At 43.6% G+C, this 56,532-nt stretch overlaps 1 protein-coding gene across 1 annotated transcript; it reads right to left on the bottom strand.

The window, feature by feature from the left end:
• Positions 1–448: 448 nt before the first annotated feature.
• Positions 449–56,302, bottom strand: CTNNBL1 (catenin beta like 1). The gene is made up of 16 exons (XM_082491165.1): positions 56,212–56,302; positions 47,074–47,262; positions 44,566–44,672; positions 43,055–43,194; positions 38,834–38,931; positions 36,734–36,827; positions 35,746–35,837; positions 32,486–32,558; positions 32,152–32,210; positions 31,255–31,403; positions 25,037–25,218; positions 14,461–14,558; positions 13,269–13,349; positions 6,711–6,848; positions 6,013–6,085; positions 449–703 (listed from the first exon to the last, which is right to left on the bottom strand). The coding sequence occupies exons 1-16, from the start codon at positions 56,239–56,241 to the stop codon at positions 615–617; spliced, it is 1,692 nt and encodes a 563-aa protein (XP_082347291.1). The 5' UTR covers positions 56,242–56,302; the 3' UTR covers positions 449–614.
• Positions 56,303–56,532: the final 230 nt, after the last annotated feature.

The following is a 56,532-nucleotide window of genomic DNA, read 5'->3' as shown; positions in this document are numbered from 1 at the left end:
ACTGCAATGTCCCCTTCAGGAGGGGTGAAGGCTGACTGGCCTGTGCCAAAACTTGCCTTCGATTCTGACTCACCTTTGGGAAGACTCATCAGGAATGGCTAACTTGGTTGACTCCTGGTTACCCTCTGCCACTGAACAGTTGAAAGGGATACATACCAACACCTCAGCCTCCCCAGTTTATGTCAGTTCAGTAGGCTGTACATTCTCGTTAATGTATCAGGCTGGAATAACTCGCCAACAACCTTCTTGAGCTACCTGGGCTTCCTCTTTACCCTCCCTCTAACATATATACGGTCATATTGTTTCACACTGATCACTGCAGTTTGACTGGGGGGGGGGGGGGGGGAGATTAAAAAAATGAAAAATCTTGAGCTGCTCTACTGAAAGGTATGCTTTTGGAATCCCACTCACAGCAGATTACTTAAATAACAAAAGAGGAACTAAAAAAAAAAAACCAAAAGCAAAATGTTTAATATCTCCAAAATCCCATTTAGAAGCAGTTTCATAGAAACATCGCTTTTGTCGTGCAATCGAGGCTGGAGGAGGGCAGCAGAAGAAGGGAGAACCAGACGTTGTATCCTCGTGGGCAGACACGCAATTCGGCCCTTGAGTCCTCAGAAGTTCTCCAGCAGATCCAGAATCCGCTTCTGTTCACTCTCCCGAAACTCCTGGTTCTTCCCATCCCCAATGTTCTCTGCGTACTCTGCAGGGGAGAAAGCAGACAGACAACAGGCTTTGAGTGAGATACTAATGAATGATGGGCAACCTCTCTCACAGATACCATAGCAGAATCTAAAGCTACATCCATGGCAGACAACGGAATGGGAATTTATGCAAGGAGCATTGATGTTTTTTCTCCCCATCCCCAAGGTTAAAGCTTTGCATAATAAACATCTACTGACCCCTCATTAAAAGCTTTTGTAGCAAACAGAGACTGTAGCAGGAACATCCTGAGCAGCACCCGTTCCCTGGTGTCTAACCCTTCAGAAAGGTGACTGTCCAGGTGCTCCTCCCAACTCCTCTGTCATCCCAACGGAGCAGCTCAATGGCAGCTGTTTGAACTGGACAGTCCTATCGCTGGCCTCTCTCAGCTCAAGAAATTTAACAGAGTCCTGGACAACACTGGCTTTCCAAGTCCCTTTTAACGCTGAGTATCATCAGGGAAGGTCAGGCAGGGGCTGTCAGACAGTTGTCCTAACCCTGGGTTTAATCTGTCTGTTGTCCAAGCATCCTGAATGAGGAATTTTGTCAAGTGGAGACCAATTTCCCAATCTACAAGTGCTGTTAACGCATATGGAAGAACCAGTTCAGATTTAACTACATAACAAATTCCTTGTCTTCAGGCAGAGGATACCAGACCGTGATCAAGGTCTTGTCCACCCATGCACACGGTTAAACACCACGGAACCAAAAATTTCCTCTGCGGCATTCCTTCCTCACATTCATTTAAAGCTGGCAGCTCTCATCCCCATTACCAGCTCCCTCCTTCCTGCCACCAGAACCTGCATATTCAAAGATGGTTTAAAAAGAAAAAATGAAAAGCAGGTTTTGAGCTGCGAAAGCAAGGAGCTGAACAAATCTTAGTAAATCAGGAGCAGGCTGCCTGGTTAGACAGTGTTTTCCAGCCTCCGCCTTCTCGCATTCTTCTCCTTCTTCCTAAACAAACAGAACAGCTTGTATTCAGCATCTGAATGGTAAGTTGCTGTAGAAAGTTTGCTTTAATATTTATACGTTCAGCACTGCTACATGCTTCTGAGCCCCATCAAAGCCTTTATTATAAGAGCACTGAAAAGAGTGAGGACAGGGAGAAGTTAGCTGATGTGGGAGTCTTCCCTCCTGCGTGCACTCTCTCTCCACGTACAAGAAGCAGAGTTCTTGGCCAGTGCCTCTGGGAGAAATCCTTTTAATATTTATAAACTGCTACAGTACCTGTAACAAGAGCAGGCGGGTAACGCTGAGGTTTGCTGCAAGTGAACCTGACCTCCTTGCTGTCCTGGAGAAGGGGGACCAGCACAGGGAACTCTTCCCTCAGATGGAGGAGAAAATCTTCATTGCACTTAATGAAGACAGCAGCAAGCTAATAGATTTGTTGTAGCTACCTATGTATTAGCTAATTGCATAAGGGCAAGGCCCCAGCAGCCTGGCGTCAGCTCTGCTGCGGTGTGCAGGTTTTAGCAAAGGGCTGCACCATAGCGACTGGGGATCAAAACCTGCCACCCGCTTCTGGCTGGAGATAAACCCCACCACAGCAGAGACGGGGTTACCTTCCCAGGAGAAAGCTCCAGCTAAGGCCAGCGTTTAGCTCAGTTTCTCCTATCCCCTTCGGGCAGTACCAGAGCTTTCCATCAGCAGCTGTACCCCCACGGGGAGCTGGCGGAGGCGCAGGCTCTGTCCCCAACGAGCCCTTTCCGTGCTTTATCAGAGTAAGTGCCTCTGAAACAGATGCAGCAACTGCAATTGCCTGTGTTTATTGCAGCCCAAGGGAAACGCTTCCCTGCCTGCCGCTGCCTCTCGACAGCTCAGGATACCTGCGTGAGGGATGGACGTGGTCTCTGAGCCTGGCATAGCGCTGGGGCAGCCGGGGTTGGCCCCGGCTGCAGGGAGAGCTCTGCGCTCTCAGCATCCGCACTGCAGGCAGCGGGCTCGTGGCCCAGCTCCGGTTTTAGCTTTAAGGGCTGCCAGAGCACTTGAGCGTACAACTCAAGCAGGGAAACTGCCGAGTGCCACTAATGACACTGCCCTTCTATTGTCCCAACGAGATCGCTCAGACAAAAGCAAGCCACAAATTCCTCTAATCTTATCCAAAAGCTCAGCGTTTTTCCTTCTAAATATTTAGGCTTCGTAAGACTAAAATCCCAGTGACTCCCAAGGCAGACTGTTTACTGGGTTACCAACAGTTGCTAATGCTAATTTGAAGAGACCAGATAAAACCCCCAGAACCAAGCTTAAAAAAAAAAAAAAAAAAAGTATCTCCCACCGAGGTTTTATATATTTACTTTTTTATTTAAAATTCCACCACTTCAGTGAGGCAGCAAAAAAATTAAACGTAAGCTCCCCCTGCCAACAGTTAAACAGAGCTTACATATTGCTGTAGCTAGACAAAGGAAAAGGACCTAAGATTGGTTTCTGCTTCATTAGACAAAATACAATGGTTACAGAACAGTAAAAATCAATAGGGAAATATTGAAGCTTGTAATGGATATTGGAAGCTATAAAGCCTGCACATACTGAGGGACCACAGGCCAAATTTAGCACAGTCCTCATAACATACCTACCTTTTCTTTTTGATTACCCATGCTAACAGGTTTGGTTTATAACATTCAGTAGGCATTCCACCCTCCCAGCTCCCTGATGTGCCCATTACCTTCGCTGAAACCAGACATTTAACCGGGCACCTCCTGTCAGTGCTTCTGCGGAGGGACCTCTGTCCCTCAGTTCTGCAGGGCTCCTCTGACAGCAGCAGGTACCAAAGGCTGGTCTCTGTGGATCGGTAAGGAATGGCATGCTTTCCCGTTCCAAGGCCAAGTATCGCTATTTAGAGAGGTTTGTGCCTCACTCCTTTCCCAATGAGAGAGACGGAGACCAGGAATTGCCAAGATACAGACAATACTTGCTGTCACGAAGACCAGTCTCCATCCCCAAAACACCCCCCCAAGCCAAGGCACACACCGTTCAGTTGCTTTCTTCCAAAAGATAAACTATCTGTCCCGTTGCAAGTAATGCTTGATCTTCAAGAAAAAGGAACTGTGGGAGGACTGGTCAGCCTGCAGAAATGCATTTAATGAGCCTTCAGTTATTCCCTGCCCACTCCTCCCCCTTGAAAGCCCTACCATAAGAAAACAGACTTGCTTCCTCGCTTGCATCATAAGTAATTCTGAGCAACCCCAAGGGATCCATCAGCTGTCAGGTTGCCAGAGAAACATGGAGAATATGTAGGCCATAAAAATCAAACTAAAAACCAAGCACCTAATTAGTATGCAAAAATAGAAAATAAAAACTGAACAAGAGCAAAACACTGAAAGAAAAGTAAAAATAAACCAGCCCTCATCTGTCCTGAGAACAAGTTGGAAAGTGGCCTGGAAACATTTCAGCCAAGGCCCAAGGCTCCCGATCTCTCAGTCATTTGGGATAGCGAGTCATACAGTTCTGACACCAACTACATTTTGGAAATCCTCTGCTGGCCCCTCAGCCCCCTGGGAGGCACACTTCCAGGGTCCACAACCAAACTACTCCAACAGGCAAGCTGTGTTCAACGCACCGACTCCTCTGGAGAGGCTGGTACTTGTCCGTGGTGTCACTTCTGTTAAAAGTTGGTGAATCAGCACTGACAACATATTTGGACATAGGTATGTAACTACTGAAAAACTTAAATTTCACCAGCACAGACTGCAGATAAGCTCAGTGCTGCTCCTACCTGGCAGGAATCTTCTGGGCCCCATTCCAGTATTTCACAACGGCCCACCAACAAATTAACATGCCATATCTGGCCTCTTCCGGCAGAGAACATGATACTGCTGAGAGTACCCAACCTGCTGTACAATGCACAGCTTGCAAGACATGATAAAACCGCTGAAAAAGTTTCACAATGCAAGTCACTGTCTGTGAAAGAATCAGATGAAATTTTAATGCAGCTGCCCTCCAATTCAGCTTAGTATGTAAATCAACAAACCAAAGACATGAACGTGAGGTGTGTAAATACAGCGAGGTGTGCAGGCAAATCCCTTGGGCACCCGTGGCCCAGGTCAAGTGTGGGAATCTGAAAGTGGATGTGTGCCATGCTCTAAGTTGGAAACGGACAGTTTGGAGGCAGGAATTGTCAAGTATCATAATTAAGAGCAGAAAAGACATCCTACCCAGTCCCCCCCATTCATCAGCAGGCATTAACTTGTACTTGTTGGGAAAGGAAAAGGGCCAAAGAGATTGCCTATAGCAGCAGGTAATCTCACACTGTCAGAAAATCACTCTTAATTTTGTCATACCAGCCATCCTTCTGATCCCCTTCTTTCCTGCATACGGGAAAGGAGAAAACCAAAAGGATCTGCAAGAAAAAAGCTGCCTATACCTGCCAGTGTTGGGGGGAGGAAGGGGGCGGGGAAGAAAAGGTGAGAAGAACATCATTGTTATTCCCAAAGAAAGTAGAGACATTGAAACAACACAACCCACAGCCCAGTACCCCCAGAGATGCTGCCATCCTTCCTGTCTTCAGAAGAGAAATAGAGAGAAACTCCTCACCCCCTCATGGAAAACAACACAGCACCTCAGGAGCAGACACAATCCCGCACAACCCTCTGCTAAATAAGGCGGCACCTCCTGCAGGCAGCAGATTACCAGCTCTCTACCTAAGCCTCGCAGTTTGGAGGGGGCTGTGGGGACAGTCTGAGTCCTGTCCTCTTCTTCCCCAGTTCAACTGGCTGCTTCTGCTGAAAGACAGCAGGCTACAAATGAGAGTCACAGCTCAAATAAGCATTTCTCTAATTCAACATAAGCATTAAAAATAACAAGCAGTACTTTAAAACTGGGATTGCGAATCACAACAGCTACATTTTAAAGCTACAGAGGATACTTTAATGCTATAATCCGTATTAATCTGACACTAAGAACAAGACAAATACACCACAGATACTAATATGGTGCAGATGGTAAAGTGCAGGGCCACGTTAATGAAAGATGAGACTCCACTCTTCTTCCCTCTAGCATGCATATACACTTCCCTTAAATATTTACTCTAGAGTTAATGTCAGCAGAGAGTTCCAGCCAGTCTGTAGCTGATGGCAGTATGAAGTGATGTGCTGTTCCATGACAGCAGACAACCGCAAGTGTCCTAACTCCAAGGTAAAGCATGCCTCTTATCAGGGTGATTCCAGCCCGGCACAGATCTCGCAACACTACTCAACTGCTGCCTGAAGATGCTCATGAAGTCAAGGAGAATTACATGTGAAGGCTCATCCTAGAAATTGATGACCAAGCTGTCCCTGGTAGAGGTGAGACATGCATAGGAATATCTCAACTCACCCTTTAGGATGTGTCGAACAATTTTAATGGAGCTGCCTCTCATGTTCAGAATCTGATGGACTCTCTGACGAATCTGATTGGGGACAGGAAAGAGAAGAAAGTCACATGCAATAGAAGACCAAACCATGCACAACCCCTTTTCCTCCACTTTTTTGAGAGGAGAGCAGGAAATGCTGAGCACCACAAAACCCAACTCAGCCTTGCTAGTCCACAGTCCCAGAGCACGTACTCAGGAACATTCTGGAAGGCATGCGGCATAGGTTCAAGGAACCACATAACGTATTCACAAACCCCGATGTATTCATGCCAGCAGAGATGCAGTATTTTGCACAGATCAAGAAAAGGCACCTGCTGTAGTCTGTGCCCTTGTGAGACCTTCTGAGACAATGTCCCCTTCCACCACTCTCTCAGCAGTGGCATAAAGAGGGCCTTTCCATTTCAAACTGTGACCTCGCTCATGGCAGATTGTGTCAACACAGTGACAATGATCAGCTTCTGTACCCACTAATGCCCTCCTAACTGCTATGACATGATGAAGCTGTATGGATGCAAGCGCAATAAGCAGGAGGTTTCCTCCAAAATAAAAAAGGAATTAAAGAGGAGATTATTCAATGACGCAGTATTTGCAAGGATTTAGAGTCTTGTTTGTATCATGGATGGAAACACAAGTGAACTGCCAACCTTGTATATAGCTTTACCTGGGGAACATTGGCATTACAGATCTCTGCCATGATGTAACAAATGAGCTGTAGAACAAAGAGACCAGCATCCAGGCGACGGAGATAAAATTCGTCTTCCATGTCATCGTCTATTATCTCTCCCCGACGCACCATGTCCTGTAAAGCAACACAAAGAAAAGGTGTGATGACTGTCTCTCCAAGTACTTCCCATTAGTTGTGGCAAAATGTTGATGATATTTGCAGTTTGCTTAAGAAACGCTTTGTTCCCCAAAACACTAACATCCGTATATTTCTCGCCAAAGAAGTACTTCTTTTAATAATTCATTTAAGTTCACGAAACATTTCCTTCAATTTTGAACAAGGTTCAGCCTTTGCTGGTTGTGAAGTGTGTCCATCTGCAAATTAAAATTTTAATTTAAACATACAAATTACATTTCTAAATTGAGCGACTAGAGACTGTGAATATGGAACAAAACAGTGTATCTATTATTTATAACTTCTTTGTCAATATGGAACAAAAAACCTGCTCTTTTACTGGCCATTTGAGGGTGCTGTTAAGCAGTGCAGAACATGACTCCAGCAGACTCAAAGACCTATCAGGCTTCCAACTTCATTATCGACTGATGAATGAGAAAACAGGTCCAAAAATTCTGCACAAGTACAGTTTTACCATGCCCAGCCTTGCTTTTCCAGGTTCACTTGTTAGGGATACTGATGGGGCTGAGCCCCAGCTGGGCTCTGTTAGCAGAAGACCACTGGTTTCTGTGGGAATGCCAGCAGTTTGTTCTTCCTCAGCACATACGGTGTTTCACTAGCGAGACCTGTCCAAATGGAGGCCAAAGGCAGAAGGCAAGAGGCCACTCCATTCATCTTGTTCAGACAGAGCATCTTCTTCAAAACACTGGCAAAAGCAGCCCAGCAATACACTCAGAGCAGTTTCCTCCCGAGAAAGGCCGGCCGCGTCCACCGGCTGAACCTGCCATCCATTTTCATGGAGACCGACAGGCCAAAATAACTGATGTCATGTGTGACCTTTTGCATTTTGGGGTTTGTTTTTTTGGTTTTGTTCTTAAATAAAGGAAGCAGCTTGTCAGACCCTGCTAGCTCGCTGCAGCTAGTGTGATTTATTATGCAGCCGGCTGGCAGGTGGGCACACACCAGCGGAGCAATATTTTCTCATTAGAGCCATCACCAGCGAGAGCACTGTACCTGTAATGCTCAGCAAGAAGTGCTTCCTCGCGGTGCACAGGCTCTGGGCAAACACACGCAAGGTCACCAGCACCAAAGATGATGTAGGCTATCAAATTTTCCTGTTTTGTCAAGCCAAGTCCTCGCATCTAATTGTAGGTAGAGTCTTTTAGGCACAAGAAAGAAAATTAACCCCATGCACTTCTCACTGGAGGGAGTGCAATGGATGCTCACCGTACAGAAATCTGAATGAGTGACTTAGAGTACAGATGTTTAGCACTGCCTCCCAAAAGTGAGAGAGGAAAGCACAGGTAATGAAATACTTTTCCTTTCCTCCTAGAAACCTATTTTGCCAGTGAAATAACAAGTTACGTTTAAAAAACAATGCCTAGTTACCAATGCCATGAAGTCGACTGCTTTGGCTACATTCCAGGATGCTTTAGCATCAGATCCTGTGGACTCCAGCATTTGCACAAGTGTAATTTACTCCAGGTTCTCAAAATAATGGGCACAGGCATGACTGGGCAAAACTTGCATGGGAGCTCTTGCCAGTGAAAAGAAAAATCCAATTTTGCGCAAGGAGTGACTTTCCTCACCCTACCTCTGTACCAAATTGCATGAATCTGATCAAATCTGGTCTCTAAAGCTTTGCAATGTTGAGTCTGGCTAGCAAGAGATCGGAATATTGACTGAAATGTCCAAAAACCCCATTCCAGAGAGAGGACAAGGCACTCATTCTCAAAACTACCGCTTATCCTCTTCACTGCACACAGCCTTATTGGCTACTCTTCTCAACAGTGCTAAATTCCTGAACAGAAAAACATCAACAGGCCAGGATTTTGAATCTCCAGAGCAGGGAACAAAGACCATGTCTGTTCTGTATTCTGATCCAAGCACGGCGATCACAGGAGCCGAATCCAGGCAACTGCTGTCTTGATTACACAGAGAAGGCAGCAGTTATAACAGCCCCTCTCGACAGAGAGGCGAGATTATTTTGTGCCAGTAAATTAAGCAGATATGAATTAGAAGACAAGTACAGTTTTAAGGTGTCTTTTCAGAGTCTTTTTTTTTTTTAAAACCACAACCACCCTTTAAATGCTAATCTGCCTCCCAGTACAGTTCCAAATAGCCACCTTTCCACTTTGTCTCTCTTTCAAAGCTGTCAAGTCACTAACCTCCAAATGAGCACTCAGATGCCATTTCTAATCTGCCAACAATATGTACTGAGATGCCCCTTGCTGATGGGAGAAGACAGCAATAAGATGGGCTTCTGTGAAGCTAAAATGAGCTTTTCTCACACTAATGAGGCAGGACTGACAGGCCTCAAGGTGTAAAGTAGAGACTCAAAACCTAAAGGTACAATGGATCTGCCAATGCTATACAAAAGATCACATCTGCTCCACGTAGTCACTGGAGTAGGGCCCAAAAGATTCTCTGCATCCTCCTCCTTCCTTACCCACCACTCACCTTCCCCAGCACACAGAGCAAGGATGGGCAGAGCAGAAGGGACGGGTGCTGATTGAGAACAAAGACCACCACCAGGATCCTGGGTTTGCTTCCTCCCCGGGTGGGATAGTGAGGCTGCTCCAGGTCATCAGAGATGAGAAGGCTCCAAATGGCCGTGCATGAAAGCAACTTCCATAACTTGTCTTCTACACCAACTACAGATTCTCTCCCCTTACTACTTTCTGTCTGGGGCAGGCAAGTGGTGCAAGACAGCTCAGGAGGTGCTTTCAGACCACAGGCAGAAAGCTAAACTCAAGGTCACTGCTAAGCCCTTGGTCAAAAAGGACATGCAGGAGACAGGGATTGAGACTTGCAACAGGAGAGGAGCAAGCAGAAGCCTCAGGTGAAATCAGACCATCATAACAAGGACTGCCCAGGACCATCTGCTCATAGCTGTGATAACCATTTCCCCAGCAGCCTCTTTCAAATGCAGAGGCTGCAGACCACATGGTCTCTTCAGCAGACTGACCACCGCTTTCCTTGGAACACGGAATGGTTAGGAGTGAGCCCTAGTCAGGCACGGACTCTGCTGCTGCCAGGAGATCAGGCAGACATCCGAGTCACACCAAGGTGACCAAGAAGCTCTCAGAACCACACAAGAAACTATCAGAGCCCTCTGCTGTGGGAAGGACTTTCTTCATTCCTGCCTTACAAGCTGAAACACGCTTGGATTTCTGTAAATTCAGCCACTGTTCTATAAGAGCTGAAAAGCTCATTGTGTTTGCTACAAAGCATACCATCGCTTCCAAGTCAGGAGAAACAGAGCAGCAGCTCCTGCAAAAGCGTGAGCTCAACTTTAGTGGCAAGAAACGGTAACCATGTTGGGGTGGTCATCTGAAAAGACCCACCAGACTCAGCAAGAGGGTTGAAAGCCTACCTCAGCTTGCTGGCCGTTAGCTGGAAAGCTCACAGTACAGACAGCGTGAATTCAGCCACACTCCAGAATGCGCAGGCCCTCCCGTGAACACAGTTGTGTTCTTTTTTCACTTGCACTAACCCAGCCCCTGCCAGGACGCTATGTCCTGCCCTCAGCACAACTCCAGGCAATTTGGCCTTTCTAAACCAAACAGAAATGTTGGGCTAATACAAATTCCTATTTCAGTTATCCCAATCTGCCCTCATGCTAGGAGTTCCACCTCTCCTTTTCAAGGATAGAATGACTTAACTGTAGCACAATTAGCATGTAATTTGTAAGTCATTATAGCGCAAAGTGTCTGGTGAGAATATTTTATCGAATAAACCTGCTGAGCATAATTTTCTGTGGAACTATAAAAATATTAAACCATCTCCTGTCTTTTCCTGCCATCTTTAGAGATCACTAAGGCTATTGCTGCCGCCCATAATTATACCTCCTTTTAGAGGGAGTTAAAAGCCATAGGATTTTACACCATTTTCTACAGAAAGAATTAAAGAATTTGAGAGGGGGACAGGATACTTTCTAGGTTTCGTTAACTAAAAACTCTGAGAAAAGTGCTAAGACAGGCATCAGGTGTTGGAGACAAATGCTCACATGGACTTTGCTCCTGGGTTTCACACGGCAATTAGGGTAACCACTAAGTTATCACCTCTGACCACTTCTGAATGGATTCCACAGAAGCAAACAAGTGGGTAACGCTGAGAAGGGACTCAGAGGACCTCATCCTGTTTCATTGTCCAGATTAAGGGTGCAGTTCCATTACAACCGTTCTTCCTCAGAACCAGCTTGCTTCAGAAGTCCCTCCCCTCCCTTCTACCCCTCAACTATTCCCACACCTTCACTGCCACAGGCCAAAGAGCTGAGCTATAAACCAGACCACTAAAGTAAGCCAAGGTAAAACAAGAAAAAAGGAAGAGAACTGCCAGAGCAGGAGCTTCTTATGCCAGCTGCACTACTGAAGATAAAACATCAGGTACGATACACTCAGTCATTTCTTGTATAATCAGGTTTTCACCTACACCAGGATAAACTGTCCATCACACTTGGATCTTGCTCTCATCAGTATAGGCTGAACATGTAAAATCTCATCAAATATAATTTTTCTTTGGGGCAGGGAGAGAGGTGAGGAACTGTATACCAGGTTTTTGGGGTGCTGTGTCCTCTACTGCAAGAGAGAGGTCAAAAGCCCTCAAGTGACATAGCGCAGTTTCTATAGGACCAAATGCTCATACCATCCACTTCAGTGACTCATGCGCCACAACTAGAAACATTAGAGTGCTCCATAAATCCTGACACAGACAGACAATCCTGCGATTTGACGCACAGAATGATGGCTTTTGCCTAATTCTGCATGGGGAAACCACTTGAGCAACTTCAGAGCTCAGGAAACCGTGTCCCACTGACCATTTGAGGATGGTACCAAACAAAGCAAATGCTAATTCCAAGAGTGTTCCAAGCGAGGAATGAACCTCAGCATCATATTCATACATGTGCCCAATATATTGCGCATGAGATGCTTTTGCTAAATCCTATTATTAGCTCTAGTAGGAGCGAAGAATTGAGATCTGTTTATTCTAGCCATTCCAGCCTACAAAGCCATGCAGTCAGGCAAAAGCCCAGTGGCCTTCTGGATACAAAAGGAAAACCTGAGGTTCTTGCGGTTTCTCTTCTCTCGTGCATCAGTAAACATGAATGGGTTAATATTATTAATTAAAGAGATTCTACACAAGCTTCTTCACAAATTCCCTTTGCCCCTGCTCTGTGCTGGTTGCTTGCTACAGGTGTTAACATTTGCAGGATGCTTCAGGATCTTTTTGGATAAAGGGCACATACGCTGGTTCTGCATGCTGCATTTCAGGGTTCTGTGTAGCAGCTGCCAAAACACCACAAGATTACAGCCAGAAAAATCCATCCTGGTTTTTGAGCTCTAAAACCCACACACCAACACTGAAATATAAAGAATAAATAATTTCTCCCTCTGTTCCAGGGAGGATGAATGGAGCGCAGAGGGATAGCAGGAAAGGGTAAAGGCTGTTTTTCTTCAGGCCACCGTTCATTTGTGAAGCTGCAGCTGTCCATACGGAGCACGAAGGTTGGCAGCAAAAGCAACTCCATTCATCACTCACCCCCGTGCCTTTTTGAGCAGCAGCAGAGCTGCTGAGCTCCGATGCCCTCAGAATGTTTGCCAGCGCCCAGAGAAGTGGCCTTGGCCATGGGCAGACAGCTGTTTGTCGGAGCCTGGCGGGGGGCTGCAGCCCATGGCACGCTGAGCTTGCCCACATGTGGGGACAGCGGCTGCAGTGATTACTCTCCGTCAGTGCTAATCAATCTCACACCCTCTTCAGTGCTGATACAGATAATCTTGTGGGAAGCTGGCCAAGCTCGCTAACAGCTCTGCAAGCTGCTTCCTGACTCCAACAGCTCATTCTCTTTCAAAAAGTCTGTTCCAGCTTCAGTTCCAAGAAAGTACTGTGCGGTACCAAGGCTCATGTCATTCAAAACGATTCACTGCTGGTGTGCAGAGAACACACCAGCCTTTGGCTGAAGCCTCATCTAACTAATCAAAATAGACGCTTTCTCGCAGCTGATCAGAACTCTAAAGACCAGGGTAGGAGGCCTCGCACATTATCATGTAATTGTCTCTCTGCATTTCACTTACTCTCCATCTGCCAAACCAAGCACGACTGCAGCCAAGTAAAAGTGAACGCAAATTGAAGCACATACTTCGACCCTCCTAGTAAAATTCACTCTTAAGAAAAGGCCAGCAGCACTTGCTGTAGAGAAGTTCTCAGCCTATTTCATCTAAGGTTAACTGGAAGCTGGAGAGCAGAGCAACAGGAATTAAGAAGGAACAGCACAGGCATGAGGGCACAGCACAGAAGAGTGACCTGGCTGAGCCAGAACTTGTGTGCAGATGTACAGAGGGCATTGTAGACATGAGCTGGCAAAACTTAAGCAATACATACATGTTTCTCTCCATCAATCTTCTTATCAGCTGCCTGCATTGCATCCAGGTACTTAAAATACAGTTCCATCAGCCTATCAACCTGCAAGGGCAGAAGAGAGAGACCTAAGCAAGAAAAAAGAACAATGCAATCATCTTTAATCCTTCATGCTGTGTTGTTTTCCTCCCAGCTGCGGTCTTCACAAAGTAACAGGCAATGCTGTCACTCACAGGAAGGAATGCATTACAGGACGGTACAAGTGTTGGTCAGATGAGCACGCTGAGTCTGCAGGCATTTGAATGTAATCCCACATCACGATATGCTCTCGTCAGCTCCAGCTAAAAGGCAGCAAATAGACACGTGTCCCTAGCTCGCTCGCTCTACTGTGCTGTGGTTTTCTAGTTCTCCCGGTTTCTTCAATGGACCTTTCTGTCTATGCTGTATGCAGCCAAGCTTATTTTAAATGTATGAGACATGTTACGGCTCTCCTGCTCTCCTCTGAAATGCATTAGGCAACTGAAAGCCTATCTAGTAATGGGAAATTTTCTGCAGTTGGTAGAACAGGTTATGAAAAACACCTTTAAGACACACTAATGAAGAATACTAAGGAACCAATATTTCCCCAGTGGCGGAATTTACAAATCCCTTGGGAATTACTGGTTTGCAAAAGCTGCTGTTTCTGTTTCACAGCTGTTTGATCTATCCACCACCATGTAAATATTTTGGAAAGAATTTCTCAGAGTAAACACCACTAAAATGACACATTCTAGGAGAGGAATGAGGAATGTTCAATGTGTACTATAGCAATTCCTAAACTCTCCACAAAAGAGCTTCACTAGAAAAAACTGGCACCTTTCCACGCTGCCCTGGTCTCACAGAGCCAGCACAATGTAATACCACACAACACGTGTTATACGATCAGGCTTCAGCAGAGAGACACAGGACTGAGAATCGCTACTACCATGTGCAAGAGCACCAGAAAACACAAGCACATATGATGCAGGAGGCCAAGCACTAAAGGCATTTCCAGTTTTCCAGTTTGTAGACAACAACATGAATGAGAGAACGATGGTTTGTAAGAGTACAAGTCTCCACAGGCAGGTACGATACCGGCTTTTCAGTAACTTAACGAGTGTACACAGGCACCCTGCCGTTATCAAGTATCCTCCCAGCCTGGTAGCCCAGAGACTGCAGACACATATTCAGCGCTCACCTTCTCACTGTCATTCTCTGTGAATTTATTCAGTAACCGTGTCCTCTGCTGCCCTCTCAGGTTTCGCAGAAGGGAAGCCAGGATGGAACAGACATGTTCTGGAGATACAAAATGAAAATTGCATGCTGAGATCAGGAACAAGGAGCTTATTTTCTCTGTAACATGCCATTTAATTTACTACTAGCACTCCAGTGTGTAGCCATTGATAAGCGGAACCCTGGTTCCTTCTCATCACTGGTGAGCGGTGGCAGAGCGGCGGCGAGAGCAGCAAGCTGTGTTTGCAGGGGGCACAGATGGCTCCTTGCCCACCACAGCCCAGCTAGCGAGGTCTTCTCCGGCTCTGCTGCACTACTCCTGCTACAGTGATCCTGCTTTTCCTTGGTGACCTGAAAAAAGCGCCTTACATAAAGCACAAATTCTGCTCCAGTTTACCTCCCCAGGCTGGCACGCCTGCCTAGCAGCCCACACTCTCTTTTTGGCACCCTCCATCACAGCTCAAGGCACAGCACACTGCCTCCTCCCTCAGGGCTAAAAGGAATCTTGGCCGAAGCCAACACTGTCACTCAAATGACCCTTAGTTTGCCAAACAGGGGACGGTTAGTGAAACAGGAAAGCTTGAGAAAGGAATAACTGTGCCAGCGTGCCGCTCCTGCAGAGACTTAACTGGTATTAGCTAGAGGAAAAAAAATCCTCAAACAAACCACTTTTATTTACAGAAAATCCCGTGGATTGAATATGAATGTGCCACAGCAAACCAGAAATGATCAAATAAACGTGTTCTACAGTCTTCTCAATTGCACTTGGGGGTCATATTTTACAGCACAAACCTTGGAGCCAAGCAAAAAGTCAACGTTGCAAGCACACAAGAGACAACATCTATGTTATCGTCCAACCACAGCTTCATTCTGAAAGGTGACCGAATCAAGTGCCTCAAACGCACAGCAGCGCTAGTCTCCTGAGGAGCAGAACCGAGCTCTCAGGACGACTTCTGCAGGAACAAGGACATCCCTTGGTGGGTGACCACCAAAGGGCCACGTGGCATTGCTGCTTCTGTGCCTTGCACCCCTTTCAGAAGCTCCACCTGAGCACATGTCCCAGCACAGCCCCGGTATGCCATGCCTCACCAAGCAGCAGCCGGCTGCTGCAAAGCACCGGGTTCAGGTGATGCTCAAAACCACAGCATTTCAGAATGGGGCCTCGAGCTCTTTGCTCCTTGAGGGACAGAAAGCAACACAATCTTCTCCAAAAGAACACTTTTTCACATAGGGCATCTTACACTTTTTTAACCATTAATATTTGGCAGTACCAGACTTCCGTGAATTACAAAAGCAAGTGCTTCTCTGTGTCCTTGTTTCTTCAGAAGGATTCACCAATTTTATACACAATATACCTATAAATTCATACTGTGTTCGAAACATTTTGAGGCCAGCTCTCAGGTTACAACCCTTATACTCTGGTTCTTTTTCATTTTGCCCATGAACGCTTCCCAGGGTGGATGAACCAACTCACCCTGGAAGCCAGTGCGAGGCGAGGGAAGGAGCCCAGGGAAGGTGTCCTCCTCCCTGTCCTTGGGAAACGCGGCCAGACGTCGCGCTTCTGCACCCCCAGTATCACAGGAGACGCAGAAATGCAAATCATTTGCAAAATGTATGCCAACAGGAGAAACACTGTTGGCAATATCAAAGAGTATATGGTTTTAATATGGGGAAATAAAAGCAAGCACAAAGGAGCAAAGCAAATGAGAGGCACGAGTTTCTCTCCCTTGCCAAATCATTCGCTATTGCTTCCTGCCCACAGGTCCGCATTAAGCACAGACCTTATGTTTTAGACATCTCAATGTATTCAAAACTGTGACTTGTCCAAGATGTCCTCACTTTCATCTTGCTTATAAAGACTGATAAAAAATAATAGCCATAAACATTTCCTCACCGACCGTGGTGGGGAGAGGAGAAGGGGTGTCAAGATTTGGTATGTTCAGAGAGGAAAATGCAATGTGCAGAGGAAAGGGATCATCATCTTATTGCCGTCAAACCATTTTAACATGCATTTCCACAGCGCTGCCTAGCCTGGAGCCACAAGAAGCCTTGATCAATTGCAGCAGCGTACAAAGAACAAGCGACAACGATGTGTTTGCAGGGAGCTTCTGCACTAACTGCCAGCTTACGCTTCCGCGGAAAGGCAAAGTCCAAGTTGCGGCTGCCCTCTCTGCAGCACAGATTATCTGCATACTACATAAGGGCAGCAAACAGAAGAGGCTGTACACACGCATGCACACACCCTATTTCATTAGCTACTTATAAATGTAGCTTCCTTAGAAACAGATTTCTGCCTGAGGTGGTGTCAATTTTTCATGTTCCAAAGAGATTGGGAGAGCTGCTGGCAGGAGGAGCAGGGGAGATAACAGGTTTATCGGGTGGCCAGCACCGCACGGCTGCTCTGTCATCTCGACAGGATAACACGAGGGTGAAGGATGGCTCTGGGTATGTCAGTGCACACTCTCGCTGCAGAGAAACAGTTATTCCACAAAAAGCGACAGCAAATTAAGTGTCTACATTAAAAAATACTGTAAAAGCCTCCAAAGTCCTTGCAAGATCCTATTTTCTTAAGGTGAAAAAAATACAACAAAATGAAGACTTTTTTTTTTTCTTTTAAATACATCCCAACATATGCTCTGCTGTTTTAGAAAGAAGCCAGCATTCTGTATTTCACACTATTTTTTCCCAAACCTTCTTTTTTTGTAAGCATTTAGAAGTGTTGACACAGTATTTTAGTAGTAATATTCTCACCAATGATGTATCTTCATTGCTTTTTTTTTCCCCCAATACTCCTTTACTAGGAAATGTATTTTAGCCATCATTTTTGCTTTGGTGCTCATATGCAGATATTTATCCATTTTATCCATAAAATCTTTAAAACTACTGAGAAGTCTAAAGAAGCTGACACAGGTTTTTTAAGAATGAGGTTATTCTTTCAACATATCACTCCAGAAAATCCAGGAAATATTTAGTTACCTGATCAAAATGTTCAAAAACTGTTTTACTGAAATATTTCTGAACTATCTAGGCCATTTTTTTTATCAGCTTTCTGAAAAAAATGCACTAGTGTGTTGCATGCTCCCCTCCCCAAAATCACAATTATGCCGTAATGCAACCCCTGGCCCAACAAACACCAACATCCATGTGCAAGGACACCGGCCAAAATCAGAGTAAACCTTGGGGTAAGAGAAGTGCAATGGGATAAGTGGATGAATCCATTATTCAATAAATTAAAGCATTTACACAAGTAATCAGAAGTGAGAGGTGTTAACCTGGGAGCAAAGGTTTCCGCGGACATGGGGGGGGTCTCACCATTTTCCCCGCAACTGCACCAATATGTATCTCACATATGCAAAATTTTAAAAGGTCATAAGCCCAATATTTGCTCCAGGTTGAACCTTCTTTGGAAAATTATTAGTAGCTGGTGCTATTCTGAGTCCTCAGAGAGCAAAACCTGCAGCTGCCCAGCTTTGATCTCAGCTGACAGAGGCCACAAGTTGCACATCGCCCACGGGCAATGCCTCGGGCAACCTGCCTGCCTCTGAATATTTGGGGAACTTCTAAATAATCGTGCCAACACTCAGCCAAAGTCCACATCACCTGCACAAAAAGAGTCATTTTCAAGGAGGGCAACAGACATGGCCAGAGGCAGAAGTTGCTGCCTAGCCCCCGTTTCTAAGAACAACTAAATGTGTTTCCTTTGAAAATCAAACACCAAAATGAGCCGTGTTCAGCACCACCAAAGATTCCTTTAAAGGAATAACAGTTATCAGCTGGCAGCTAGTATGCATCAAGAACAACTTTTTTCATATAAACATCCCAAAATCTCACAAATTCATGGATATGGGAAGACTGAGGCTGCTTTCTTATTAGCAGATAACCCCGTTTTCTGCCCCATCAGCTGGTTCACCTGCAGGTACTGTGACTCACCACGACGCCAGTGCTGCGGTGCAGAGCACCGTACCAGCCACATCCCTGGTTCTCAGCAGGTCACATCGCGTGTGCTCACCCACCTGCACCAGAGTCCCCCTTAGACCAGGATCACCTCGGACTCTCGAGAGCCCTTCCCTCTCCAGACAGGCACGAAGACTTCAGAATGCAAGCAGTGTTTAAAACACCCTAATTAGATCGATCTTGACTTCAGCTGCGGCATGTTGGAATACAGATTAATCTATTCCATGGCTGCCACTGGCAGCTGCAACAGCAGGAGGTCCTGTCAAATCAAGTCGTAACATTACACTTCTCTGCCTTTATTATCCCCCCCCTCTTTTTTTTTTTTTTACATTTCATTATAACGGACATCTGCCTAGCAGGGGAGGAAGCTCAAGCACTCTCCCCTGCAACACTGACACAGATGAGGCAAGCATCCTCCCAGGGAAAGGGGAAGGCGTGTGCTTCTGGGTGCAGGGGGACAGCAGTCATTAGGTGGATGAGCAGGGTATTCTGGTGAACCCCACAGAATACATTTAAGAGCCTTCTGTCTTGTAAAGAACTCTTAAGATAAACTGTTATTTCTAATTAGGAAAAGGAAAGTACCAGGGTAAAAAAAAAAAGCCATCTCTTTCAGAAACTTCTACCCTTCCTATGCACAAAACCCCCTGTGGCTTCAAGTCTGCTGTGAAACTGGGACAAAGCCCCTGGCACATCCTAAGGACCAGCAGCTCTCCAGCTCTGGAGGGAGGGAGGATGCTCCCAGCGAGTGCTGAGGTCACGCTGCCAAAACACCCCCTGACCAGACGTGTGTCCGCCCCAGGCAAACTCCGCAGCAGAGGAGGAGTGCCGAGGAGTGGCTTCTGATTCCTGCTCCGCACAGCTTTCAGATGCACATGAAATGCATTCAGACAGAGGTTTTGCAATGCAGCTTGTAAAGTCACGGAAGACTGACCACTCCTGCACTCCACTAGTGTTGTGGTTCGTTACAGAATTACGGGTGGAAGCAGAGACATGCTATTCCAATGCTGTAGCATCTAATAAGCTCACCTGCTTTCACATGCATTAATACTCTACATTTTTAAAGAGTAACCCACTCTAGTATCTCAAAATATTTTGCCAAGAAAAATCTTATCTTAAAATACTGACAACAGTAAGAAATAATGATTTTACTGATGGGTAAAGTAGGGCCTGGAAAGGTCAAAAAAGCTCCACACAATGCCCCTGTTGAGCTGGAATCCAAGCATCATGCTGAAAGTAAAACAAAATTCATGCTATCAACTGAGAAAGCTTATTTTTGTAATGTTCTTGTAACAGCAGAATGCTAGCTTTAATTGAGATAAATTTAACTCTGTACTCAGCATCATGGCTCATTCAAGATTCCTGTCATATTCTGGAGGGTTGATGGTAAAATAACAAATTGGCATAACAAAATTCTGTTTAAACAGACTGATGCCTTCCCTAGGTATTCACTTCAGAAGACCACCACATGAAAAATATTTTCTGCTGGCTAGCAGAGGGTGTTCTCTTAATAAAGATACTCTTTATCAGGCCGTTTTTCTCTTGCCTTTTCACTTTTCCATGCCCAGGGAACTCATTCTGAAGCAGGCATTCATTCCAAGGGTTTTGCTGCCTTTCAATGTATGTTACACAAGGAGTAAGAGCAAATTTACTAAGAAATGGGTTTTGCTGTTGTTGTTTTTTAAAGGAAGTGTATTGCTGATATCTCCAAAAGAGGCTTCCTTATTGTGAGAGGGAGAACAGGCAAAAAACCACAGTGATAGGAATTCTCATTTGGAAATTGGCTGAACTAATTCTCAGGTTATCAAATTAAGCATTCCTAAGTAAAACTGACATCTAAGTCAAGAGAAGGCATTTAAATGAAGATGAATTGGACAAACATCCTTTTATAGTTCATTAGACTCTCCAAGTGAGCAAAACTAGACTGCAAATAACTGTCCTGAGAAAGAGCAGAATATACAGCCTATCAAGCAAGTTATGATTGCTTCACTACAGACTCTAATTCAGAAGGAATTTGTTTTCTCCATTTTTAGCTCACTGAGACTGTTCAAGAATTTCAAGTTAGCATCCAACACTTCAATTCAACTGTTGCTGTGGGAAGTCCAGTCCCCAGACCCGTTGCACCCTTACGCGCAGTGAAGATGAGCTGACCCTCAGCTCTGCAACAGAAGAGATTTTGGAACACAGACACTCGTACAGCATCCCCCGCATTTCAAAGTTTACAATATAGAAGCATTATTTCAAATCTTGCCCTATATTTATGCCAAGATCCACCCAGAGCCAAATTCCTGTTTATTCCCTGCAATCACACACACTAGACACTTGCCCCTTTGCCCTCTCTGCCCTTCCAGCTCAGTCCCACTGAAGCCATGAGGCAGCCGGGCTCCTCTCAAGGGTGCCCCATCAGAACGCACAAACCCCCATAACACGGCAGATCTCACCATTTTATACATATAATGTAGCCCCCAGTCTCAGACTGACCAAGAGCACATTTTCTCCACAATTTGGCCTTTACCTTTCTACCAATGTTCACTATAGGTAGGCTATATTGTACTACCATGTGTTACTTACCTTATGACACGCGACAACAAAATGCTACGGGCCAAGCTATGCTGTACTGTATGTTGTACACAGAGCTCAGCCTCTCACACTCAACACCAGTCTGGATTACACTTCTAGAGGGATCACAGACTTTAACCAGGAACATTACAGGGAGCGGTCAATCACAAAAATAAACACTGAGCATCTAGCAGAATTAAATGCATTTCTGCAGTAACACTTGTCATTAATTCTCCACCTCCTACAACCTGCCTCGTCCACCCTTCCACCTGCCTCGTCCACCCTTCCACCAGCTCCACACAATGCCAAGCAGCATCTCAGGGGGACCCCACTAACAGCCATTCAACAAACTCACAACAAAACTCTCTCCAGGACACACCGGTTTCTACAACAACGGGCTACTTCAAGGCTGGACAACCCAGCTGGATACTCAACTCACAAGTATTTTGACACCACATAGGAAAACTTTAAGCCATTTCTCTCTGTAAAACTGCAAAATATTTCTGTTTTGAGTTGCTTCACTGCCTCAGAAAAAGGGAAATTGCTTCAAATGAGATTTGTCTGCCAAACATAATACCCTCAGGAGTATATCATGATCTGTACAAAGTCGGGCAAAATTCAAGTGTAGATAACATGTAGTCAGTTAGACACCACCAGCCAAATCTTCAGACTCAGATTATCTATAAAGATGGTTAAGATTTTTTTTTTCTATTTTCCTAATTACACAGTGTATATAAAGCACAAATATGTGCAGTTTGGATTTAAATTGTTCACAGGCTCCCTAGAGTAAAATAATTTTTAAACATCAGCAGTGTTTAAAATGTAGCTAACCAGTACTGGCATCTTTATGCTGGCTTTAAAAAAAAAATAAAAAAAGATAGATAAATACATTACAGAAAAGTTATTTTTATCAAATTTAATTTGGATTATAAATTTTTGCAATAAATAAAAGCTCGCCAAGTCACACTGATACTCTTTCACAAGGGTATTTATTATTTTGTCGCATTCAGAACATTGCCTTCAGGACAATAAAATAATGTTTATTTTATGGAGTATCTCCTATGTAAAAAGCAACATTACTATAAAATAAAGAGGAGTATTTTCATCAGACATACAAAAGATTTTGTGCTGTAAAGATGGAGCATCGGATGCCCAATCAGAAAAGTGTCTCTGTCACTAACTGCAGCTAAAGCTTCCTCGAGCCCCGGCTGGTGCTGTACCTGCAGCCTGGCGGCACTTCTGCAGCTGCAGACAAAGGGACGCTCAGGACAGACGGAGGAGTTAAGAGTCTCAGCGGACAAACGCTTCTGGCAGAGCTGTTTGGTACCTCACCCAGTGCTGAAGCATTTTAACGGGATTGTCCTTTAAACAGTTGTAATTAGGCTCCAGGGTTAATAGCCCATTAAGAATTTCATATTTTGCAGCATAACCACGAGTGTCTGTCCCCACACAGTCTCAATGGCATTACAGTGAATGCGCTCACAGCGCAGTTCCTTAGAACTGCTTTTTAAGAAATACTGGTGCCTCTGCTACAAAGCCATTCTAGTTAATCCTTTAAAGGAATATGTTCCTCCATTTGACATATACATGAACGCTCTCCTAGCAGAAGAGGATCTTTCTAATTAATTTTTAATATTTTTTTAAACAGTTTGAACACAGGATAAAGTTTTTACAAGAAAAGATGACAAGAGAAGACTGAATGCTAGCATTCTTTTTGATAAATAAACAAAGAGATATGCAGAAAGAAGCGTGTTCCTAGCAGCAGTGCAGCACAAAGGGCATCAATTCCCAATCACACTAGACCTCCTTTAAAACCAGTAGGCACCAAGGAGTCTTTGTAGTATTCCTGTTCAGCCAGTGGCTCACAAGAGCCGACCATCAACCCGCAGTGCCCCCGAGCACAAAGTAATTACTGTATTGCTGGTCCAACAGTTGGCAAAGTAAAAACATATACTATGCTGCTTATACACGTGTCAGGACAATGGCTGTGACAGGCTCCAGGGGAACCCTGTTAAACATCTCAATTAACTCCCATCGTTAGAAATTCAGTAACTCACCTGCCCGGTGATGCAAAACAAAGAAAATTGGACTTACTACCACAGTGGTTTAGGGAGAGTTTATTTTAATAAAACTGATTTCTGGACTCATCTTAACGTCTTCCATTTCTTCTGAATATTAATAAGATGGAGGTATGATACGAAGACTGTTTGCACTGATCACTCCATTTTCCTGAGGGCAGATTTGCTTTTTCCTGTCACAGAAATAGTTAGGAACTGACCCCTTTAGGGCTTTCCAGACTGCTACCTAATCCTCACAGTAGCCAAGATTGCACACAGATGTCATCTGCAGTCTCAAGACGAAGCAGATGAGACAGAGATTAACTCACTTTCCCAAACTGAAAAATTTAAGTCAATGACATGAGCCACAGACCCAGATCCCTCTACTCAAAAGCTCATATTCTAGTTTGAGCTTTCTCTCGGCAAGAAGAATTAAACCACCTTATTTTCATACTGCAAATGAAGATTTCAAAACATCCCCTAAATCCATCATCTAAGCGTAACAACACTTTCTGCAATTTTATTACATAAACCCCAGAATACACGACAGCATTTCTTCCTCACCATTATCTATCCAAGACAAGCAACACAATACAAGACAGATAAGGCAGCCAGAATTGGCAGCCCGTGTGTGAATCATTACTAGGGCTGGCACTGGGCTCCAGGTAAGCCCCTTCTTTCCACCCATGCTACGAAAGCAGCCGCCGCCATGCGCGCACACAGCCCATGGTGCTGCCAATTCCTGCTTGGACCCACTGTCCAGCCACAGCCCACCGCCTCCAAGGCACAGGGTCCACCTCTGCAGCTTACCAAGCCACTACCTTTGTTAACAAGGGCACTGTCATCTTTTAATGGTGGTGCTCTAGAACAAATGTACTGTTACCAGCTCACCACTGGCAGAGTTTTCAAGAAAACAGCCGCTTGCTGAATTTGTCCCTCCTCTTGCACGCCACCCTGTCCTCAGGAAGGACGAGAACAAGCAGATGCCCACCGAGCTGCCCTCAACTCTGCAGCTCTTCTAGAGCAAGGGGCTGCTCCGCCTCAGCCAGCGCCTCAGACCAGCACTCGGCGAGCTCTGCAGGAGGCAGCACCTCCCTGCCTTCGCTTTGGAGAACGTCCGGACATCTGGTTACACCCCAGTTGTGGGGCCAGTACCAAAGCAGGGTATTTGGGTTTAGAGCTCCCATCTTGTTGCTGTGCCTTTCCATTTTTCCTCGGTTTGCTGCAAGAGTTAAGGATGGATACTAGGCAAGCCTGAGAGCCACTTACACCTCTTCAGCTTTTGACAATATTCACCCTTTATAGAACTGAGATGAGTAATGAACTGGCGCAAAACCTCAGGCATTGCTGGCAGTATTTAAAGTTTCTTCCAAGACGTAGTCAATTATTAACAAAATGGAAAAGGCAATGTTACCAGATGCAGGAGGGACTGACCCTAGATTCAGTTCAGTGTAAGGTCCTGCAGTAATAGTCCAAAGCAGATTTCTGTTAAGGCAGAGTTTTCCAGGGGAGAGAGGAAAAAAAATAGAAGAAAGAAAAAAAAGGCAACTTCAAAAGCATGCAGTTTATTTCTGCAATGCCTGATGTTCATCGAGTCACACTTCAGTGCTCAGAGCCATGAAAACACTGCTTTTGAGGTGACATTTGTAGTTGCCTCATTACTCTTTTCAAAAGAGTTTTGCATCAAAGAGTCAGAGCTTCAAACAACAGACCCTACAGGAGTAAAATAACTTATTAACAGCACATGAAATGGAACCGCCAGGAACCGCTGATACCAAAACAAGCGGGGCAAGTGTGTCATCAACAGCTAGCCTGCGACAGGGAGCGGGCAGGCTGCCTGGACCTGAAAACTGCAGGAGGAACCGCGAGAAGACTAGTGATGTGCCATTCCCTCCTTGTGGCGGGTACTTTTCAGACACTTGCCTTCCATTCACCTCCTCCCTGACAATAAGAAGGATCTGGAAGCATGCCTACCTTCGTGTTCTTTTTCAGTTGTTCCAACTTTCTTTATCTTTTTGGGTGATTTCATGAAGAGTGGAAAGATGGTCCTCAGACCAAGAATGTCAACAAACTTGTGACAGTTGTCTGTGCCCTCCGGTCCAATCATGGCGTGGTCCAGTACCTTCAGGGCACTGCTGCGGGAAATCTTCTTCTCTCTGTGAAAAGAAAGCTGCAAGTTAAACTTTTCAGGGACACGAAGAGCTTTGCACCATGCTACTGTAAAGAGAGCATGAACGGGGAAACAAATGTGACGAGGAAAGCATGAAGAGTCTAAGCACAGGCTCTAAGCAAGATTTTCTTCAGGTCGTCAAAACATTGTCTCGACAAATACTCTCTTTTAAAAACTGTGGTTGAAAATATTCTCTTGGTTATTTCTTTTTTAATGCCTTTTATTTCTTTTTATTTTCTATTTTCTTCTTATTTCATTTTATATATTTTATGCTTTTATTTCCTTTTTTTATTTCTCAGCTATTAAAGAAGTTATTTCATCACCACCTTACAAATACTAGCACAAAACAGCAGGGGAGACTGGGTTGGGTACACAACACAAATACTGTCACACCAAGATGATGAGGATTTAGATCTGGCAATAACTCAACGTAATAAAGGAGTAAGTTTGGTAAGTGTAGCTTGGTCATCAGCTATAATGAAGAAAACTTCGTCTCCAGAAATCACAGCTGGAAGGAAGCAGATAGATTCTGGGCTATTCTGTTTTAATGCTAGCTCAGAATGCTGATGCTGGTAACTCACACCAATAACACACAGGTGGTCTGAAAACCATCTCCAAAAGCTCTGTACCCCTCAAACCAGAAACAGAGGAATTTATAATTCATTCAGGGGAAAATTTAAAATATCTTGTGAAACACGAACTGAAAAAGCAGTCACAAATACAGCCCATAAAACCAACAGACCAGGTAAACATCAGCAGGAGCTAACGTGAGCTGAAGAAGAAGAGCCCTCAGTGTCCCCAAAGGCCAGTCCAGGCAGATGTTCCCTGCAGGGCAGCATGGTCACAAGCCCCACCACCTTCCACACCAAGTGCATGGCAACGTCCTCCGGTTTTCTCTTCTCTAAAGGAATTTGTTCTCTAACAAATATACAGCTAGATGCACATATAAAAATAAATCCCCACACAAACAAGCCGTGCCCTCCCCCTGGAGCAATGACAAGAAAACATTTCTCCTTGGACACACACTGGTTGCTCTGCACTACCATAAGGTGCTTGGGTGTTATTGTGGACCTGGAATAAGATCTATGAAGATCAAACCACCGATGCAGTCCAGCCCTCTCCTCTTTCTCCCCATGGAGGCAGTGCACCCGCGCTACCCTTGCACACAGCTGCCAAAGCCAGCAGTGAGGAGCAGCTTGCCCACCTGCAAACAGCGCACCCTGAGCCACCCAGCAGCTGGCCACCTGGACCTCACGGCCATCAGCAGGGTCTTCTCGAAGCACAAGCTCCAGAGAGCCGTGGAAAACACTTTCTCTTAGAGATGGAACTTTGTAAACCCCTAACAACACGCAAACTTAAAAGACACATATATTAGCATCCTAGCCTAAAAGAAAGTTACTATGCCCAGTGCAGCCACAGGTGCTTCTGATGGGTGCGAAGCAGTTGTTGAAAGCATCACATGCTGCTGGGATCTGGTGCAGCAGTGAGTTCTACTCAGGAGTGAAGAGCAGTGCAGGAGGGTGGCTCAACACCCCCACATCCCCTCTACAGGGAGCTAAAAATAAAGTACTTCTTAGGCCAGACAATATAAGAAATGTTTTCAGCGGAAGTAATTGCATATTGATCAGCATTTAGGAAGGTTGCACAGAGCTGATCTCTGGAATATTCATTGGGTTTAAGTTCAGGCTTTTAGAGATCAATAGCTGCTTGACTGGACTGTCTAGAGTTGATTTTATTTGAAATATTTATTCTGCCGGAGGCCAAGCAGTTTATCTTAGTCCCATCTGTGCTTATTGAGGTAACTTTTAGCTGAACACTAATGCAAAGACAAGCATACGTGAGTATCACCAAATAGGGAGTGACCTCAGGCTTCACAGGGAACTCTGAATTACAACTTTATTTGCTGACCATTGTTTTCCCCCTTGTAATACCTTTACATCCGAGAGAACTCTTTCGGTACATTTATTATTATTTCAAAAAGAAGAGGTGCTAACATTATCTGGACTTTCCACATTAGCATAACACAATCTCTCACTTTCCATAATACTAGCAAAAGCAGACAACTGGACTTCTTGGAAAAGTGCTGCATAAAATGGTTCCGTTTAATTAACCAGAAGATTTAGTAAAAAGACAGTCTAAGTTTCCGTGGGGTCATTAGGAACAGCAGGACAAGAAAACATAAAAGGATTTTAATAATCATAAACAATATAACCTGAAATTGCTATAGTCAAACTTTGGGGAGCCATACAGAGTTGTCCATTTTCACCTTGTTTTTGCTGTACAGGAGCAAATGCTTTTTCTAAGGGTCAAGAAAAGCCACTGAATAGCTGCAGAACAGAAGATCGTGTTGCGCAAACGATGCACGTTTCCCTAAGTTCCCTTTGCTGCATTTGTCTATGTGCATACACATGCGTCTTCGGTTAATAACTGGGAAAGCCACACGTCATTTTTCCTATGCAACAGAGAATCTTCTTGACACATCCCCTGGGAACCGAGTGGCTGCATCTCCTCCAAACCTTAACACAATTTTACAGCAAAAGCAATAAGCTTCCTGTCAGTGTGTGCAAGGGAACTGACATTACAAGCCTGTTTTTCTCTCTTTTGGCTTTGTAAGGTAAACTGCATTTAGGTTACCAAGGTAAGGCTGAGGGACTGTGTACTAAAAAGTGCTTCCTGACCTAAAAAAAAATATTGAATCTCATTCTATGCGACATTTATAAGCTTTCCACTAGTGGCCACCACCTTGATAAACCATCTTATTTTTGATAAAGACACTCCATAAAATAAATGAGCCAACACTGCTGCAGAGATGCAAACCAAATAATTATATATACCTGTGCTCTCATCCTACTTCAAAACTGCCTACATCATCTCTGCTGTCACGGGCTCTGTCCTTCTTAATCTGGTCTTCTCCCAGACCCCTCTGCCCACCTCCCACATATCTGCTCGGTGAAGCTCCACTCCCAGTGGCCAACTGCAAGCCCCCCTCAACACTGCAAGTCGAGACCACGCCAAGACCAGGACACAGCTTGCGGTGGACACATCATGTAAAGCGCATCAGCCACATTATGTTCATTTTCAGGTGGTACCACTGTCTCCCCATAAACTAGCAGAAGCTCACACAAAACGACAACATCCTTCGCTGTTGGCCATAGCAGAAAGCAGTCCTGTTTTCATTACTGTCTATAGGAATCTCTTGAGCATGTTAAATGCTCAGCTGAAAGATGCTATACTTCTCTGCAGATCTCTGTGCATGACCATTATTAACAGAACTTGGCTAGATGTATTGGGTAGCATTAGATACAGAATGCTATGTTCTCTAAGACAGTAATGGAGATTCAAGCCTGATATCTTTATTCTCACACAGCTTATCTATCTCGCATCATGTCAATAAACTTTCAACTTTGCTTATTTGTCCTTTCATCTGCACAGACTATGGTACAATGATTAACCATCTTCAAAGTAAAAACAAAAAATAACAGATCTCTCCCCTCCAGTCTTCAGAGGACACCGACAGGAAAGAAAAATATTCTGTCCTGTTTGTGGGCGAGGTAGTCAATCAAAACTGAATGGCATTTCTATTCTTTGTTGTTTATCATGAAGGTATTCAGAGGATACAGAAGTGTAATACCCCCATGCAGCTCTCCAGATCACAACTATCAAGGTTCACTCCCTATTTACAATGCCAGCCTGCAGTTACCAAAGCAGTACTAAGAAAAACTGAGCACCTGTAACAGCTTTTAAGCATACACCAAGAGAACCCCCAATGATAACAGAGGCTAACAGAATTAATAGCCATTTAATATCTTCTGGGTATTAAAATATGTAAAAAACCCACAAGCAAACAAACACCAAAACCTTGCAGTGTCAGTTCTCAGACACTTTGCTTTGTTTGGTGGCTTGAAAGCCACAGAACCATGCTCTATTTTCCTGGCCAAAGCCTTCTACTTTCAACCACACCACAACCTGCAAAAGCAAGTAACCTCCCATGGCAGCAGCTGAGCATGCGCAAAGCTTCTCCTCCTAAAGCAGCTGCCTTCTCCCAGCATTCATCCCCTGATTTTCATCACCACAAGCCAGTGCTTTTACCTTAAACATCTCCTGTGCTCTCCGTAGAGTACTGGACTCTAATATCATTCATTCTCTCACTACTTACTACTGACAAAGTACCAAAACATAAAATCCAAAAAGCTGGTTTTCAAGAGATGCCAAGAAATAGCAGAGCTAAGCACTGCTGCCTTTCTGCAGTTCTGAAGATCTAACTACTTAAATAACACATATATAGTCGTGTCTGTGTCACGCCTACCAGAAGCAAGCTAACAACACTGACAAGGAAACATCACACCTACCAAAAGTAAAAGCTTCAGGCAGCATTGTGGCTCTGACCCAGCCAGCCAGTCTGAAGTATGGAAGTAGCTTTAAGCATGTGCTGAGCATCACTGATTTCACATGTTTTAAGTTACATGCATAATCACCCGTGTCAGAATCCTGAAGTTTCATTCATTAGAAGTATTAGGACAAAAAAGAAAATTGTGTATAGGAATGTCAATGACACGGACAACATATCAACAACACGGACAGTGGAATACTAAGAAAAGTGGTTGGCAGCTCTTCAAAAGAAAATCATGAATCAGCAATAAAAGTACCAGCTTAATGCTTTCAACTCTAGTCTGAAGACATCATTAGAAGCACGAAGCTCTGTCCAACTAGGTGCCGCTCTCTCTAAATGAGATTTGCAGTGTAGGAGAAGTCAGGGCCAGAAGGGAGATGATTTGGGGACAAGACTCCATCAACTTGGTTCAATATTCCGTGAATTGTTACTTTTTTTACATTGTCACTTTACCAAACCAAGACTGTAGAATAAGATAGGTTCCTTAGCATCAAAAGATTGAGGTCTTGTAAACTACTTCCATTAGACATAGCTGCTGCTGGCAGTTAAGTCATGCTTTGTCCCTTCTAACCCCTTCACAACTACTGGGAGGTGGGGGGAATGCATCCAGGGTAAAATTTGCCTCATGTCATAATTTTCCAGCTGGGGTCCTGGTACAGAGAGTGGTAAACAGTACAGTCTAAAAACGAGGAAAAAACCTATTAAAAATCCAAACACCGAGTCCCACCCACATGGCACAAGAACTCCAAGTAATTAGTTCTGCAAGGCTCGCTTAGCAGCTCAGTACTCGAGGCAGAGGGAGGCTTCCCTCTCGTTCTTAGTTTTGGAGCTTTTCTTTAATTAGCCTCAAGAAAACCCTGTGTTCCTATTTGAATAATCCACGTTTGGTTATTTATTCAGTTCCCTGCTGCTGCACATTACCCAGCCATGCGCTGCAGGAATACATCATTTCTTGTTGGCGTTTGCTAACCAGCCACCGCACGCAGCCTAGTGCGCCAGGGAAAGCCAGACAGAGCCCTGCTGCGCCCAGTCCTGAGGTCTGGAGGAAGCCAGTCAGCTCAGAAGATACAATTCAGTACCAGTCTAGGAAGTAAAAGTGAAGAAACAGCAGAGAAGCCCTGGAGATTCACAGTGTGACAAAACATGTCACAAGAAGAAATGCATGCTTACGGCCCATTCCACAAAAGCAATTTTTGTACCAACATCCACAAAAATTCAACAGCTTAGAGGATACACAACGCAGTGAAGCTTGAACTCTGGAACAAAAGGAAAAACTTTAACCCTAGAGACATCCAAAGGGTCTCTCTTACCCTCACAGGAGTCTTTTAAATCCTTAGAGGATTAGTGGCCTGACCTACAGCATTCTCTCATCTGGTTGTCTGCCACATAGATCTACACTGTTACTTTCCAGCAGCTATTATAGTAACCCCGTTTCTTAGGAAACAAAGCTAAAGATGAAGAGTGGAACTTGTATGTCTGAGAAGGTTCAACTTACATGCTGGAAAAAAGAAACAGAAAACAGACAAATATGATAACACAGAAATTTTATAAACAGAAAAACACAAATATCCAGCCAGAATATGTGTTGGTATGTCAAAAGCAGGCAAGAAAATTACAAAGTTATCTGGGTACCTAAGCATCAGATTCATCAGCTGTAGACCCTCGCCTTTCAGGAAGCGATCACGATTGGAACTGAGCATTAGGCAGGAGCAAAGGGAGTCAAACAGGTTCTCCATCATTTCCTGTTCCTCTGCTGTACTAGGGTTGTGTCGTTTAAACACCTGCATGACAAAGAAAACAGAATTACCCCAAAATGTAGGGCTCAATTTGGTCCACACTGTTGTAGAGTGTACATGAACATTTTACATCACAAGCCTTCAACGTCTGCAGGCTGCAGAGCAGCAGCCACATATGTCACTGATGCATTCTCTCTTTAACTCTGCTGCCCTTTTTACTGTCCTGACTGTGTACCAAGTGTGCAGCTGGAAGACAACGCAGGGCCTACAAAGGGAAGGGCAAATTCATCGACTGCACAATTTACAAAAGTATGTGGATAAGCTTGTTACCAGAGAACTCTTGGGCATAACACATACCTGAGGCGTTTGCTCTGCAGCACCCTAACCTACTGACAGTACTGCCTCAAGAAATATAAGTGAACTAAAAACAGATTACCTTCAGCTGGCTCAAACGTAGGCACAATGCAGCCCAGTGCTGGGAGTGGAGAATGCTGAAGATGGCCAAATTCTAACCCTGCCTATGTCCAACTTGCCATGTAATTGTAACAAAATAATTTAGCTTCTGAGTACCTTTACATTAACATCTGTAAAACAGAAATCAACCTCACTTACCATGGATGATACACTTGTGCAGAAGTTATTCAGGGATTATGCCACCACTAAATATAAAGCACTGCTGTGCTTCAGTATCTACAGACTGCCAGGACAGCACTGCACCCAGAATTTGTTCCACCTCCTCGCACCCAGCCTGCAAGTCTCCCGACAGTAGAGAGGGCGTATGTGAATTACTTACAGATAACTGCTGAAGCAGCACATCGATCCCATCCAGCTCCCCAAGCAATTCTCTGTTGTCTAGACGGAGGTGGGGGGAAGGGGGAAAAGAGAGAGAAAAATGAAGCTAACTGTCAGATTTTACAGCCATCTAACACTGATACATCAGCGAACAAAATCAATACAGCTTGACAGAGTACAAAAGCTGCAGAGAGGGCGCATGCGTATGTGAGAGAGTATGCACGCGGGAGAGAGAGCACAAGCAAAGGGAAGCCGAAGGCAGAAGAGTGCTGTTGTGATCTGAAAGAAGCCTGGTCCTACCCGAATAGAATATAGATACCAGAGGCATGTCTCACCATCGTTATTCTGGAGCAAAATAGCCAGCACCTCACTGCAGTACAGCTTGTTGGCATCAAAAGGCATCTTAGCCTGTTGGTGAAGAAGGAACAAGAGACTAGGGCACAGCTCTCTGTTTCATTGATTTGAAGAAGGCATTAATCAAATCACCAAACGTATGAGCAACACTTAAACCAAAATACAACAGTGCAGTATGCCTCACTGACAAAATAGTAATAATTCTCTCCGATTCAGGGGTGACAGGGGGGTTGTGCTTGTGCATGCGTGTGTAGAAACTCAGCTCTGATCCTTCACGCTGTCCTACATAAGGTGGCTCATTATACCCGAGAACAGCCTCAAGTTCTTTGCAACACAGAATCCCTTTCCTAAGTTTTCCATCATGTTATATGAGTGCATGGGCTTATCCCTATTCTGAAAGTCTGCAGCCGTCATCAAAAACAGAATTTCAGAAAATACATCACAGTAACATTAAATAATAACTGCCAAAGTTTTGTATGAGGATCACCAATGTCACAAACAGAAGAACATGAGATGGGTTTAGCCTGCACAGTCACATAACTTTCATTTCATATATTCCCTCCATACTCAAATATGTTAAAAAAAAAAATCATAACGAAACCAAAATACTGAATTTGAAGAAAACAACAAACCCCTGAAGTGGAATTCTGAACTGGATCCAATGTTTTTGCACGCTGCCAAAGCTGCTTCATCTACAGAAACAGACTAAACATTAGCCGATCAGCTAATAATGCAAACTGGTTTACTGAAGGAATCCGTAAAATAAACAAAACAGTTTTAAAAATCATCAGTTACCAGCTATTTGTATTCCACTGTTCCAGGGGGGGAAAAAGGCAAGCTATAAGTACTAGGCTTAAAACATACCATTTGTCACCCACAATTTTTTCCCCCAAATGTGCAACTACCTGCAGCTTGACTGAGCGAACCTGCCTGCACAAGGCTATGTGTGGGCCAATTATCCTGACCTGCTACCGAAGAAAAGGTCACAATACACAAGCACCACGCAACACAAAATCATGAAAAGCAGGAAGATCCCAAACATCACAAAGCATTGACTTTAAATAAAGCTTCGCATTCCAAACAATCCTGAACCACTCTGTAGACAATGGTATTTATAGCAACCCCATAACACTTCCAGGCAATCATTGGCATGAGAGGGGGAAGCGCTTGGTGCCGTACAACTCTGCTGGCTCCTATCAGGGTGCATACCAACTGATGTCCTATGGCAGACATCAGGAAATAATGCTCTGTTCTCTCAAGGCTGCACACAACATCATCAAACTCCGCTTATGTTTGGAGAAGTGAGCTATTAAGCTCTCCATCTGAGCTTTCCAAGGTGGTTCTGACAGTCAGAATATAATTATGCAACCTGAAATGTAGTCAGAAAACACAAATTCACATAGTGCTGTGTGCCAGATGTCCCTACTGATGCCTGATTTTAAAACTCATCCCGCAGACATTCTTCAGCAGCACAATGCTCTACCCAGATGCTGAGATTCTGGTTTAATCCTAAACACGTCTGTCAGGGCAACAGATTCAAGACCAAGCGCTGCCAATAGCAAAGGCACCTAGGCGAGGGTTTCATTAGCGTGTCGCTCCCCACGACGACAGCGTGTAAGCAAGAAAAAGCACTCACTGCCTGATCACACATCCCTAAACCCAGACAAAGGTAACACATGCCAAGGCAAAGGAAAGATACATTCACCACTGAGTTTCAAGGGCCTTTAAAATTCATTTTCTGTGGCACTAGACAGGGGAATCCAAGTTGTGATTATTTTGCTTTCCCAAGTTTCTAAGTCTTTTCAGCTGCCACAGTAATTACAAGGAGGCAGCAGACCTACACTCAGTACACACCTGCCTGGAATAAAATTAACTTAACTTTTTGTTTTTAAGCAAAAGGAATACAATTATGTTACTACCTGTAGTGAGAAATTATAGGTTACTTCTGCTAACAGGTATATGAGGGCCACTGGGGTATCTGCACACTTACAAAGCTGAGAGTATTTCTGTGATTCAGAGGCCTTCTAACCATAAAGACATTTAAGCATGGAAGTGGTAATGCCTTACTAACAGGGTTAGGAAAAAACCAGAATCTGTTTGCTGAATTTCCTTCACTAGCTCTGTAAGAGAGCTAAACTATCCAATTCCTCTCCTACAATATTTTCCAAGGATGTTAAGGCACCTTTTCACACAAGACAGAGCTAAACTGTGTACCTCACTGCCACAGGATGCTAAGAATATCAGAAAGCAATTTCAAATTCAAAAGGCAATAAGATGAGTTCAAAGGAAAAGCCACCACCAGCAGCAGTTAAGCAAAGACATCACTTGAAACTCAAAATAGTGTTAGAGATGTAGGAAGCAAAAGCATAAAATGGTCTTTATTAGTTTCCCTGCTCACTGATCAGCTTTTTACATTCCTACAGGTCTTAGCCATGGACCAGAAATCCACCATACAGGAATAAGAGGAACAGAAAAAAGACACTTTCTACTGTAAGATGTTTACAATATAAAGACAAGACAAAAGTATGTCCATTTAAACTAAAAACCCAGAGGATACAACCCCCAAAGCCTGACTTTTTGACCTTAACTTGGCTTCTCCAACACACACGTGCAGAACTAGCATATTTTAAGTGATGTTTTAAGCTCATACTAACTGGTCTACAGAAGGAAGGCGGGTGTTGGTGGAGCTCTGGCACTACTGATGGTTGAGCTAGGAACGCAGTGGTATTGCAGCTACTGGCAACGACCACACCAGTGGCTGTAGCCCAAGTGCTGTTTTGTAGCGCAGTGAAGAGACCAACTCTGCAATAAAGGCCACAATTCTCATGGCAGGATCAGGGACGTGTTACCAAAAAGAACTCCCACAGAAACAAGTAAAACCCACAGATATTAAAGAAGACTCAACATTAGATACTCTTCCAGGCAAACATTACAAAAATGAGAGTACTTCTACTTGCAGACTTCCATCATGTTGTGTGGAGCTTCTTACACATAAAGCCAATTCCTTCAATTTTGCTAATTTATAAGTTAAAAGGGACATAATTCCCAGTTTGAGGTGAGTTTTATATTAGTTAGAACTTATCACAAAGATAACCTATACAAACAGAAATAACCAATAATAAATAGACTTGCGCCTTTAATATTGTGCCAAACACCGTCTCAAGCACACCAGCTTCCAGATCAGTGGCCTGTCAGTTTTTATCGTGATATCTCGCAAACGACAACAGGAAAACAAGCTCACCTTCAGCCTCTTGAGCAACCACTGCATGAGGCCCTGCTGCGCAGCTTCTGTGCACATCTCTGGTCGGAACTCCGCCATGTTCTCAACAATTGCTGAGAAAAAAGATGCAGAAAACAGCCAGTTTTCCCCACCTGCAGTTCAGCTCAGGCCTATATCAACACTGCTTTGCCAGGTCCTTCCTAGGGCTGCATTGCTCTTCTCAAAGTTACATGTTATTCACAAAAGTACCTTTTTTTTGAGTGAGACTTAAGCTCAGGTCTGTGATACTCTCTCAGTTTTTACACTGCCCACACACTCCGTCCTCAGTGTGACACCAGCTCCTGCCGGAAGAAGCCTAAGATACCTTCCCTTTACTCCAGCAGTAATTCTTACTGCACAAAACTAAACTAACAACAACAGTGGCAGTAAAAATTCCAAACCTCGCTTTTCCAGTCTCTCTCATTCTTCCAGTCCTCGTGAGATTACAATCCCAAATGACTGAAAGGAATGGATGATGGTCTAAATGCTAATAATGACAACACACTGCAAAGCAGTTACTGTGTTGTGCAAAGACAGGGGAACAGAGAGGTAACGATGTCCTTAAATGAAATACAAACGTTTTACTACCTGAAAGTTAAATATATTGGTAAGAAATAAACAGCTGTCATAAAGGAGTAAGTAGAGCTCACAGATAAGTACATAGTAAATACACAGGCAGTGGAGCACTCCTTCTGGTGCAGTGCACAGTTTCATCCCTGTATCAGCACCTCCCTATGTCACCGCTTTGGGCAGAGACACCTCACCAGCAGTCATGTGACAAACGCCAACCCAAGGGACTAGGCTTTACTGTGAGTTAAAGCTGTGCTTGAACAAAAGCTTCCCTAGGTCCTCTACCCTAGTGCTGGCAGTTCAAGGGGAAGGGAGGGAGGCAGGAAAGGAAGGGGAGGGATAACCCACACCTCTGTACAAAATACAGGAAGAAGCGAGAGGATGTGTGACAGCCACTTACCCAGTGTGTTGTGGACACCATCAGCTTCCTCTTTCACACTTTCATCCAGGCGCTCTAAATTCTGGACCAACAAGGCCACGACTTGGCCCTCCACCTAAATCACCGGGGTCATGGCAAAGATAAAAAGATACGAAAGATGACTGAAAAAAGGAGAATGAAGGAGAAAGAATGGGGTGGTGGTGGGGAGGGGCAATAATACATAATAAAAAAAAAACAATAAGCCCTAGTGAAGCATCCTGCCAGACATAATCAGAAGACATTAACAATCTTGCTGTAAAATCTCAGAGGAAGTGAAGGAATCACCAAGTAAATCTGCCACTATGTTTGTCCTAATTAATTAAACAACTTTTGTGTTTCAGATTAAACAGAAAAACATCTGGAGGAAAACATGCACCTTGTCACAGTGTTATTTCCTGAACCAGCCTGATTGATTTATAATCCCTCAGAATTCTTAAGTGCGAAGCACCACAAACCACCACGGATGGGCTAGCTGTCAGCTCTGCAAGCAGCTCTACTTTCAAGCGCTTGCTGTTGGCCTGCCTACATTTTTGTTGTATCTTCCACCTTCATAGGTACAAAAAGCTGAAGGCACAATGCTCGCACATGCAGAATCAAATCCCAAAGCTGACGTATCACAAGTTGAAGCCTTGCATTTAAATCCTAGCAAGAGGAATGTACCGAGTTGACTTCAGCAAACTAACAAAAGCCAGACAAAGCAACAGCAAGCACAGGAACCCACATCCGCAGGTGGAGCCTCCTAATCAAAAAGCTAACACAAGAAGTGTGCTTCTAAAGCTGCAATTGGGCAGAGTCCAGCTTGACTTTGGCTAACCTTCCATTGTGGACATGAGCTTGGAAAAGTTAAACAAAATAACATTTCCAATTCAAACACTGTTAACTAGCTTTGGGTCCAGTGAACACATGGAAAAAATACAAGTCATCAGCTGCTGTGGAAGGTAGTGCAACAATCTTCATAGACACCCTATATTATACCTACTTTCTTAAAAAAAAAAAAGTAATCTAAAAAGCAGATATCTAAACATTTCTCCCAAGGTATGCCTGACTTGTTTCTTTCAAAGAGGACAATAAAACATCTAAAACTTGGCTATTATCAGTGTGCTGCTGACAAGAAAAACAGAGAAAGAACTTCGCGTGATTTACTGCCTCTCTGCACATTTTATAGAAAACATCTTCTCTAGCAGTTCCTCTCTACCACTTCATTCATCCAGCAATCTTTCCATGAAGGCAGAGTAATTAAGAACAGCCCAGAGGCCAGCTGGAGGAACTCGGCTCTGGGCCACTGTCATTAACCTTTGAAAGGTAACATTAGTGACTGGACAAGAAGGATTGTAGGAGAAAACAGCAGCCAAACAAAGCAAACAAAAGAAAACCTGCAATTCCCCATCTTTCAATTTCAACATAATAGTTACAGAACAAGACACAGCTACAGTGATTCACAAATGCAGCAATTCACTAGCAGAAGCTGCCTAAAGTTAGGACATACGTGTAAATCTCAAGTTTTGCTGGGCATGGGTTCTCTGGAGGGCTTCTGCTCAGTTCAGCATCCTCCTCCCGCAGCCAAGGAGAAAACACCAGGAGAAGGGGAAGTCCACTACCACAGAAGCCAAGAGGCATTTGAGAGAGTTAACCAAGCACAGAGCACTTAAGATCAACCCATGCATCTTCTGCTGCACATAGATCATTTTCTGGAGATGGTTTTAATCTCTACACCAAGAAGGATCACTACCTCTAAACCTTCCTTCACCCTTAAAATGCATTAGCTCTGTTATACAAAAACTTTCATGCTTTTACTTCTTGTTAAGAAAAACGCGTGTTCCTTCCAAAAAAGAAGTGGTAGACAAGGTGCAAGAAGAACCTACTCCCCAAACTCTGGCATTCCATTAAAAACACCCATTGTGGTCCTCAATACAGCATTTCAGCTACAAGAGAGCAGTCTCCTGACCTGGCTAACTTCATTGTGGTGTTGGCAATATGGTTAACCACAGCTGCAGAAAGTGTGGCAGTTCAGAGTATTTGCTGCTGTGCTATATAAGGCAGATATTGTTCAGGCATTAAAATAATCTGGAGTTTACTACTCACTAGTGCGTCTATGAGGACTTCAGCTCCTTCTTCACTCTCATGGAGAGTATCTATATCAGTCAGTTCTTGAAGCAAATCTACCACAGCTATGGAAACATGTACTAGGTGTTAAGGACAACTAACAAAGAGGCAGACACATTTCATATCAAAAGCAGATTGCTCTTAGGCCAGCATGCTCGTGACATAACCCAAAAGAACTGGTAATGCATTACAGCAGCGGGGCACAGGAATACCAGAACCAAGAGCACAGAGACTACTTCAGCAGACAGTCCTCATAAGCACCAAAATCAGGGATTCCTAGCAATTAGGAATGACAAAAACAAATGTAATTGTATGCTTACTGTATCAGGCAATTTTCCTGTTTCTTGATGATACTTATTTTTTTATTTTTTCAAATCAAAATTGCTGGAGTTGGTTTAACTAGGCACCATCGTGCACTGTTAAGATTGAATACAAGCAAAGAGAAATGAGTTACAATAAACTGATTTGGGTATTCTGCTCTCAGTGATACCCCTGCTAACCTGATACGGCACGCACCTAACAAGGCCACTGCAGGAAGCAGGAGAGATCACCCCCTTCTGCCTGGCCCAATTAGGACAACATGCTCCTCTAACCGCAGACCTCGGAGGAACAGCATAGCTTCTGCCAGCCCAATTTTCACTCATTAACTCTGGGCTGCATAACACATGGTTCCCCTGACTGCTACACAGCTCTCTTGTACAACGAGACGTATTCCACCTCATTAGACCCACTTTCCTATTCTCTCAGACACGCTGATCAATCTTGCCCAAGTCCCACTGGGGTAGAACAGGATATGCAGCTTTCTGCATGTCCTATATAACAACTTTGTGATGAATCTCTTTAAAATGCACAGGCTAACAATCCAGCCTCCCAGTTCTCCGATTTGTGCATTTGCTCAGACACACAAGCAGCAGCAGGAAAAGTATTTTCTTATATCTTTTCTTAGCAAGGTTTCAGTCGAGACTTATCTAGTCTCAGGAAAGACTGTAAGAGAGGTGCCTGTCCCAGTCCAAAGTTAACATACGTCTAGGTGCTGCAGAAGATGTGTATCAGGAAGACTACTACTTTCTTTATCATCTACAGCACTCCTTAACCGAGCCAAAGCTATCTGCACATTTTCTTGACGGCTAGATGTCACTTTCAGTTGCAACTGCCACCAGGAACCAAACAGAAGGGTGGTTACTCGTCACTGGGCAGACAGTCACTCAGGCTTATACAAAAATATGGTCAAAGGTGCCAGGATACAATTTTTAAAAGCAAGTTGGAGCGTGACTCAATAAGGAGGTTAAGAGAAAATAACCTGCCTTACATTTATTCTGCAAGGAATCAACTATTAATTAACAAAAGCTGGAGGAACGGGCCAATAGGAACCTCGTGAAGTTCAACAAATACAAAGTCCTGTACCTGGGAGGTAACAAGCCCATGCGCTGGGGCTGATGGGAGAGGTAAGCGCTGCAGAAGAGAATCTGGAAGTTCTGATGGACAAGTTGAAGGCGAGTCAGCAGGGTGCCGCTGCAGTGATGACGGCTAAGCACAGACTGCACTGCATTAGCAAGAGCAAAACCAGCACGTCAAGAGAAGGGATTCTCACCTGATCCTTGGCACTCACGAGGCAACATGTAGAGTATTTTTTTCAGTTGTGGGCTCTCCCAATAAAAGAAAGACCTTGACATACCGGACTCAAGAAAGTGGGAGACCACTGAGATGGTCAGGGGGCTAGCACATGATGTATGAGAAAAGACTGAGGGAATGGGGTTTGATCAACCCACAGAAGGGAAAGCTAAAGGAGGAACTAACTGAAGACTACCACTACCTACTGGGTGCTATAAAGAAGACTGAGCCAGATTTTTCTGAGACTGCACAGCAAAGAACTCTAGCAGTCAGAGGAACTCATCTCGCAAGGCATTCCTGTCTAGGAAGCTTCTGTTGAGGCTTCCAGTGAGAGTATCAGTTGTCCTATAATATTTAGGAGACAGAAAAGCAAAACCTCACCTGAAGCTTTCCTGTCTTTCATCAATAAAATCTTGTCAGTGATCATCTTTCATTCACGTACTTTGTGTAAAACTGCATGAATCATTCAGCAGATTATTTGCTCCCCTTGGACATTGTTTTTGTCTCCTTACATTAGTCCCTCAAGTCACTACATTTAAATCACATCTGAAGAGCCATTTGTTTAGTTCTGTCCTTGAAGAATTAATTTTTAAAATCTTTTTGTTTGTTTTAACAAAAAGGCATTAGAAAACTTGAGCTGTATCAATTTAGCTGTATGTTTAGATGCTTCCCTTTAATAGTGTTTCTATTCTGTATATAAGCAGCAGCAGCACAGTGAAGAGAGATTACTACAGCCTGTGTCCTGCTTCCAACAGATCTGAAAACACTTCAGCAGTTTCATAACATGAAGTATATTTTTCCCAAAATTGCAATTCAGAGGCCAAATTCCTACCCATAAACTAACTGACAGGCAAGCTGCAAACCAATTAAAAAGAGTTCACAGTGGAGATACTGACAAGTCCTTGACAGCAGCAGTGACCCTAGGACACAGCTTTTCATGGCTGAAAGGACAAAGCAAGCTGTATTCCTGTGCACTCCAGCTATGAATCAGCTCTGCTATCCCAGTCAGAAACCCCTTACTTTATATTTTCCTTGTGAGTAAGAAATTCATTATATGCTTTTGATGCCATGCACACAGCACACAAAAAGCCTGCGGTGCCTGGCAAGAAAATAAGTAATGAAACCATGGTAGCCACGAAACTGGTTATGCATGGTAGGTGTTTCCCACTGTACAACAGTAAATTGTTAACAAACATTTACTTGAGAGTAAATTCCATTACAGATCAGAGATAAGGAAAGCTGTGGTATTTCTGTTTTGCAGGGACCAGCATTCTACTGCATCGAGGTTCAGCTAGATATAAGTCAAAATACCCAAACATGTAAGGAGTGCTTTCTAATATAAACCAGTATGCAATAAAAAAATTATGTTTTGTTGTTATTTTCTGATCACTGCACCCACTCAGAATTAAGAATTATGAATTCTTAATACACATTACTATAAGGAAAAGTGCTAAAAAAGAAAACCGAGATCTGTGCATTGGACCGCAACATTTAGCATTTAACAGTCCTTTTAACATTGCATGTTTCAAAACACCTCAGAAAAGCTGGTAAATATTATCTACTTCTTGGCACATAAAGAAAAGAAGTAAAGAATAAACTAAGGTCATGAATCAATAAAAAGGAAAAGAGAAAGACTTGGGACTACATCAGGCTTAAGTCCAGTGCCCTTTCCACTGGGCTCCACTGCTCTCTCCGTTCACTAATGTTTGTCAGGACACAGACACACAATCTCTCAAATCACACAATTCTTCAGCTTAATCTACTGTAGAATATTTTACAAGCAACGCAGGCTGAGCTCTGCTTTTAAAGACTGCACAATGGTCAGACATAGTTCTATTTATCAGCTGACAGCTAAGCATCAAGGCACCAGGATACTCAAAAAAAGACACTGTTTTCATTCAAAACTACCAAAACCTTTAACAGTAGAGACAGAAAACTCCCTCTGAGACGTCCTCAGATCTTTAGAGGAGCATGAGACAGGTGCACATAGGGATCAGGTTCAGTGACACAAGAACTAACTGAGCATGGAAATGTCTCTGGGTACTTATGTAACCAGAGGGGCCACCCAACAACCTCAAGCTCTGAGCACACCAAATTAAAGGCATGGACACATGAAGAATTTATCACATTTACAAACTGAGTTGTAGCACTGTGGTGAGCTAGTTCATGGCAAATAGTTGAAAGTGTGACAGCTCAGCTCTCAACAAAAACGGGTAAATCGGTTTCATTTTTACAGGGGACTACTCCAGATAAAGTTTCCACACAGTTCAAGGCTATATGCTGCTAAGCCCATACTTTAGCTTTTCCTGTATTGTTCATCTGTTCACACTTGAATGCAGCCACTCAAACCTAGATGAAAGGTCCATAAAACAAGAAAGGTGAATAACAGCACTGAAAAAATTCACAATCAATATTACTTGAACAAAGAAGGCTTTCGCTTTGAAAAAAAAAAAAAAAGACATAAATTTAGTGTGATGGGAAAGAAGAGAAAAACATACACAGGAGCTTGTGAAAGCAGGACATAAGAGATTACAGAAAAGTCTGTAGAAAGCCTCTCACATGACATCTGCTTTAACAACTGAAGGATATCTGTGTTGTCATGTCCCAGCAGCCCAAGGAGAGACTGCACAGCATTCAGCTCCACCAGCAGGTGATACAGGTCAGGCATCGTTGCGATCACATGCATTTCCTGAATGATGTCATTTAAATCCAGTTCGGACTCCATGAACCTGAGGCAAGATAAAAACTGTTAATAAAAAGGCAAAAAGTACATCAGCTGTACCGGATGTACAGCCCTTTTCAATAAAGAGACCACCACCTTCCAGGAGATAGCAGGTAGGACTTGTCACCCCAGCTGCACACGGTCCTGGCATTTCTGATCCTCTGTGGTCACCGAGCCCAGAACTCCTAGAGGCAGTCTGTGCCTCATTCTGTCCTATGCCTGCCCTTTGAAGTTTCATCACGTAGTAGGATAAGCCTTCCTACTATGTAATTTACATACAATAAATAAGTAGATGTGTTCCAATTCTGTAAATCAGTTCCAGAACTTAAAAAAAAAAAATAAATAAAAATCAAGAGGTTGTAGCTACATATGAAAAAACCCCTTGCATATAAAATAAATTCTCCAGAGCAATGCACCCTCCCTAGCTACCACATACTAGTATGTGGGTTGTATTACTCTGAAGTAAAGTCCATTAAAAAGAATTTGGGTAAGGAAAAGAAGAGTAAACTGGACCAAAAAAAATGGCACTCAAGTGTAGAAAGAAATTAATTTAATGTGAGTATCAAAACTCCATGAAAGGAGGAAGAGGCTCACTAGAACCACAGGTGTGGAAACACACAGTCTGGCTTTCCTGTGTGTTTTTCTCACCGCAGCATCTGAAAGCTCCATAGTATGAAATTATTTTCTTCCCACACAGACCTCTGACTGCATATGCCAGCATAATACCTTCACACAAAATGATGGCATGAAATCTTTAATTATTGGGAAAGCAAACCTCACCAATCCAGGATCTCAATCTTTCAGCCCACCCCCCAAACACCTACCACCTGCCAATGGTGAGGAAGAGACCACTGCTCAGAAACAGTGCCAAGGAGGAGCCTCCTGAAAAAAGAGAGGACTCAGCGTGGCTAACGATGGTGGCTAATGCCAACTGCTGAGACAAATGACATTGGGAGAACTCGTTAGTGCTCTCTTTTGAGAACCAAGCCAGTTAGATACCTAAACCAAAACTAACGAAACCTTATTGAATTTGTGCGCTCTCAAAATAAAACCAACATAAACTCCAGGTTTAGTACTGAAGTTTCACATTCTATCATATTAACAACAGCAAGAATTTAATAAACTAGAACTTTTCCCTTCACTGTTAATTATTCTTTTCATGCTGCCGGCCATATACCAGCCACCACCACAGTCTCAATAACGCCATTTTTAATTAACAAAGTTTTTAATACAGTTTAGAAGAACTACATGGCAATAACTGCTGTTTCATCAGCCTTACGTAACTGAAAATGTCTGTATATTCAAGAAATTGATTTAGGACTGAAACACAAAATCAAAGGAAAAAAGGGTAATAGAGAGGAGCCGAGCACCATCTTACTTCTCTGGATTATCAGGAAACTTGATCCGCAGCTCCTGGTTTTTGTAAGATCTCTTCTCAAAGGTGAGAATCATCTTCTTCACTGAACTTTCATCCAAAGGTTCCTCCTAACCAAATTGGAAAGAGCAAAAAACAGAGTTTAGCATTTGGATGGTTGGAACAATTACCAGCAAAACACAAAAGAGTGAGTACAGCGACACAGTGAGACTGCAGTCGGGCCCAGACCCTTCAGGAATAAAGAGCAACCCTGGAAGTCTCACCACAGAAAGCTGCAAAAAACTCACATGCTATTGCTATTCATCTATTGATTTACTCCAATTCTGACCCGAGCAAGCTCCCCAGAGCAAAACCTTATACGCCAGGTTTTTATAAAGCTGGGGTTTACCAATGGAAGGTTCTTTGGAAAAGAACCAGAAGAACTTCCCTCCACTTTCTAAAACCAAGTATCAATGAAAAAAAACACCAGTTTTGCAATGGCTCATCTTCCTTGAGCTGTCCTTTTACACCTGTTATTACCTGGCACCATCAGTGTGTATTGAAGCTTTTTGGTTCTGACATATTAGAGTGAATCTGCATTAGCAGCTTATGCCCATGGAGAGTTTCTTTTCAGAAGTGCATTGTGCAATTTCTTTTTGTAGGTCTACATTTAACCGTCCTGTGTTTATGTTCTTTTGTAATTTCCTCACTTGGATAAGCTTTCACTTCTATTTTAAAGTCTTTTTCTAAAGAAAAAAAAAAAAATCAATATTTTACTCTAATACTTTTATTTTTTAAATTCTTCTAAGGTGTTTCTCAGTTGGCATTATGCATTTACTGTACAGCAGTAATACAACTTTAGCTACCTCCCTGACACCTACAAACACAATTCTGTGATTTTTTCCTTGTTTCACGATTTTAATGAACTTCTTTTAATAAAACGTTGATGATGCAGATTTTCTTGTGACACCTCTTCCCTCTATTTGACTATGTTACAATCACTATTAAAGAGAAGTAAAGAGAAGTAAAGAGACATTCTCAAAACAAGTAACAAACCAGACCCCTCCACTTCTTAAGCCAAGTTTTGTGTCCCATCTCTTGTTTGGGATGAAATCAAGAGTTGCTTCTGGTGTTGAAGATTCTTTGGTTAGTGACTCTAAGCAGCAATCTTGTATGAGAGAGAAAATTTCTATTTCTTCAGCAAACTCCACTACAATAACACCACCAGTCCAAGTCTTCTGTTATTACTGGATTTCCTACGTTCTCAAGCCCAACCTGTCTTAGCACCATCCCACTCAGGCAATCAATACTGCAGCACCCAAACTATATTCTTCCTGCAATGGGATTTCAATCCACAAAATACTGTCACACATGCTGACACCGCTTCCCTCTATTTTATTTGATTCTTTGCTTTCTCTAACGCTACAATATCCCCATTAGGATCAGCTTTGTATCTTGTATTTAATTTGCATTCAGTATTAGCGTCTTACAGATTAGCTTCCTTCCATCAAATTTACTGGTACAAAGCACATTTTGATGGCACTTACATTAACTGCATTCCAATATAAGACAAGAGATTTTGGTTCTAAAGAAACCTTGGACTTCCAGCCTTTAAAATGCCTGGTTGGGAGAACTCCACTTGACAAAGATTATGGATTGGTACACTGCAGGAATCCACAAGGCTCTAGCCCCATTAAGAGGACTTCTGTCTACATCCACTCTTCCTCATTGGAGCTCAAATGCTAAAGAAATCCTGTATTATCTTTCTCCGCTACCAGCAACAACTGTAATGGCAACAGCTCAACATCAAAAAAAAGAGGGAGATTTTCAGAGGCAAATGCTACCAATGCTGTATACAAAAGACAATGATATTTTACAAACCTACATGATTCTGCAGTGGTGAATATCACTTGTTTTTTTATCAAACAGGACACAGGCAGCAGGAAGCAAATATCTTCTAGATTTATACCAATCCATGTGTCACATTTATAAAGTGATCTTTTCCAGGGCCCTTGGCAGAAAGGCCAATGCTGCATTGGATTTCTGTCTCCAAGGCTTGAAATCATTTACCCTTGACAGCTGCTACCCCCCTCCTCTGACCCAAGACCTTTCTTGTACAGAAGAATGTTTGTTTATTTGCTGCTGCTGCTGCACAGCTACAAAGAGGAAGAGAGTGGGAGAAGCTGAAAGGCTGGGGGTACTGATGAGAAAAATAGTTAGAAAAAAATATATTTTAGAAGGTGATTTGGGTATTCACAGCCTAAAACAGAGATTAGGCTCGAAAGCTTTCCCTTTACTCTCCCTCACCCCCGCCCTTTAAACCTTCAGAAGCTATCTTTGAGAAGCCCCGTTTGAAATTAATGAATACCCCCAGGGCAGGAAAGTAAAACCATAACCTTAAGCTGTATAAGGCATGTGAAAATCACATTAGTCTCATCATCTACAGGGTAAGATGATGGAATCACAGAGAAGTGATTTAGCGTTTGCTTGTTTCCCACTGCCTCCCCTTTCCCACAGGCACTAGTGATTTACTTCCTCTTCTTCCTCTTCTCCATCCCTCTCAATTATCTGAAGAAGCTTCTTCTTCTCATCATCAGTTTCTTCCAGCGCAACAGACTCCTCTTCCCTGTGACGACTGTGCTCTCGTGCACTAGCTTGTTTCCGACGTGCTTTGATTTCTTCTTCCTCTTCGTCACGGGGTCTTTTTGTCCCCCTGTTAGGCTAAAGTCAGAGAAATAAGGTGAATGAATACAAGTCTCTTGTGACCCTTGCAAACCAGAATACCAATATTACAAGACATACTGAGGAAATTTTTACAAGTTGTTTAAAACATTTGCTTACACAACGCTTAACAACTCTGAAAACTGGAAAGGAAATTAATTTAGTGAAGTGGAACATCACATGAGTAGATGAATGGCTCTGCCAAGAGCTATGTCAACATCCTACCTTGTTTGATCTATGAACACGATTCACAGGAAAATATCTTCGTAGGCAGCAAAGACTAGTATTTCAAAGACAAGAAGTGGCCAAACTGAACTGCTCCGTGGCTGTACAGCTGACCATCTCAAGGATCTGGAATCAGCTAAGTCAGCTGAGACAACCTCACGTTTTACAGACAGAAGACCAATATGCTCAAGCAGATAGCAGGGAAAGATAATTTTTTACCCAGCTAGTATATGAGATTATATTGAATTCTTGCGTGTATCCTAATTCAACTTGACTTCCCCCATCCTTCTGTCTAAAGCTTGCTGACGCTTGAATGCAGCATCAAAGCCTAATTCAGAGTAAGCAGGACAGGAGTATTGGTGTTTGCTGCAATTCTGCAGGGGCTTGGCACCAGATTTAAGCAGTGCCCATACCTTTATGGTTTGCTTGGACCAACCTATTATTTTATTCCACAATTTCTACTTAACTGTCAAAATTAAAGGTAATTTGCTAGGGCCATGAAAAAGTCCATTAACCCTAGGTCCCATATTTTAATTTAGGCAAAAATGGATGAAAGCATTTGCAACAGAAGGAAAAACTCTCTCCGTCAAAAACTACAAGGATATTATATTTGGTCTCTCACATTTTTTTGAAGGACAACTGACCTGGACCAGGAGTACTCCGTGCTCTCTAACTACAGGAAAACAAAGCTTAATTCTTTACTGTTTAAGAGGAGACTGTGTACTAAGAACAATGAAAACAGTAAGAAAAATATTTTTACTTTCTATGAGCTGCTCAAGTTGCCTGGCAGATGATTCCGTAACCCCATTAGGTCTAATATTTGTCCAGCCTATTTCATAAAACATGATCTGGCAGGAAGATCCCACTCTTCCGCTTTGTGGGACCCTTTTTCTAAAATCATAAAAGTCCACATCATGCTTTCATGAACACAAGGCCTTTTAACTGGGATTTGGGTTCTTCTCCATTTTGATTCAAAGAAAGAAAGAAAGATGCAGAGGGAACAGGTGAGAGTGTCATTCTCCTGCCAGGTCCAGCACAACGGAGGTTGTCAAGGTGAGAATTTCCAACTCCCCCGCAGGCTGGGAACTTTTGGGCCCCAGAGGGCAATAAATCTTTCAGGCTCATAAGGCAACCCGGCCATGATTCGATTATGATGCGCATGCTGCAGACTAGCTACGACTGCTTCTCTGCACAATCCAGACAGCATTTAGGTATTTATTTATTTCAATATAAATGAAAAGCTAGCAAATGAAAGCTCTGCTCTCAAGAAAACTCTTCTTTCAGGGGAGATGTTTAAAAAAAAAGAGAAAAAAAAAACCTCCTCAAAAAGCACTTGAAATATTATTTATAATCAGAGGGAAACTGGACAGCAGACTGACCAAGATCACGTTGCGTTTTCAGGGTTACCATGTTGTCAACACTTTGAGGAAGATGCAGAATCAAGTTTCCCAGACAACATATTAGCACAAATCAAAGCTCTAGATGCTTGCTCCCAGCTAGACCTATTCAAACTCGGTTATCTATCTCCTTTCTCCCTATATCTTCTCTGCTGTTTCCATTACCGATGGTACATTCCTGACCTAAAACTCTTCTATAGTGCTCCCATGCACTTTTAAAGCAGTTACTCAGCTCATAATTCAATAGCCGTGAAGCAGAAGCATACCTGGAGATTCTTTGAAATTAAAAATATATTTGCTTGGAGGGTTTTGTGGTGGGTTTTGTGGTTTTGGTTGGTTTTTTTTTTTTTTTTTTTTTTTTTTGAGGGGGTGGTGGCTGTCTTTTTAAGGCAGACTCCTATTACTTACCTTCTAGGTACATTAAAATATAATTTCACATAGAACCATTTGGAAACAAATGTGTCATTGTCAACAACCAGTAATTCAAACCCTCCCCAAGCAATCAGCAACTCAATAAAGAATAGAAAAAGAAAAAAGGTACTCTCCTAAATGACCTCATCTAAGGAAAAAACTTTGGTAGATACGTATTGCTTACCCAGTGCCTTTAATGTCACACAGGTCTCTGTCTTTCCACTCACTCCTCAATAATACCCAATTCATCCTAAATCACCTTTGACAGATTAACATTACAAACACAGATAAAGAAATTAGTGGTATAAGAAGTCCTGAAACTTACAGCAAAAAGCCCTACAAGATTTGCCTTAGATATTCCTAATTTAGGGAGTCAGAATCTCATGCCTCGCTCTCATTTCTAAATATTAAAAAAAGAACAAAAACCTCAACGAGACTGCAGCTGTAATGAGGGACCAAGGGAGCTGGTGGTTTGTCAGATGCAAAGTAATGTACCATGGGAAGAGACTATATCACCAGAACAAAATCTAAATTAAAACTCCATCATGAAACCAACCCCATTTTCTCTGCGTACACAATCCTTAGTATCAGAATTTACACCCTGTTTCAATCTCAATTATTTTATCCTTTTTTGTATTTATGCATTGTTGGGGGGAAGGAATCTTCTGTAACACATAACAGAAATCATTATGATAAATTATGGAAGTGCCCAGCGTGCAATTATTAATGCTGCCAACATACTGGCAATAGATAGTAATTGAATTCCCGGGCAAACGCTATTAAGCAGGCATTAAGGTTTTTCCTTTTGTTATTGATGTTATGCAAAACCTTACTAAGAATATTGCAGTTTTCCAACCAGCACTATTAAAACTAAGAAATCAAGGCATAAGTGAAACACCTGGGTTTCTGCCCATTTCACAAGAGATGCGCAGTCATGAGCAACTGATTTAAGGCAAGCATTAGCTTCTGTTCATTGATTTTCATCTTTGGTTTGCATTTGTATTTTCTACAGGACTGTTACCAACCAACAAGAATTAAGCACGTACATTGTTGCACTGAGACTGGTGCATTTTTCTAAGCAAACAGATATACTGTGTATAAACACATTTATTTAACTAATTTTATAGCTTCACACACATCTACACAAGTTTTGCTTTCTGGTGAAAAAGGGAAAGTTAATCATTTGATAAATAAAATGGGGGGGGTATGCAGTTGTGCTAAGGTGCATTTGGCAAGAAGATGGAATTCATTAGAAAAAGCACAAGAAAAGCATTTTTAAATTGTTCTGTTAGTTAAGCTTAATTTTGTTCCTGTTGAATGCAGTGCATTCACAGTAATTTATTCAGAAGACATTTTCATTTAAATGTAACGCTGATATCACCACACAAAAAACAACTCCTACAAAAGGGTTTTAAAAAAGCTGATATTTATAAAATACAATAAAGTAAACAAAAGCTGGTGATTGGCAAAGAGAGAATTATCTTTTTGTTTCTCTTCTAACCTTCAGCTGTACTTGCTTTGGATGTTAACTGACATATCCTAAGCTGTTACAGCCTGGGTCCAAGGCTTGGAGTGGCGGATCTCCTCTAGAAATAAACATGGAACACGGGTCCTCGTTCCTTCAGGGACATGTAATGCAGAACCTGCCCCTTGGTCCGGGCAGCAGAAACAACAGCACCCGCCTCATGTGCAGGGAAGGTGAGAGAGAGACACAACGTCCTAAATCAAAGAACAACGACCTGCCCAGGGCCCCTGCCTGGTCTCCCTCAAAGCAGTGATTGTACATCAATATCAAGATTAAGTATCCCATAGAATGTGAAAACATATTGTTTAGGCCCCTGATTGCTTCCAGCCTTCTCCAAACATCAGGAAGGTTTAGAAAAGTCTCAGTAATGGAGTTTTACATTACTAAGACATCTGCTTTGTAAGTAACCTTGTTACTATGAAGCTCAGAAATTATTTGTTAATGAAATCTGAAATAAATCTTCATAAGTGATGCAGTTTCTTTTGTGACCACATCTCAGCCGGCTGCAGCCTGCTCGGAAGAGCCACTGCAGAAAGCTACGCATTAGCTGTCAATTTAGGACTCATGAAAGCAAGCCCCAAATCTCCAGAGGTATCTTCACTAACTTCTTAATTTTGTTTCCAACATTTGTGATAAACCAGGCTACTATCAATCTTACTTTTCATTGTTTTTTCTTCCTGAAGCATGACACTTCCAGGATCTGAGCGTTAAATACTGGAAGAACTGATACCGGGAAAATCCAGAAACCTCAGGAAGTCCTGAGAGCTCCAAAATCACACAAACTGAGGCAAATGAAAATGAAAGATGCACACTGTACCTACATGGGTACAGACTATTACTTTCAGGGAGAATTAATCCCTTTCTTCTTCACCCTTCTGCTCTGTAGGGCATGCAAGTCCTCAAGACAGCTTGCCACAGTGGAAAGCAGGTAGAGGAGGAAAAGACAGGGAAGCAAAATCTGAAGGTTCATCTCCCCATCAGAGGTAACATATAATAAGACACAAAATATATACATAATACGTATAGTGACCAAGAGATGCATATTTGCATGGAAGGTATAAAAAAACCTGGTTATCCCATACCTGTTCCTGCAGTTGCTTACTTCACTTCATTCTGAACCAATGCAAAAACAGATGAGGAGAGAGATGACAGCCAGCAGAAACTCTAAAAGGACAGAGTCTTTTGCGAAGATACATCAAGAACTAGCTCACAGTCTTCGGCAGAGGCAGCAATCTGTTTGTGTTGTTGTAACATCAGATCAAGAGCCCAAGGCTACCCCCTCAGCACCTGGGCTAACAGCAGGCTTCAAAGCCCAGTCCTGTGGCAAAGGCAGCTCCCACAGCCCCTCACACATCTCCCTCCCTATCTTCTCCCATCTCTACAGAGGTGACTGCATCCATCAGCGCCCCTCAAAAAACAAGCAGGAAATTTGCCTCCTGCAACTGTATCCAGAAAAACAACTATTAAACCTAACAATTCTGAACCTGCTGCTGCCCACCTGAGACCTCTGCAAGCGCAGTAGAAGCTGGTTGCCCTGTCCCAGCTTCTGCAGCTCTGCCACAGCTGGGACAGGACTGAATGAAACACAGCCTGAGGTACCAGACTTGCTCAGGAGGCTCCAAATTCCTGAAAAACTTCTCCACAGAAAGGGTTGTTAAGTATTGGAACAGGCTGCCCAGGGAAGTAGTGGAGTCACCATCCCTGGAGGTATTTAAAAGATGGGTAGATGTGGTGCTTAGAGACATGGTTTAGTGGTGGGTTTGGCAGTGTTGGTTTGATGGTTGGACTTGATGATCTTAAAGGTCCCTTCCAACCTAGACAATTCTATGATCCTATAACTGCCCCACGGAGGAGCACAGCCGTCGGGACCCACAAGGGCAGATGCACAGGGCAGGGATACACCTTGACAGACTTTTACACACACTCTGGTTTGGTGGCCAAAGATTATACACTGAAAAGCAAACTAAAGATTCACTTGCAACCCTGTTAGTGTCCCAACACAAGTTCCGTAGGGTGGAGCCTGTACTCCCCAGGAGCAGAGTTGAGCCCAGCGGGCCAGCGGCTAAACCAGTGACAGCTCCTCATTTTAACCTGCAGGCAGGACAAGAGCTACCAGGGTAATAAGGCCATAAGTCATCAACAACCTGCTCAGCTGAGCTGCCTCTGCCATCAGATGCATCCATTACATTGCAAATTTACAGTAAATTATCTACACCAGCAGTAGGTATAGATAATTGTGCCTCCACTCACATGCTGAGATCCATTCCACTACAAACTGCACTCAACCCATGCAAACAATGGGGAGACCACCCAGCTCGGCAAAGTCAGACCTTATCCCATTATTTACCGCTTCTTTTGTTATTTGATTTTACTAATATTCTATTAAAAAATTAGCAATTTGTAATGATCGCTCACAGTGCTGAAATCTGCATTTAGTGAGAATTAAAATAATCTCCCTTATTCCCTCCCAAGACGATTGAAAGAGACCTCTGAAAAGAGCTGGAGTTGGCTTTGTCCCCTTAATTACCCTCTGTAATCAGAGACCAGGCACAGAGGATCCAGGCACAGTCTTTCTGGGCAGAACAGCAGCAATATTTAATCATCAGTTTAGACCATCTGCAACTGTTTTGCAGCAACACATAAAGTTTATGGATTCCTGAGCTTTGTATAAACTGCCAGGTGCTGTTTAATTGTATTTTTTGTTGCAAGTGGTTCCTTTTCCCACTCTGACAGACACTTGGTTCTGAATTGGTGGCACAATGCCAGAAATCGTCCATGCCAAGTTTGACACTGAGGGAGAACATCATCTGGATCAAGCAAGGGCACAGATTAGGCATTTAGAGGAGACAAAATCAAAACAATGTAAGAGAAAAGCAATTATTTTGGGTTGTGCTGAGGGAAGCTAAGACCAAGTCATTTGCAGCAAGAGATTAAAATCAGACAGCAGAGGTGCACACCACCCATCATTCAGCCCACTCATTTGACAGCCGGTGCCACCCCTGCACCAAGGATGGATGAGGAGATCTTGAGTCAGCCCGCTACTCAGTCCAATGCAGGAAAGGTCCCAGACCTGCGCTCCAGTTAACCTTACAACACTGGACAGAAAACTGGAGCAGGTCAGGAGCTGTTGTACAAGCCACCGAGCCATCCTCCTCTCAAAAACAGCAGCCCGTCAGCTGGGTACAGCAGGCAGCCTGGAGCAACGCTCACTTCATTTATCTGCCACGCACATATCAGCATCCTCTCTGTGGCACAGGCACAACAGAAGTCCGATTATTATGAATTTTACAAATTCAGTGAACAAGAATGTACATTTCTAAAAATGATACATGAGGGAACCTGCTTCACCTGTCTCACAAAGCTGTGACAGACACCTGACTTGCACAGGATGAGAGGCAGCAAAACCTGTTGTTTCCGACTTTTGGTTCTATCTTTCAGCCAGAAGTGACCTCACAGAATGGAATCTCATTTTCTCAGAATCGGAGCTATTTATCTGCCTTCTGCTTCTCACCTGTATTCACTGTTATACCTAATTCTTGAGGTCTGAATTCAGTGACACTAAAATCCAACACTTACTCTGAAGTGTTACCTCATCTACTGACACGGGAACCATCTGTATTCAGGTGAGAGACCAGAAGAGCACAGAGCCAGGAGAACACCTTCAGAAACAATTTCAGCTGTTGGTTGAAATGCATTTGCAGAATGTTTTGTCCCACAGCTAAGAATAATTTCATCGGCAAGAAAGGAAACTAAAATTGTAATACCCAGCAGCTAAGTAGCATTTATTTACTTCTAGCCTCATTGCAGTGCAGAAAGCTCATCCAACAGGAAGCCATGCAGAAATCAAAAGGATCAAAGCAAAGTGGACATGCACTTTCCTCCACAGCAGAAGGGAATCTTGTGGACTTCACATTTTCAGAGCAAGAGAAAAAACAACAAGCAAAACCCCAAACTAGAGCCTGGTTAAAAAATTACAACAAACAGAAGTTCAACACAGGTTTACTTTTCTGCACCTTAGGTGTAAACTGCATCACAGAACAAGTAAAGGACAGTATCATGAACCACAACTGAGGCAGAGACCAGAGAATTAAAGGAACACGAGAAATGATCATTCTAATTTGATAAAGTATTGGGGAAAGTGGTAGGTAGAGGAATACAAAAGTAGAGCAGATCTCAGAACAGCGGGACTACAGGGTCAGCACCACACAAAAAGATAAAGTAGGAAGATGTTAAGAGACAGAACAATATACAGAAGAGAACATCCTGGAGCTGAATTAAGTTGGAATCTAGCAGAGTTCTCAAAGACAGACTATTCTTACAGCCATACTCCAGAATATTTTGATACCAGTGGGAAAAGATGGGAAATTTCTCAAACCCAAAGGTAATTTTCCCTCTTTCACTGTGTGTCTCAAAATAACACACTCTGAAAGCACAGACATGTCCTGAACAGTAGGATGCTCTTCTCGCCTCTGAACACATGCAGTGCCTCCATAGACTAATACATGCCAGGACAGCACATAGAAAGAAGTTCCATACAGAATCCCGTGTTCCGAATTAAGATGTAGATCTAGTCACATAACTCCCCTACTCAATTATTTAGAAGGTAGATAATGTCTAAGAGTGCTTTTCTTACCTACTGATTCAGCAGAGAAAGGCCACTGCCACAGTTTGTCTAAGAATTAAAGTACAAGCCAACACTATCACGTGCACAAATCCCAGCAAAGTATCAAAACATTATTGCAAATCAGCGTTCTCATTCCCTAATCCACAGGGGAACACGCTAAATCCACTCTCATCTCAAGAAATATGAGATTTACCACACCTGCTTGTAAATTTGACCTCCAAACAACGAGTAAGGAACAATCACATGCTGAGAGAAGAAAAACACTCACAAGAGAAAAAGAAACTTATAAGAAGAAAAACTTTTTCAAAAAGCTTTGGTAAAAATCAAGTTAAATAGGTTTTGTAAGAAAATAGGTAGAAAAAAAGAACAAGAATGCAAGCCATGAAACAAGCACAGGCTTTACTTCAGGAACAGGCATACACCAGCAAAGACATCCAACAAGAAACGGCACCAGCAGAGCCACATTCCCAAAGAGCCCCCGGTAAGCGGGTCCCACCGAGGCACCGCTTCTCCGAAGAGGGTGGGGGTGGGGAGGCCCCCAAAAGTTAGCGACACCGTAACCGGGTCCCCTGAGAGAGCGCACCGAGACCGGCTGGACAAGCTCTGCCCAGCGGCCCGCCCCAGGCCCGCGGCCGCTCCGGAGCTGGAGCGGGCCCGGCCCAGGCCCCGCGGGACCAGCCGGGCCCCGCCGCCCTGACAGGCCCCGTCACCGCTGGCCCCGCTCAGCGCCCCCCCAGCACTCCGACAGCCGCCACGGGGCCGCTCACCTGGTAGCTGAGGAGCTCCCCGACATCCATGGCACCGACCGGGCCCCGCCACCGGGAAACTGTCGCCAACGATCGGGGCCGCGCGACACCGTGCCGTAAGGCAGGGAGCGCAGGCGAGCCGGGAAGGCGCCACTCTGCCGGAAAGCGAGGCGGGAGGGGTAATGCGGGAAAGTGAGAGGCGGGAGGCGCCACACTGTCGCAAAGCAGCCCCGGGACAGGTAGAGGACAGAGGGCCAGGTAGCCGTGGCGCGGCGTGGGCGGCAGCCCCGTCCCACGGGCTGTGTCGACCCCGGAGGTCACCCCACTGCCCCTCGGCTGGGG

This window comes from Vanellus vanellus, assembly GCF_965231255.1.
Source record: "Vanellus vanellus genome assembly, chromosome: 15".
In the NCBI taxonomy this organism is placed as follows: domain Eukaryota; kingdom Metazoa; phylum Chordata; class Aves; order Charadriiformes; family Charadriidae; genus Vanellus; species Vanellus vanellus.
This window is presented reverse-complemented; position numbering and strand designations above follow the sequence as displayed.

Excerpts from the sequence above, each read along its gene's own strand:
- CTNNBL1 (XM_082491165.1), bottom strand. The coding sequence starts at position 56,241 with ATGGATGTCGGGGAGCTCCTCAGCTACCAG. Across the intron at positions 31,404-32,151 it reads TGCTGCTTCAGCAGTTATCT|GTGTTTAAACGACACAACCC; the intron begins GTAAGTAATTCA and ends TTTGTCATGCAG. Across the intron at positions 14,559-25,036 it reads AACTGAAAAAGAACACGAAG|AACATGTCTGTTCCATCCTG; the intron begins GTAGGCATGCTT and ends TTGTATCTCCAG.